Source organism: Physcomitrium patens, chromosome 5, assembly GCF_059467195.1.
Source record: "Physcomitrium patens ecotype Gransden chromosome 5, ASM5946719v1, whole genome shotgun sequence".
NCBI classification, from domain to species: Eukaryota; Viridiplantae; Streptophyta; class Bryopsida; order Funariales; family Funariaceae; genus Physcomitrium; species Physcomitrium patens.
This window is the reverse complement of record NC_143414.1, coordinates 10,876,204-10,937,151: the sequence shown is the minus strand read 5'-3', so window position 1 is coordinate 10,937,151 and position 60,948 is coordinate 10,876,204. Positions and strand designations below refer to the sequence as shown.

The following is a 60,948-nucleotide window of genomic DNA, read 5'->3' as shown; positions in this document are numbered from 1 at the left end:
TGCAGAGACAAACGATGTCTTCAAGGCTTCAAATGCTGCTTCCGCTTCTTGATTCCATTGAAATTTATCTTTACTAGTCAAGCGTGTAAGTGGAGCTGCAACTCGTGAGAAGTCTTTGATGAAGATCCGATAGTAATTGGCAAATCCCAAGAAACATTGGACATCTCTTACAGTCTTTGGAATCTTCCAATCCATGATTGTTTGGACTTTCTTAGAATCCATCATGAGACCATCATTTGAAATGATGTATCCTAAAAAGTCAACTTGAGTAGTGTGAAATACACACTTTTCCATCTTGGCGTACAATCCTGCATCTCTAAGTTTTTGTAATACTTGACGAACATGTATTTCATGTTCTTCAACGTTCTTGGAATAGATCAGGATATCGTCTAGATAGCAGACGACAAAATTGTCTAAGAATTCACGAAATACATCATTCATGAGATGTTGAAAAGCAGCTGGTGCATTCGTGAGTCCAAAAGGCATGACATTGTATTCAAAGTGTCCGTACCTGGTTCGAAACGCAGTCTTCCATTCATCTCCTTCTTTGATCCGTACTAGATTATATGCTCCTCTTAGATCTATTTTTGTATAGATCTTAGCTTGATTTAACTGGTCAAGGAGTCCTGATATCAAAGGTAATGGATACCTGTTCTTGATTGTGATCTTGTTGAGTCCTCGATAGTCAACACACATTCGTAAAGATCCATCTTTTTTCTTTACGAATAAAATTGGAGCTCCTGCTGGAGATTTTGAATGACGTATGAAATTCTTCGCTAAATTCTCGTCAATATATGTCTTGAGTTCAGCCAACTCATCTTGCGATAAACTGTAAATTGGTCCAAATGGTGGCTGAGTTCCTTCCTTGAGATCGATTGAACAATCGTATGGGCGATGCTCAGGAAGAATATCTGCATTCTTTTTCTCAAAAACGTCTTGATAATCCTGATATTGACTTGGAATGCCACTTGAAGTCTTTACGCTTTCAGAAATAGGTGCAGCATAAATAGCAAAAGTTGATCCTTCTTTTGCTGCGTGTATAAACGCTTTTGCACCTATAAGTGCGGGTTTTTCTATACTAGACTCATGGTTTTTTACTTGATTAATAGAACTGTTACTAATGCTCCGAGGAAAATCAAGTTTACGAGAAATCCAATCTATTCGAGGATTATACTTTTCTAACCATGATAAGCCTAAAATTACTGGATTAGAGGGAGATCTAATTATATTAAAAATTACGCAACTACTATGACCATTTATTACTACATCTACAGGAAGTGTTTCGTGAGTTACATCTCCAGAAGACAACGGACGACCATCTATAACTTCTACGTGTACAGGTTTAGTTTTTTGTATTAATGATATTCTATGACATCTAGCAAATTCTTCATCTAAAAAACAAGCTGAGGCTCCTGAATCTATCAAGGCAGAGGCTTTGTAATTATTAGGTCCTAAACGCACATCTATTATAAAACAAGGAGATGGTTCTGAGGAGAGGATAGGACCTTCATTAGAAGTTGTACAAGATTCCAGCCGCACGGTCCCTATTGTAGCTGGACGTACTCGTTTTCCGACATACTGTCTTCTTTCACAGTCGTACTCCTCATTTTGTAGTTACGTCGCTTCTTTGGACAATGTTGAGCAGTGTGCTTAGGTTCTCCACAATATAAGCACAATCCTCCTTGTCGACGACGAGACTTTTCTTGCTCAGTAAGAGGTTTGAAACGTACCGCATCAATTTGCATATCCTCTACTTCCGAAGGTATGTGTTGAGGAGACGTCGGTGTTGCCATTGAATTGTAGTAACGTTGAGGCCCACTTGTACGACTCTCGGATCGAAATTCAAAAAGTCGATTGTCGCACTTCACAGCAAAGTCAATTGCTTGACTCAATGTTTGAGGATCAGGTAAATTAAGCATCAATTTCTTTACCTCATATTGTAATCCGTAGAGAAATTGACTCACAAGTGCGGCATCATCCCACTTGATATCAGTTGCAAGTTGTCGAAATTGCGAAGCATATAATGTTACTGATCGATTGCCTTGTCGCAAAATACGGATCTTGTTGGTTGCAACACGAATTGCATCATGTTCTCCAAACATGGATCGAAACTCCGCCAAAAAAGCCTCCAGATTATCCAATATTGGATCTCGTCGTTCAAGAAAAGATGAAAACCATGACAATGCTGAACCTGAAAGGAGTGTACCAATGAATCTAACTTGTGACCCTGGAGTTGGATAGCTCTGGGGTTGAAGTTCAATTACTAGTTGGACCTGATTGATGAATCCTCGAAACTTGGATCTGGTACCATCAAACTTCTCGGGCAAGGCAACTCTCGGTTCTCTAACACTCGAAGGGTGTTCCATTCTGGGAGAAGGGACATGGTTTGGTGTAGATGTTGAAGCAGCCCCAATCATCTCTATATCTTCACTTCCTACCATTCTTGTTGCTCCTTGTGGTGGTAAATTGAGTTGATGCATCGCAAGCATTAACTCCCTCAATTGCTCTTGCATCTGTGCCATTGCACTCTTCATTTCAACAAGCTCTGCCATAGTAGCACTTAGAAAAGAGAAGATGTCTAATAACGCTCAAAACAAATAGAAGAGAGGAATTGATAACAAAGAAAATACTAAGAACAATATCAGTTTAAAAGAGGGTAATCCGCAACTTCTAATGCGCTTATGTCTTATCAAGAAAAAGGGGTAATCCACTCTTAATCAAGAAAAGACAAAGCTCTGATATTGTAAGTGTACTCTTGTCAATCTGTCAAGGACAAGAACTCGATGAAAGCTAAAGAGTAAGTGAGACTTTTCTCAAAAAGAAATAGGACAAAATAGAAATATGTATATTAAGAAAGAAACTGGAATGGCTATTGCCAAAATACAAGAAAACTAGAGACCCTTGAAACTTAGACTAGAAGCAAGAAAGGAGTTGACAAGAGTGAAGAGGGCTTCACTCTTGCCTCTATATATACTATCTAACTAGAAGCCACGTGGCGATGTTCTATAAGACCTCCAATATATGTTGACTTTCTAGGCCACATGCCTTTGCTTGCAAGGCAAGTTTTCTATGGATGGACCACGTAGTTAGCTTGTTCTTTAAGCTTCCAACATGTGTGGCACATGGCTAACTTGTTGACCAAGTTTCTAACCTAAAAGTCAACTATAGACTCCTATAAAGTCAAAGCAGCGTCTATGAAGCTTCTAAGAAGCTTCTCTAGAAGATATTACACAATTAACCTACTTTTATCTACTTTTACATACTTTTATCTATTCATATAGGTAATTATATGTATGTCCGTGACAACAAGCTACCAATATATATGACATGTGGCTAATTTTTTGGTCAATTTTTTAATCTATCAATCAACTATAAATACATATAAAGTCCAAACTGTGTCTATAAAGCTTTTAAGAAGCTTAATCATAAGATATTATAAAATCTATCTACTTTTGTCTTCTACCTAATATTTCTTATTTAGTTAATTTATGTATTTCCATAATACAAATTTAAGCAATTATATAATTCTTTTGAAATGAATTACTTAAACATAAAATAAAATAAATACCAATTACTAATAAAAAATTTCTAAAATATATTTATTGTGATATAAATCATTATAAAGATGATTGAGTAGATTTTTTTATTATAAATTGAATTTATTTTAAGTAATGATATATCTTAATTAATAAAAAAAACTTTCATTACTTTTAAATTTTAATTATCATATTATTAGATATAATTTATATTTATATTGCCACGAACTTAAATTGAAATGATTTTTTTATATTACTTTTTAAAATAAAAATCAAAAATTTCATCTAAAAATTATAGTATAAAAATAAAAATAGATAAATTATTCTTTAAAATATTAAATTGAGTTTAAAATATAAATTTAATATAAAATTATTTATCAAATGTATAAATTTTTTAATAGATTTGATTATTTTTTTAATTTTATATATTTTATTCTTAGAAACCTTAAATAAATCATGTATAATAAAAAAGTCATATTCTTTTGTATTTAATTTAAAAAATATAAAAAAATAAATAAAGATAAAATTATATATAAGCATTTAAAAATATTTTTTATTGTATATTTTTACATATATTTATTTATTCATTTATTTTAAAAAATTAAGATTCATCATTCATATCAGTTGAGGGACAAAAATTGGTTTGTGATTTACAACAATAATATCTTCATTAAACAAGATGAATACAACCATACAAAAATTTAGATTAAATTTTTCAAATTACATTAATGAAATAATTTCAATTTTTGTTTGTTCTTCCAGATTATGCAACAAATAATATGAAAAATATACTATGTATATTATTGCTAATAATCTATTATATTTTTGAAAAGTATTGTTTTTTTTCAGTGATGTCAGTGCAATAGTATTATTTAATACTGGATGATATTTGTAGGATTTCAAGATTCTAAAATAGAGTGTTTTATATCACAATTATTTAATCTTTATCTTAATATGAACATCCTTGGGAAAAAATTATGATTTTTAAATATTTAGTATAATCTTGTTATAAGCAACTTATATGTAGGTATTTTCTAATAACTCAAATTCTAGTTATATTGCTTTAAAACCACTAACATTATATGTTATTTTTAAGAATTTTTAAAAATGTATCTTAAGGGAATAATATTATAATATGTAAGTTTTTACAGAACAAAAATCCTTTGGACTTCTGAGTCATAATATATGTCTCAAAACTTCTTCTAGAAATTTCTTTAAAACCTAATTGCAACAACATAAATGAAAAGAAAATTCATGGATTATTTTTAGTTGAATCAACATGTATGTTTTTGGAACAATTTATGTACTATTTTGTTTCAAGTCTAGTATATTGTTCTTCTTAAACATCTTGATTTTGTGATCCCTTGTTTTTGTATTCTTAACAAAATCCGTAAGATTGTATACTGTACTTTGGTAAAATATGTATGTATATATATATATATATATATATATATTAAAAACCTTTTAGGCTAAGAAAACAAACAAAAAAATATAAACATATGCAGCAAAATATGTTGAAAATAAATGTAATGGTTATCTTTGAGATGCAGTGTTTAGAGATCTAATCAAATGTTGAATTGTTTTTTAAAAAATAAAAATGAAAATAAAATATTAAGAACTGAAATCATTGTAAAAGACCCTAATTCTTGAATTTAATGTGTACAACTTCAATATCTTCATAAATCCTTAAATATTGAAATCCACGTTTTCTAAGTAATTTCGATGGAATCAGTGGCCGTTGGTGGTATGCTGACGTGTTCGTCCGACGTGGAGGGGAAGCTTCGAGGCGTGACGGTGTGAACATCGAGGGCGGTTCTAGGGTTTTGTCTATAAAGGCAAGGAAAGCTCACGATATGATGTTTGTTGATTCTGAGAAATTTGTGCGTGAGGGTCTGAGTGATCGTAGCTCGATTTCGGAATCGGATTTGGAGTGTAGTTGTCAATTTGTGAGTTGGGAAGCTTCGGAGTCGTGAATCATGACAACCGCCGCGCGGCCTACATGGGCCCCTGCGAAGGGAGGGTCGGAGCAGGGAGGAGTGCGCATGTTTGGGCCCTCTCAGAAATTTTCGTCGCGGGACCTTGCTTCTCATACGCAGCTGAAGCTCAGGTACGCGGTTGCGCAATTCCGCTTGATTTGCGTCTTGGTTTTGGTTCGTAAGGAGTATTCTTGGTTGGGCCAGGAGTCGGAATTGGTTAGTTGGATGGATGGTATACTTAGGGTTTTTTTTTTTTTTTTTTTTTTTTTTTTTTCAGCCTTGGGAGTGAGTTTTTGTCGTTTCTGTCACATTCATGCAAGCTTAGTTCTGTGCCAAGTTTTTGAAGCCGTGGCGTATCTTGAGTCGAATTAAGTAGGGTAATGTCAGCAACAGGAGAGATTTCTTTTTTCTTCCTGCATTAGAGAGATGTCGGTTTTAGGGTTTCTGAAAGTTGTTTACTTTTGTAGTTTGTATGTACACAACTGTTCTCGCTGTTATGTGTTTTGCGACTCACATATTCGAGTATTTCAGGAAGGATGGACAAGACACCACAGAGGAAATTAGAAGGAGGGACCTCAGGGCAGAGCTCGAGGACCGCGAGCACCGACATTTTTCCTCAAAGGAAAAGAGCTACGGTAATAGTTACTTATGCTTTTGTTTCCCTGTTTGTGGGAGATTTTGTTTCTAGCAGCTGACTGTCACTGTTGTGCTCACTACCCGGTAGCAGAGTCTAGGAATCATGACTGTGTCTATGTTGGGTTTCAGACGATAGAGATCGCAGGAAGGGATCTACTGCTGGGTATCTGGATGGTTCAAAGAGAGACACTGAAGAGAGGTCAGAGCGGGCGGCTATAAAGAACGTAGATGCTGACGATTCTGATGTGGAGGTTCCAAGTGACAGTGATGAAAGGCATGTTGAGCTTCAATCAGATTCCTTAGCTTTCATTTCCTCAATTGAGCTATAATCTGTTGTTTATCTTATCAGATGGTTCAATTTCAAAGTTACACCTAGTATTCCCACGTTCTGAAACATGTGGACTAACAATATTAATTTTTTTGGGGGTTTTGTTAAATTTGCAGTGATGATGAAGATGATACTGCAGAACTTCTTGCGGAGCTAGAACGTATTAAGAAGGAGCGAGCAGAAGAAAAGTTGCGCAAGGTCTTGTTTGCATTGATCGATTCATTTTTTCATGTTTTTAAATATCGTTCTTACGTTCAACTTCATAGGATTTTCTTCATGTATGATTTGGAACGACTTGATCACAAGAAGACCTTTTGTTTGCAACTAATTTTTGGTGTTTATTTTGGCAGGAGCGGCAGCTGCAAGAGGAGGAAATGAAAGCGAAGGAATCTGAGCTTATTCGGGGCAACCCTTTGCTCAATTCCACAGGGTCATTTGCTGTCAAACGCAGGTATGTTAAAAGATACTTTTATTAACTATCGTGCAGTATCTTTTCTTTCGATTAGGAACGTGATACGAATATTTATTAGTTAAGTAGCCCGTTGATGTCGACATTTACAATTGTATCTCACCTTCTTCGCATGTGCAGCAGTACTCGGCAATAGACTAGTATTCTCTATCGTTTGTGCTAGTTGAAGTATTGATAAGCATATCATTTGGAATTTGTTGCATGTTTTTCAGATTATTTTGAGTATTTTTGTTACTTATGTATCCTTGTTGATGATGCTTGTTTGTAGGTGGGACGATGATGTTGTGTTTAAAAATCAAGCACGTGGGGAGCCGAAGCCAGTCAAACGCTTCATCAATGACACAATCCGAAATGACTTCCATCGCAAGTTCTTAAATAAGTATATGAAGTAGATTCGCTATGTAAATACGATATGTAATGTCTCATCTCAAACTTTGTGGGAAGATCCTTTTTTTTTTTTTTTTTTTTTTTTTTTTTTTTTTTGTTTTTTTGTTTTTTTGCTACGGCAATAGGACATAAGTGAGTTGATAGCAAATACTTTTGACTTAGATTGGATAACTTCGTTTAATTTGAGAATTGAAACAGAAAATCTTTCCAAATCTGCCGTAGTTGCATTTTATTTCAAGAGTTTGAAGGTCTATCTTTACCTCCGTCCTCACTACCTTTCTTTGTGTTGTGTAACTATTGGAACTATCCTCGAACAATTGCAAACATTTTTTTATGTGTATTAAATTTATAGGATTAACTTAAAGCCTGTTTAAGAAAAGCCTTGAAACTGACCCTAAAAACCGAAGGTATAATATAAAACATACACACGTAGACACTGAAGAACAGGATGGATTGTAGTTTGAGCAAAACTTTGTGTTAATTTCATGCAATTGAATCATTACTTTGTAGGTAGAAAAACTTTGACATACAACAAAGATTGGCAAAGTCATAAGGGACAAGCTGCCTTCAATCTCTAATTTGTTTTGAACTTTTTAACCAATTCATTGAAGGTCTTTAGAATGAACACCTTTGTGCTTTTTATTCAAGTTATATTATCTTCTCGTTGATTATTTGTACTCTGATTTATCCTACTCCTAATACATAATTGTTTATGTGACTGATATGTGGTTGTGTTAAATATGTTGTGAGTAGAATGTACGAGTTGCTGATAGTATCAATGTTTTTCAAATCAATTCCATTTGATCTGTTTAAAAGAACTCATAGTTCATCAAATAGTTTTTACTTGTTAGTAATATTACTTTATGTGGTTTTGAAGTTTGTATTTAGATTGTACTATTACAGAATAACAATTTTTAAACCTATATACATTTTTTCTCAAAATAAATAAGTTTGATTGAATTCAAATGACAAGTCTAAATTTTAGATTTTATAGCTTTAAATGCATCCTAAGGAAATAAAATAAAATATTATTAACAAATAAAATAAAAGAAAAGAAAAGAAAAGTTTATAAGTTTTGTTTTATGTTGTATTTTAATTTATTACAAATCTTAATACTTCTGAAGAAGTTAGGTCTATTCTTTTTAAAAACAATGTTTTTTAGCCAATCAATCATGTCACAAAATTCATTTAAGAGATTAGTCTTAGAATAACAAAAGAGTGACCTAGGTCTATTGGTTTATGTTAAATTAGAGATGGCTACACCAGTTGTTTTATTTAAAGTGTTGTAAGAGAAGGTATTAGATTAATTTGAATAAAAATTATCAATTTTTTTTAATACAATCAAGAATAATGTCTAAGTTAAGTTTTAAATTGAAATTTTAAAATATTTTATTTGTAACTTGATCATTTAGCAACTTGTACAGAGAGATATATTAAAGATATTAATTATAAAAACAATCATGATATATATATATATATATATATATATATATTATTTTAAATGATGCATTACAAAATATTATAATTAAACAAATTTAGAGACTCTGACCTCTAAAGTTGCTTGTAGATCCAAAAATACATAATCTTCTTATTATTAGAATAGCTATGTTATTTTTAAAGATAAAAACAAGATTAGGCTAAGAACAAGAAATAGTAGTCGGAGTTAGAGATAGTAGATAGTTACAAAATAAATTATGAGGTGGCAAGGGAGGATTTGGCATTCACAAAATTGGAGTGTAGCTTTAACAACTATATATATATATATATATATATGATTGTTAAATTAAGATCTATTAAAAAATTATTTAGATAAAATTTATTTTAATTTTAATTTATAAAATAAATAAATAAAATAATGTATATATATATAAATATATAACCTTGTAATAATAATCTACAAACTTGTATATTTTTTTCTTTTTATACTTCTACTCTTATATCTTCTAAATACTTTATAAAGTATCTATTTTGAATTGATTTTATAAAATATATCTTTGATCAAGATAAGATTAAAAGTTTAATAGCTATTTTTATTGAGTACATAATAATTTTTTATTTTGAATAATAATAATTGAAATATAAAAAATAAAATAAATCACTTCAAAATATAAATTGGTCCTTGAAGAAAGTATTGATTAATTCATTGACTTATTTTTCTCTCTAGTCTTAAAAAACCAATTTTGAATTACAAAAAAGGCCTAATAGTCAAGTGTTATATAATAAAAAAAGCTCAAGCTACAAGCACGCCCTTAATTTCTGTATTTTTTACTTATTATATCTACTGACACATCCAAGTCTCAAGGACATGAATCTTGAAAAAAGAATATCCTCAATTCACTCTTATGTCACTGTAAGGAACTAGAAAGTCATCCAAAGATGATATAATATAGAATTGGAATGGCTATTGCCAAAAACAAGACAACTAAAAAAACTTGAAATAAGACTAATGACTAGAAAGACATTGACAAGAGTGAAGAAGGCTTCACTCTTGCTTCTATATATATTCTTAACTAGGAGCTACGTGGCGATGTCCTATAGGACCTTCAAAACATGTTGACTTTGCTAGCCACATGTCTTAACTTGCAAGACAAGTTATCTATGTATGCACCACATAGTTAGCTTGTTCTACAAGCTACTACATGGAGTTAACTTGTTTTATAAGCTACCAACACGTAGTTATCTTCTTGGCCAAGTTTCTAACCTACAAACACATCTAAAGTCAAAACCATGTCTATCAAGCTTCTAGGAAGCTTCTCAAGAGGACTTTATGAAATTAATCTATATTTACCTACTTCTACCTAATCATATAAGTAACTATTGGAATAAATGTATATGTCTATGATATTACCTTCTTTTCTAGGAACGAGTTCTACGAGGAGCAATTATCATCTTTTATGGATCTTTACAATTCTTCATCTTTGTTTTGATGGATGTTGTTGATGAAAGACCTCAATCTTCTTTGTTGCATTTGCAAGGTTCTTTAATAGCTCTCATGTGCCTTCACTAATATCATATCCATGCCAATAAACAAGATATCTCAACCTATTTCGATACTGCCTTGAATCTAAGACTTCTTCTACCTCAAACTTTTGATTATTATCCACCTCTACAAGAAGAGGTGGCATTTATCTTCTTTCCAAGATATTCACTATCTTATATGGCTCAAGAAGAGACATGTGAAATACATGATGGATCTTCATAGACTTCAGTAGATGTAATCAATAAGCAACATGATTGATTTGTTCACAAATAGGAAAAGGTCTTAGTCTACAATAGTCCAAATTATCACAAAGACAAGTAGTCTTGATATTGTGATGAAGTAACCATACCTTGTCACTTACATTGAATTGTGGTTGCTCCTTATAATAGGCATCCATATTGGTCTTTTATTATTCTTGAACTTTCTTTAATTGTGTCTTCATTGTTGCATGTAGCTCTGACAAATAATTTGATAAATCTTCGACCATAAGATTATCAACTTTTGAAAAGTCAAAAATATTAAGTCATAGATGATAACCATAATTGGCAAAGAAAGGTGTTTGTTGAGTAAAAGAATGTACTAAATTATTGTATGCAAATTTTGCCAATGGGAAGAGAGATGTCTAATCATCTTAATGATAGTTGATGGAACACCTCAAATACTATTTCAAAACTTGATTCACTTGTTTTGTTTGCTCATCAATTTGAGGATGAAAAGCTGAAGAGAGCTTTATATCCACCTTTATAATCTTGAATAGGATTTTCTAGAATCTTGATACAAATTGAGCCCCCCTATCTAATATAATATCATTTGGTAATCCATGATAGCGATAAATATTGTTAATGAAAAGCTTTGCTGTTTCTTTATGTGAAATAGATTTTGTACATGATACAAAATGTGCCATTTTGGTGAAGCAATCTATGATTACAAATATAGAGTCATATGAACTTGTGACTAAAAGATCCGTAATAAAATCCATAGAAATAAAAGACCATAGTTGTTTTGGAATTGGTAACAATTGAAGAAGTCCATAAGGTCGATGGCAAGGAGTTTTGGATCTTCAACAAGTATTGTATGATTGTACAAAGTCTTTGACTGCCTTCCTCATTTGAGGCCACCAAAAATCTCTTGATATTAGCTCTAAAGACTTATTATATCCAAAATGTCTAAGTATTAGAAAATCATGATGAGTTTAAAGAACATGTAATTATGTCTCGCCTTTTGAAATATATAGGAAATCTTTGAATTATACTAGGTTCTTGAACTCAAACTTTGAAGTGTCATAGGACTTAGAAGAAGTGTTCTTGATATCATAAACAAGAAGATCAAAGAATATATTTGATTGAATTTACTTAACAAAGGTTGAATCAATAGTCAATGTTGATTTTATTGCTCCAAGATGAAAATACTTGGGCTTCAAGAGAATCATTCTTTGTTGATCAAAAGATGCATCTCCTTCTTTTAGTGCAAGATAAAAATGTCTAGAAAAGGCGTGTAATAGACCTTGTTATTTTTCGAGTCGATCATTGATTTTGAAATTGAATCTCGATAAAGACATGCTCTAATAGGCTTGAGAATGATTCAAATCACATACTAACATAAATTATTTGACATCCTTATGATCCATATATACAATGATTGGACTTGAAGCGCCTTTTAGATAATGATGCCATTTTTAAAATAAATCCACAATTACAACGAGCTCTTTATAATAGATCTTATAATTAATCTTGGCTACTAAAAATTTCTTGGAATAGAAAGCTATCAGGTGGAGTTTGTCTTTTTTTCCTATTTGTGACAATATGGCATCTATAGCAAAGTCTCGCGCATCTATTTTCATAAAAAATTTCTTGAAAAAGTCAATGCAATATAACATTGGTACATAAGTAAACTCCTTCTTTAAATCATCAAATGATGCTTGTGCTTCTTTATTCCACTTAAATTTATCTTTATAAGTCAAACATGTAAGTGAAGCTACAACTTGAGAAAAGTTTCCGATGAAGATTTGGTAGTAATTAGAAAAGCTCAAAAAACATTGCACATCTCATACTATTCATAGAATCTTCCAATTTATGATAGTTTGGACCTTCTTAGGATCCATCATAAGACCTTTGTTAAAAATGATGTATCCTAAAAAGTCAACTTGAGTAATGTGGAATACACACTTTTCCAACTTCACATATAATCTTGCATATCTAAGTTTCTATAACACGTGACAAACATGATGTTCATGTTTTCTTATATTCTTAGAATAGATTAGAATGTTGTTTAAATAGAAAATGACAAAATCATCTAAAAACTCACAAAAAAAATCATTCATAAGATGTTGAAAAGCAACCGGTGTATTTGTGAGTCCAAAAGGCATGACATTATATTCAAAATGTCTATACCTAGTTTGAAAAATAGTCTTTCATTCATCTCTTTCTTTGATATGAACTAAGTTGTATGCTCCTCGTAGATCTATTTTGGTATAGACCTTTACTTGATTGAGTTGGTCAAGAAGTCCTGAAATCAAAAACAAAGGATATCTATTTTTGACAGTGATATTATTGAGTCTTCGATAATCCACACACATTTGTAAAGATCCGTCTTTCTTCTTCACAAATAAGATAAGAGGCTTGGCTGAAGATTTAGAATGGCATATTAAGTTCTTTGCCAAGTTTTTATCAATATGCTCTTTTAATATAGCCAACTCATTCTGTGATAAGCTATAGATTGGTCCAAATGGTATTTGAGCTCTTTCTTCCAGATCAATTGAACAATCATAAGATCGATGATTTGGGAGAATATCTACATTCTTCTTTTAAAATACATCTTAAAAAATCTTGATATTGGCTAGGAATATCACTTGACATTTTTCTACCATTAAAAATGGACGTAGTATATGTAGCAAAAGATGATCTTTTTCTTGCAGCATGCATCAAATCTCTTGCACCTATTAGTAAAAATTTAGATATACTAGACTTATATACTTCTACTTTACTAATCCAATCTTAGATTATACTACTAAAAAATTCAAGGTTATGAGAAATCTAATCTATTTGAGGGTTATATTTTTTTAGCCATGATAATCCTAAAATAATTAGATTGGAGGGAGATCTTATTTCATTAAATACTACTATACTGTTATGATCTTTAATTGTTATATCTAAAGGAACAATCTCATAAGTAACATTTTCAGAAGACAACAAATGACCATCTATGATTTCTACATATACAAGTTTAGTTTTCTTGATTAAAGGTATTTTTTGATTTTTGACAAAATCTTTATCTATAAAATAGGTTGAGGCTCTTGAATCTAATAAGGCAAAGACTTTGTGATTTTTAGGTTCTAAACACACATCTATTCTAAAATAAGATAGGAAGACTAAGAAGAAAATATGACCTTTATTAGGTGTTGCACATGATTCCAACTGCATGGTCCCTATTGTAGTTGAAAAAACTCATTTTGATACATTATCTTCTTTCGTAATTGTGCTCTTCATTTTGTAATTGTGTTGCTTCTTTGGACAATGCTGAGCAGTGTGCTTAGCTTCTCCACAATATAAACACAAAACTTCTTGGCAAAGTTGAATCTTTCCTTGCTCTGTGAGAGGTTTAAAATATATCGTATCAATTTGCATTAGTTTTGGCCTTGATGAATATGTTTCAAAAAACTTGAGAGCTACCACTATTACTTGACTTATTCCTCTCCAACCAAGTCTTTATTCTTGATGCCTTTTAAATAATTAATTATCATATGAAATGGCTTGAGTAATAAATTCTTTTAAAGATTTTATTTTTGGCATTATTAATAAAAAATCTTTGATGCTATCTTTCAACTCATATCAAAATTGATTGATAAGTGCTTTGTCATTTTAGTCCATGTCATAAGCGAGATTTTGGAATTCAGCAACATATGTGGCAGCTGATCGTGATCCTTGTCATAAAGATAAGAGTTTGGTCTCTGCTACTCGTTCTCAATCACTTTCTCTAAATGTGGTTGTAAACACTTTTAAGAATGAATTTAAATCATAAAGAAGTCGTGAATCCTTTTCCATCAAAGGTACAAACCAAAAAAGAGTACTTCTAAATAGAAGTGCACATATGAAGCCGACTCGAATAAATCCATTTACGTATTGGAAAGGATGTAACTTTGAATAGAGCTTAACTTGTTGTAAAAAACCTCAAAATTTTGATCTTGTTCCATCAATTTTCTCAAGCATACTAATTCTTGCCTCTCTTGAGTTTGTAGAAGCAAACCTTCTGAATTTGGTTGTAAGGCTAATTGACTTATTTCCCTCAATTATACAACTTCTTGATATAGATTCTAGATTTTTTTTTTTTTTTTTTTTTTATAAATATAAAAGTAGTACTCCCATCATTGACATTAGTGATGCGTAAAATCTCTACCCTAAGAATATTAACAAGTTCGTGAAGCTCTGCAATAGTTACAAATTTATTCTCACTCCTGCTAGGAGTAGCATCCATAATCTTTTCTTCCATAGACAACTCAAACAAATCCAAAAAATTAAATTAGAGGAAGGTAGTCCGTTGTCGTGTTGTAACATGACTACATGGTGAAAATATAAATAAAAAAGATTTATTAATATTTAGTCATCTTGAATGTTAGAAACAATTGCCAATTCTAGTGCCAATATTCAGGGGCCAATTAATGTCACCCCATTGCAAGCTGTACCACAAAATGTGATAATAACGTATGCTCTACGGGCGTCATCGAACCAAGTACCCTCCGTACCAACGGGATGACCAGGATCATTTTCTAATCCTACATGGAACAAGCCTAGTAAGTATATATCGGTGGAGACACCCAATATGCCTGATGGGAGTGCAAGAAGACTACTTCGTTGTTTCCGTTGTAGACAGATTGGTCATTATGCTAGTGAATGTCTTAATCCTAGAGTAAGTGATAATTACGCACGAGTGTGTAGAAGTAGCAAGTAGTCGGGGCATACTTATCAACAATGCAATGCTCCGTTCAATTTCAATAATCGGGATCAGCAGATCCAAAGCCAAGGAAAAATTGAGGGGATAAATTGAGGTCCTCAAGATACTGCGATAAATCAGGTGGAATGTATCCAAGCCATTCTTATCAAGAGTCGACAAAAAGAAAAAGGACCAATTCAACAATTGGATGAGCCTGATGCGAAGGGCCAATTTGACCCAATTACGGGGACATCCAATCCAGGTCATGTTACGGGCCTCTTACCCAATATGAGACTTGACTCGGTTGGACAGCCCAATGAGGTTCCGATTACGAAGGCTTTAGTTCCATTGAAGCTGTTTTGTTCTCTATGTCATTTCAGGAAAACATCCTTTTGATGGAAAGATCTTCTTAGAGGCAGGAGTTCTATGGAAGCATGGTCTATTGTTCCAATTCATAGTCTAAGGTGGAAGAATAGGGAACCTCACGGAGTTAAAGGAAGAAAGAGAAAAAAAAAGAGGCATTCAGAGATCAAGATTTTGGGAGTCGGAGAGCTAGCTTCAAGCTCCTTCGAAAGGTATAGAATTAGGTTTCATAGGGTTTGAGAGGACTTTGCAATCGTTGCTCAAAGTCAATGTTTATATTGGTGAATTGGATTTCTGCAATAAAGTAAAGGCTAGTACTCTTGATTGTTTTGCAAAATTGGAGAGACATCTGTGGTTGAAATTTTAGAGGTGTCTAGATGGTTGAATATGCCAAGTGCATGAAAAAAAAATTGTATTAATCTAATCGTACGGATAGAGGATATTTGATCATTAGTATAAAGAGGTATCAAAAGTTGGCATATTGGGGTTGTTTAGGGTTTTTGTAATATCTGAGATCTACCGGCTAGAATAAAGTGAATCTTGACGCAGTAAGTCGAGGGCTTAAAGGCAGAGCTACACACAAGGTTTGAATGAGAATTAACAGTTAGAGAAGGAGAAATTGCAAGTCAAAGTTTGTTGTCAACCTTCTAGGTGGCGGTCAAGGGACATTAGTGTGGATTTACGACGTTTTCTTGCAATCTATAAGTTGGATTGAATTGAACTTCTTGAGCATTTAGAAGACTTGTAAAGACACTAATGGTAGAAGTTTCATAACAATCGGATAGTCAGATTGAAAATTAAAGCTTGCCAAAGCTCGTTATCTAAGGTTAGGGTTTAAAAAAATAAAAAAATAAAAAAATAAGTAAAAAAAAATAAATATAAAAAAAATAAATTGATAAATAAAATAAATAAAATAAAAATAAAAAATAACAAATAACAAAAAAATCTATGCTTATAATATCTAGAAGCTATTAAAAATAGTGTTTTTAAGCTCTTTATATTGGGATTAAGCTTTTACATTGAAATCCGAAATAGTTTGTATTTAGATGGTTGAAACCCACTAGACTACTTGGATACTTGCAAAACCTTGTTTTATCTTCTATAGCTAGACGCTTGGTACATTCTCAAGCTAGATAGCACATAATACGACATCGCAACCTCTAATAGAAATTTCCACAAAGAGAGGTAATCCACTCTATTTAAGAAAAAGATCAATGTTAGAAAATAAGATTTTTTGTTTAAAGGTAGATAATCTATAATCTTCAAAATATAACAATAGAAGTGGATTAATCCACTTATTTTTAAAATAAGACAAAAATAGTTTGTTAGCACTCTTGTCAAACTATCAAGGACATGAGTCTTGAAGAAAGAAAATCCTCAATACACTCTTATGTCATTGAAAGGAACTCAAAAGTCACTCAAAGATGATATAATATTGAACTGGATGGCTATTGCCAAAAACAAGAAGACTAAAAAGTCTTGAAACAAGAGTAAAGACTAGAAAGCCTTTCTTCCTTAAGACTAGGCTTTCTAATCTTAATGAAAAAGGCTTCACTCTTGCCTCCATATATACTCTTGCTTCCATATATACTCTTAACTAGGAGCTACGTAGCGATATTCTATAGGACCTCTAAAACGAGTTGACTTTGTTAGCCACATGTCTTAACTTGCAAGGCAAGTTATCTATGTATACACCACATAGTTAGCTTGTTCCATAAGCTACCAATCCGTTGTTAACTTCTTTGTCAAGTTTCTAACCTACAAACACATCTAAAGTCAAAACCGTATCTATGAAGCTTTTAGGAAGCTTATCTAGAAGATTTTTTGAAATTAATCTATATTTATCTACTTCTACCTAATCATATAAGTAACTATTGGAATAAATGTACATGTCCATGACACCAAGGCCTTTAATTGGCTATTCTTGACTTCTTCCTTATTGTTATGGTGGAGGTCCTAAACTCACATGAGGACAAAGAATAGAAGGAGGAAGAAATTGAGACCTATAGTGGAACAATGAAGAAGAGGTCTAAAACAACCAATAAGAGACCTTGGATGTGTATAGACAATTTGGGATGTACTTGTAGCCCGAGCCAATGGAAAAGTATGGATTACATATTTCTAATTTTAGATATTAACAACATAAAAATTTAATAAAAGAAAAAATAGAATATGAGGTTCTACTTGAAATAAAAAATAAGAATAAAAAAATATTAAAAAAAAGTAGTATAAAAAAATTAGTAAATAAAAAATAGAAGTAGAAAAACATGAATAAAACAATGGCAGTATAGCATGACACAATACAAAAGAATGGAGAATCTTAATTGGAACGTCGTTCCGAGAAGGAGCAGAATCAGATCGTTGAAATTCATTGGATGAATGTATACATCCTTACCCATCCATCCAATTTGAGGATGAACAATGCGGCACTGATGTTCTTTTTTGCGAGTGTTAGTCCCTCCGAAGCCAACGAGGGAGGAAGGGAGGGAGGGAGCCAGCTAATGCTGCATCGATGCTCATGTGAACCCAAAGACTTCGCAGCAGGAGGAGGAGGAGGTTGACGACGAGGAGTGCCCGATGTAAGTATAAAAAAAAAAGAAAAAAAAAAAAAGGAAAAAAGAAAAAAAAGGACTCTTTACCACTCACCACAATGACATCTCCGTGAAGATTTCCGAAATTTGTTTCTTGTGCTGCCCACATTTTGAGTTCCAAAAACAAATCTGAATACAAATACTAAGCATTGTGTGGAATTCTACTTGTTTACTCCTCCAGCCTTCGGAGCCCCTTCCATCTCTCTGTTTGTGTATTGTTTCGTGTGATTTGAAGTTTGTTTGTTTGTGTTTGAGTGAATGAGTGAGTGTGTGTGTGAGTTTGGTGTAGTTTTGATCGGTGATAGTTTTGTTCGAGTGGGATTTTTTGTTGATCGATTGTGGGTTGAGTGGAGGGGAGAAGTAAAGGGAAATGGGAAACGAAGAGGAGACATGGGTTGTGATGAAGACGGCCAGAGCGCCCAGCAACATTGCGGTGATCAAGTATTGGGGCAAGCGCGATGAGAAGCTCATCTTGCCTATTAATTCCAGTATCAGTGTGACGCTGGATCCCGAGCATCTGTCTGCCACTACTACCGTTGCTGCCAGTCCTGCGTTTGAGAAGGACCGTCTCTGGCTCAATGGCAAGGTGTGATTTTTTTCTCTCAATCTCTTGTATTTTAGGAGGCGTGTGAACATTGTATTGGGTTCGTAGATGGGGGTTTTGAATGCATAGTTCGATTGGAACCCCGAAAAGCATACCCCAACCCCATCGCCACCCCCCACACTTCTTCATTACAATGTCGACTTGGATCTCAGGAAGTTTCAGTGGAAGGAGTGAGGTACAAAAACTGTTTGAGAGAGATGCGGGCACGCGCCACAGACGTGGTGATTGAATCGAGTGGAAAGGTCATTCGTAAAGAAGATTGGAACTCTCTTCACATCCACATTGCTTCCGAAAACAACTTCCCTACTGCGGCGGGTTTGGCCTCTTCAGCTGCCGGGTTTGCTTGCTTAGGTAATACTTCGTGATTCATGTGGGATCTTTTCCGAATATTTTAGTGTATATCGAATGGCAGCATTCGGGCGAGATTCCTCTTGATTAGTATATCGCGAGACTATGTAATCTTTGATGACTCTGAGTTTGAGGTGTGGTTCTTTCAGTTTATGCTCTTGCTCAACTGATGGGAGTACAGGAGAAATACGAAGGAGAGCTCACTGCAATTGCACGGTGAGTTAATTAGTAATCATCTTTAGGTTTGGGTTTCGGGTATGAACATTAAGCAGATGCTGGTGTAAGATTGTCACATTATGTTGGGTTTTGTGGCATTAAGGGTACTGAGCATGTGTTCTGGGTGCAGGCTTGGATCCGGAAGTGCTTGTCGCAGCCTTTACGGTGGATTCGTCGAATGGAAAATGGGTCAGGTAGTTGGCAAAATCATTTTATGATTGAGTGAGTAAATTAGTTTGTTCATGATTCATTTATCACCCGATGACTCAGCATTGACAGATGACGTTCTTTTCCTGCAAGGGAAGGAAATAGATGGGACGGACAGCATTGCGGTGCAGCTCGCGGAGGAATCACATTGGAAAGATCTCGTCATTATCATTGCGGTGGTACGTTTCTCTTAATTGCTACGTTCCTGTCTTCTCTACTTTACGAAGTCGGTATGGAATAAAATCGAAGCAGTGAGCTTGGTGGAAGTCATTCTAGTGATACAGCAATCTGCGCCGTCTGTAGGGTCGGTCCTGGTTGTGCTGAAACACGCAACATGATGCAGGTGAGTTCACGTCAAAAGGAGACAAGTAGTACTTCTGGAATGCAGGAAAGTGTCAAGACCAGTCCACTTCTTAAGTATCGAGCTGAGGTATGATATGTTTTTTCTGTCACCTACATTCGTCCTTGCCCTTCAAGCCTACCTAACTGATTTTTGAAGTAAGCAATTTTTACAGATGGAGAAGTACGATGAAAGTGTCCGAAAGATGCAGTCTAATAGAGTTCTCATGGAGGTATTTTGCAATTTTATATTTGAGAATACTTGTTTAAATGTACCTCCGGCTGCCTCTTACTTTTCTTTGATAATTGCAATGAATAGGAGGTGGTGCCAAAACGCATTGTGCAGATGGAGAAAGCCATCAAATCCATGAACTTCACAGAGTTTGCAAAGATAACCTGCGCAGATAGCAACCAGTTTCATGCAACCTGCCTGGACACGTCCCCTCCAATTTTCTATCTAAACGACACTTCTCGAAAGTAACGTCTAATTTGTTTATTTATTAATTTGTTTATTTATTTATTTATTTACTTTTCTCATGTAGTTTTTTGTTCCTGATTTTTCATTGGATGAGTTTTCTAGATTTTCATTGCAGTCCTATTCATTAGAAAAGTATTTGCCTTTGTTGGCATGCAGACTCATAGGGTTAGTAGAGCGATGGAATCGTCACGCAGGAGAACCACAGGTGATGCATTAGCCCTACCGTTCTACGAAGAGCTGAACTATTTGATAAATTGACGAATTCACTTAAATAAAGCTAGTGAACAAAAAATTCTGTATTGAACTTATTATTTAATGTGATTATCATTAACAAATTCATCCAAAAATATATTTGTCTTTATTTAAAGTAAGCAATTTATGCATTTTTATTGCTACATTTCCAGGTTGCCTACACGTTTGATGCTGGTCCGAATGCGGTAATGTTTGCCAAGAACAAAGAAGTTGCAGCGCAGCTGCTTCAGCGCCTTCTGTACCAGTTCCCTCCATCCGCGGATACTGATATTTCCAGGTATGATTGTTTGGAACTCTTGGATAGAATAGACAAGTTTCAGGTGTATGATTACTAGCCAGTCCCAATGATTCTACATCATTTCCTACTCCTAAGCTTATATGCAGGGCAGTAATGGTGGTTTCGTTGGGATGCAGATATGTTCACGGCGATCAAAGTATTTTGGAGTCTGCTGGCGTGAATTCCTTGAAGGACATCGACTCCCTTTCTGCGCCAGCTGAGGTGGCTGGCATTCCCAATTTGCAGAGGATACCTGGAGAGGTTGACTATCTCATATGCACTAATGTTGGGAAAGGTGCATATGTATTGGGCGAGCAGGGTGCAAACCTGATAGACCCTGTTTCTGGTCTTCTGAAAAAGTAATAGCATTTAGTATCAGGTGCTAATTTGTTCTGGATCAAGCTCGCTCCATCATGCTAATTCATTGGTTACTGCCACCAAAATGAGTTCTATCCTTTTGTCGCACGTTGTAGAATTCAATCTGTGATTTCATTTCCAGAGGAATTTAGAAGTGAAAAATATTCTGGTTCACAACCTTCAGTCCAAATTTTGGCTTGTGAGGCAGAGAAATCGGAGTGTTTCTAGACATCTAACACTTGGACATATGTCGCCTGGATACCATATGTAAGCTAAGATTATGAATCCTTTTAAGGTACTAAGTTGAAGTTTCACAACCAATTCTCGTGTTCGATATCGTAGTTGAGATCATCAATTCTGTAGAGTAATGAGATAATTCAAGTATTAGGCAGGGGGTGTACAGATATGTTGCAGAAGATCGTAGTAATTACGAAAAGGTAGCGCGCACGAAACTTGCAAGGGTAGACTCTTCTAAATTTGCGCTCACTTGCACATCTTACTTTTCGTTACCTGAGCTTCATTCTTTACCAGTAGTCCTCACAAGAGCATTTCCCATTCTTGAAGCTATGAAACCTGTTGGAGTCCCTGGCTATAATTTCTCGCCCAACCAACTTAGAAATGAACTTGGAGGCTGTGTGACAATCACCACATATTCTCAGGTTCTTGAAGATGCGAATTGGTGTTCCAGGAGGTGTCTTTATAAGACCATACGCAATAGCAAGCCTCTCGCTGTGGGTGCAGAGCGAAGTCTCTTGGTGTGCCTTACCCAGGTCGTGTAGGACATGCTGAGTATCTGGGAAGTACCCAGCCTCTTCCATTTCCACAGACAATCTCTTGAGCTCTGCATAAATCTCTGCTGTCTCTGGGTGTGATCGATCGGCGGCAATAAACTCATGAATGATGTTGTCCACTTCAATCCAGCTCCGCCCTGGCTCCTTCCTGATCCCTCTTCCTTCCATCACCCTCCGAATCTTGGCAACATCATCCCATCGACCCGCGGCAGCATATACGTTGGACAACAAAATATACACAGCAGGATTCCGAGCATTCAGCTTCAGTGCATTGTTCGCAGCGTGCTCTGCAAGGGCGATATTACCATGGATTCTACAGGCTCCAAGTAATGTTTCCCACACGGCAGCGTCTGGTGGAAATGGCATCTGGTTGATGAGAGTCTCCGCTTCTTGAAATCTCCGTGCACGACCAAGTAGCCCAACCAAGCAGCCATAGTGCTCTATTGTTGGCAACACCCCATATTCGCTTTCCATAGAGGAAAATATCTGATAGCCTTCCAATACCAGACCTGCGTGGTTGCAAGCAGATAGAATGCTAGTGAATGTAGAGCCATCTGGCTTGATTCCTTCCTTCTCCATGCAGTTGAAAAAACCCAGCGCCTTTGAAGCGAGACCATGTTGAGCGTATGCATTGATCATGGCATTCCATGTAACCACATTCTTCTCAATGATGTTGTCAAATACTTCCTGTGCTTCCCCTAGACTTCCACATTTAGCGTACATGCTGATTAGAGCTGCTCCCACACGCACATCACCTTGCAGCTTCCTTTTAACTATCTCAGCATGCACTCGCTTGCCTTCCTCCAATGCTGAGAAACTGGAACATGCGTTCAGTAAGCTCACGAAACTGAACTTATTGGGAACTACATCTTGCTCTTGCATCTGATAAGCGAATTCTACCGCTGTTTGGCCAAGACCGTTCTGAGCATACCCTGCAATAATCTTATTCCACGAGACAATATCTCGACTAGGCATTTTGTCAAAAACTTCACGTGCGTCAGTCATGCTGCCGCTCTTGGAATACGCACTGATAAGGGCGTTCCCTACTCCAGTGTCGAGTTCATAGCCACTATTCAGAATATAAGCGATGACCTTCTTCCCTTCGTCAAGACATGCAGAGCTCGTGCACACCTTCAAAATACTACTGAAAGTGGACTTAACTGGCCTAAACCCTTCATTTTGCATTTGCCAAAATAATTCAATAGCCTTCATATCCTCACCCTGGTCAGCGCATCCGCCAATCATAGCTGTCCACGACATGACGTCGCGGTGCTGCAAGCTATGAAATACGTTGCGTGCGTCCTGCAGACTGCCACATCTAATGTACATATTGATGAGGGCATTTCCCAGGTTAACATCTAACTGGAGACCACTCTCGGTGATGCGCCCATGGATCTGCTTTCCTAGTTCCAGCGCCTCTGGATTCTTACAACCAGACAAGACGCTTGCGAAAGTGATATTATCAGGCTCCAACTCTTCGTTTTGCATCTCCTGAAACAGCTTATATGCAGTCTCATAGGATCCATGTTGAGCATGTCCTGCAATCATTGAATTCCACGAAATAACGTCCCGTGCTTGCGTTCCCTCGAATACATTCTGCGCTTCCATTAGGCTTCCGCAACGCCTGTACATGTTCATCAGCGCATTTGCAAGGTGTCCATTTGATTTAATTCCACTTCGCAAAATATCCTCATGGATCATCTTGCCGTCGGCGTATGCAGATGAATTTGCACACGCACTGAGAAGATGCAAAAATGTGACCCTGCCTGGCTTCACTCCTTCAGATTGCATCTGCTTGTATAATCTCATTGCCTCTCCTCGGTCTTCCCGTCGAGCATAACCAGCGATAATTGCATTCCATGAAATAAGGTCTCTTTTGGGCATGGTATAAAAAAGCTCCCGAGCTTTTGGCAAGTCCCCACATCTCGCATACATGCTAATGAGAGCATTTCCTATTTGCACATCTGACGAATGCCCGTCTTCACTGATATGCGAATGTATCAGTTTACCTGCCTCTAAAGCTTTTGAAGTGGAGCAGGCGTTCAAGATACTTAAGTAAGTAGTTCTGTTCAAGGCCACTCCATCAGATCGCATTCGATAATACTGCTCAAAAGCCTCTACGTTATGCCCGTGTTGAGCAAGAGCCGCGATCAATGCATTATACACAACCACATCGCGATCAGCAATGCCTTTGAATGCTTGTTTGGCACTATCCACATCCCCACACCTCACGCACATAGTAACGAGCGCGGTGCCTACTCGGATATCCGAATTTAAACCCTCCTCAACAGTGAGCTTGTGAATCCTCTTGCCCTCATCCAACATGGAAGGCGTAGTAAATGCATCAAGCAAGTTGATGTAAGTGACTTTGTCGGGTGATATACCCTCTGAAGACATCTGTCCAAAAAGACCGAGACATTCTTTAACATATGCTTTCTGTGCGTACAATCCAAGCATTGTATTGTAGGAAACAACGTCGCGAGGAGAAATTCCAGCAAAAACCTGACGAGCTCTGGGTAAGTCTCCACACTTGCCATACATGCTTAGAAGAGAATTTTGCACTCGAGGGTCTCGTTGGTATCCCGCTTTAATGATCTGAGAATGGATTTTCTTTCCATTTTCTAACTCTGCAGGACTGTAACATGCCGTAAGTATGCTGATGTAAGTGATCTTATTGGGAATAAATCCCGCATTCTGCATTTCCTCGAAGAGTTGAAATGCCTTCTTCTTGAACCCCTGCTGAGCGTAGCAAGAGATCAAGGAATTCCACGAGATCACGTCCCGACGAGGCATTTCCTTGAATACTTGATGGGCATCCAAAACGCTTCTGCATTTGACGTACATGTTGATGAGCAAATTGCTAAGGAAAATGTCGGGCCCGACCCCGGCCTCAACCATTTGTGCATGAATTCGCTTTGCCTCAGGTAACAATCTTTTCCTCGTGCAATTCTGCAGGAGAGCAACGTACGTCGCCCTGTCCGTCTCGGTTGGTCTCGGCTGGTGTGTGTTAGACACATCCTCCCGGTCTGGTCCGCAGTGCCGCTCATTCCGCATCACCTTGACAGGGACCAAGTTTGAGGATTCGCCTCCTGCGGCACCAATACTGGACCTGTTCTGCTCTACTGGCCATGGTCTGGCTGAAAACTCACGAACTCCTGCAACCCTACACAATTTGCAGCCGCGAAATATTGTAAAAATAAGTTCAAACTCAAGGGTTGGACACAAACTGAACCCTAAACCCTTAGACAAACCCCTCCGCCAGAAATACAATCGACGTAAAACTCATGAAGCCACATTACGCGCCATCAAAATCTACTAACCAACTGTACCAACTATCTTAAAAGAAAGCACGAGAATCAGCGTATCAAGTACAACAAACAAATGACGCAAAATCCCGCCAACGGCAAAGTACCTTCCAAGGCTTCCCTTGTGCGTTTGAATCACGCTCCTCCAGAGGCAGCGGTACATTGAGCCAGCTCATAGTAACTCAACCCACGCTCATCGAGGAACACTCGGCTGAAATCCCCGACACGCCAAAAACTGCCTGACACAACATACAAAACCCCTCGCGACTAATTTCATGGACTTTCAACTAGATCGTGACACTGACGGAGTGATTCCTCCGCCTCATCGCAGAAGGATAACCATTTACAGTACTCACACAGCACACAAGATTAAGCTTTAAGATTACACGCTTGATTCGCAATCAATTCAGAGATGCTCGATAACCTAGAGCCAAACTGAAGCTTCGCATCTTCGCTATGCAGGAATTTGCACTACGTTAGAACATCAAACTGCGAATTTGTTAAACCTTCGCAAAGGCGGCCTTCCCGAAATCACAGCACCGGATTGACGTGTTCACACTGCCATGCTTCGACTTCGTGGGATGTGGCTCTAGAGATGTTAATTGTAAAAATATCATTCATCCAGGTATGGTGACAAAGGAATAAGCCCCAGGGATCGCGTCAGCAGCGGGAAATCCATTAGCTCTATTGATAAATAGAAGATCAAACTTCGTGTAAATTTCCAATACTTTTAGGAGTTTGATTCAGTATGTCATAATAGTGATGTAATAAATTAATATTTTTTATATTTTTCCACTTAGATCCGAGTTATAATTAATAAATACCAATTAATAAGAAAACAATAAAGTAGAATTAAATGAAAGACATGAAACTGGATTTGGGAAGTTACATATACAAGCTTAGGTGTAGAGGTCATTTTTAAGATTATCTGAATAAAATTTCAATATAATGTGTAGATAATTTTTACTTTGTGGTTTTATTACACATCTTAATTAATATTTATAATGTCATGCATATTTATGTTTTATTCTTTATTAAGAAATTACTTTAAATTAAGATTTTAATTTTTAGTTTTTTTAAAATATGGTATTTACACTTAAAATAATTTTTAAATTTTTAAATAATAAGATTTTTTTTATAAAAGCATATAATATGATTTTATATTATGATTTATATGTTTTAGTAAATGAAAAAAAAAACGTTTTAATCTGCATACTTACAACAATAAGTTTTTATAAGACTTAGTACTATTTTATGCAATAAATTCTTTGGATTATGTTATTTTAAACCTAAAATTTATAGAGCTCAATCTTTGTAGCATTTTAGTTAAATGGAGAAATAAAAGATGCAAACACACTTTATTTGGAATTGTTGATAATAGGTTTTAGAAATTAAAGAGAATCCAAGGCTACAATATTCATTCAAAGTATAATTTCTTAAAAAATAAATGACATCTTTATAACTTCTTGAAAAATAACATGTTATATTATTTTAGGACTTATATTAAAAGTCAACAACCAAACTATGTTTTATTTGTATTTTTTGAAGTAGTAATAAGAAAGATATTACATTGCAAATGATTATAAAATTCAAGACACACATAAAAGGCTTGTTTATATATATATATATATATTAATAATATATTCTTGTTAAATTAACCACTATTAAAGATGGTAGTAATATTAACATTATCTTTAGTTTCAATAAATTTTTCATTGTTAAAGGTAAATAAAATTGATTCGTTCACATATAAGTAACTATGTTAGCATGATTGATAATAAGTAACATATGTAAGGTGGTATTTAAATTTTATCTTTTCCACACAATGTATAGTATATAGTTGCATTTTAAATTGTTGTTTAATTATGAGATAATCTATTATTATATCAACACTTACAATATAAGTAAAAATTCACATTTAACATTGAATAAATTAAATGTTAGAAGGTTAGAATCCTATTCAATATTAAAATGAGTAAAATTACAATAAATATTTATTTTTTACATATATAATATAATTAGTGATATATAAAAAATATCAAAATATGATTAAAAAAATTAAGAGGGATTACAAGAATACTAAAAAATTTTAAAAAAAATTATTTAAATCATTGAAAATCAACCATCTTATCAACACATTCAATAATGAATATTTAATTATTAAGTGTGCCATTGAGCAAGGCAACTAGTAAAAGTCTAGTAAATTCAAATATGACTTAGAGACTTTTTTACACCATCACCTTAATGATATTACAATTTGAGGATTGCTTCATGGTCAAAGATATCAAATTTATATTAAAAAAAAGAGAATCCATGAAGTACTAAGTATCTTATGTTATTATTATTTTATGTATAATTATTATAATTTAGGTAGCCAATTACGTGGCTCCATAGGATTATCAACATACATGGATAAAAAAGATGTAGGACAAGGAATATCATCACCTCTCTTCAAAGACTACTTGAGGTGGAGATCCTAAAAAAAACAAGCTTATGTTTTCATTTGTTTGTTTTCATTTTTCTTATTTGAAGAGCATCTTTTTTGAGAATTGAATAATAAGTTATCAATTAAAAGTGCATTGCAAAATTTGTATGTTGATTTTTTTTTTTATTTATAATATGTCTTATTTATGCAATGCTTTAGCACCTTGGTTGATTTTTGTGGCATTTTTTTTTAATCTTATAGAATGTTTGTGGTTGGGTAGGTTGATGCCATATTAATTTAGTTATAGTCTTTAATACTAATCTTAAAGGAGACATGTGTATTTGTCATTAGGAAGCTCAAAACATTGCTTGTTTGCTATTGCATGGAATTATATGGAATGCTTCAACAAGGTAAGGTTTGAAAGTATAATGAAATCCTTATTTTAATAAAGTTTATTTGAAAATTCAAAAAAAACTCTTACTCTAGTAGAAGTTGATGATCTTTGATTGTAAAATTATTTTATTTTATAAATCTTATGTTCTTGATTGTTAATAGAAAAAAGTTGCATGTAGTGGAGAATACTATTATGAAAGATGAGTTGCACACCATAGACAAAGGGAGCAATTGTAAATCAAAGATTGTTGGTATTGATAAGTATGTAGTTTTAGGAGTTGGAATCATGAAATACTATGCAATAATTTTTTTTTTTGTGCTTGGAGTATATAATAGCTAAAATAGATGTGAGCAGATTGTAAAAGGTTATTTTAAAATAAAATTTAGAATTTTTATAGGTTTCAAGGAAACTGTGGAGTTTGTAGGGTCAAGGATTTAAATAGTATCAAAGAAGTTGGTTAATCCTAATATTGTGCAATATTGCATGAACTTATTTTGAAGCAATGCTTTTGTAAATATATCTGCATGTTGTGAGCTTGTATATATACAATACAAAATGATATTTCTTGAATTTATTATTTCTTTGATGAAATAATGATATACCTCTATGTGCTTTTGTTCTTGCATAGAACATAAGGTTCTTAGTCAATTTTATTATTGATTATTTATTGAAGAATATGGAAATTTTGTCTTAAATTTCTAATATAAGATTTTTATTGCTATTGCTAAGTGAGAGCAATTAAGATAAAGACTATATAATTTCTAATTTGGTAAGTAGTCTTCTCAACTAAATAGCTACTACAATTCTTATAGATAGGCTCATATATTCAGATTTAATTAATGATTTTACTAATATCTTTTGTTTTTTACTTTGCCATATGATTGTTGCTTCAATTATAGTAAAACAATAATCTCTTATAGTTCTATGTATTTCAAGGCATGATGTCTAATCAACATCAATGTAACCTTGTGCCTTGTTGTTTTGTTTTGATTTATAATAGAATCTAAAATCAAAAGTTGCATTGATGTATCTAAGTATATATTTAATAGCTTTTAAATATAGTATTTATAATTTTGAAATATATCTTAAGATTTTACTAACATTATATAATATATCATTATGTAGTTTTGAAAAAAAATAAGTTTTTTAACCATGCAACAATATTTGTAGGAGTCTACAGATGGCACTCTTATATCAATGAAGAATAGTAATCCTGGAAGTAGAGATATGTGTTCTTCTTGTGAATTATCTATTCTAAAATTTTGTACTTTTGTTTAGCATATTGTGATTATAATATAAATAAGTCAATTAGAAGAATAATAAATTCTATACCTGGGTACTTATTAATAAGTCTTAAGTTGCTCATTTTGAATTTCAAATTTAATTGTTGTTTTAATCATGATATTTTATTTTTGTCTCTTCAATTACAAAGAAATTGTTAATATAGGCTTCTAGAATGGTTTTATTTTCACCATTGTTAATATAGTAAAGATTATGATTGTTTATACTTTTGGTCATACTTAAGCCTTTCAAATAAATATCAAGCCTTTTATACCATATCCTTCAGCTTTATTGTAAGCCATAAAGGAATTTCTTGAGTTTACATATAAGATGTTTATTTCATATTTTGATGAAGTCAAGAAATTGTTTTATGTAGATTTTGTCATTTAGGTTGCCATATAAAAATGTTGTCTTGATATCTAGGTAATGTATGAGGTGATGTTTTAAGGCAACTTTGGTTGCCAAAGATCTAATCATAGACCATTTGAATATAAGAGCAAAGACCTTATCAAAGGCAATTCTATATTCTTATTCAAAGCCTTACACCATTGTGCATCTTTTCTTTTATGGCAATTGATTGCTAAGGCCATGTTTTGTTTTAAAAACTTATCTTATACTTATAGTGTGTTTTCTTTGTAGTAATGGTATAAGTATTAATTTTTTATTTTTTGCAATAGACAATAGTTCTTTCATAACATTTAATCACTTTTTATTGTTGAGTGTATTAGCTAGAGAAATGTTAGTACTATTTTTCTATTGAATGTTGAAAAAGACAAATATTTAAGTCTTCTATTGTAATAGAATAAATATAGTCTTATAGTCTAATATTTTATATTTTGATTTATGCTGAGCATCATGGAAAGAACATGGGCTAGTTTTTTTATCCTATGAAGATGCTTATAGAATTATGTTTGTAGTTTGGAGATCTTCTAAGGTTGTTGGTGAAGATAGAAGGATTGGATGATTATTAAAAAAATTATCTAATTTTGATATTGTAATTTTATAATATTTTTAGAATATAAAGTATTCAAGTTTGGATCTAAAAAGATGTAAAAGATGTCATTATTTGATGGAGCTGACAATGTGGTAGGTAAAATTTTTACAATGATTTTATCAAAATAAATATTTTTCAAGATGATGGTCTTATGTGTATTAAAATCATAGTATTTAAAGGCTTTAGAATTGTTGTCATAACTAACTAATATAGATCTTTGAGCTTTAGTTCCTAATTTATTTTTGTTTTATAAATGATAATAAGCTACACATTTAAACACATATAAGTGGAATAAGCTAGGTTTTTGACTTGAGAAGAGTTGTAATGATATTATTATGTATAAAGCTTAATAAAAAATGAAATTAAAGATATAGTTGATTATAGAGGCTGCTTCTTCTCATAAGTAGGATGACATGTATGTATCAAATAATAACTTTTGCATTGTTTCATATAAATATCTATTTTTTTTTTCAACAATTTTATTTTATTAAGGAATTTGTATTGTTGTCAATTGGTGTCATATATCATATTGAAAGCAAGAGGAGGTAAATTCATTTGACAAATATTTTCCTCCATAGTTTATTTATAAGTAAGATGGTTTCTGATTTATGTCTTTTTCAATTATAGTTTTGAATTTCTTAAAGGTTTCAAATGCCTTATTTTTTTTGTGAAAAAATATATCCATGATAGTTTTAAAAAGTCGTCAATGAATGTTAAGAAGTATTAAAAGCTAGTAATAGAAGTAATAGATATTGGTCCATATAAAGTCTAAGTATACTAATTACAATGATTTGATAGTTGGAATCAAACTAGATTTGGAATTGGTGATGCTTATTAAGAATATAGGCTTTTTAAATTGATTTTACAAGAAATAAGATAGGTACTTCAATAACCATTTTTTTTATAATAAATTATAAAGAGATTGAAAGTTGAGATGAATAATTTTCTTATACTATAGTTTAATAATTTTTATTTTGGATGTACTCATGATATTGATGGAGAATTTTTTTTATAAAGGTTTTATTTGACTTGGTTTAGTGTTGCTCAAAGTATAGAATTGATTATCTGTTAGGAACATAGTCCTTAGAACCTTCTAGAGACAAGTTTCTAAAACCTTCTAGAAGCAAGTCTCAGGAACCTTCTAGAAGCTTCTTAGTTGGTAGAAGATGTTAGGGACATAGTCCTTAGAACCTTCTAGAGATAAGTTTCTAGAACCTTCTAGAAGCTTCTTAGTTGGTAGAAGTTGCTTGAGAAGCTTCCTAAATAGGAGTATATATTGGAATCGAGGATGAAGAGTTCTTTAGTCTCGACAACACATCTCTTGGAGCTCTAGCTCACCTCTCTGGTGTTGTTCTTGTATTCATCTAATTAATCTACTTCTTGCCAATTCTTCTTGAACTTCTTGTTAGATCTCGAGTTTGTATTTCTGTGTCCGTGACAGTTTGTCGAGACTTCACTCACCTCAAATATCAGAGTTAGTTTCTTCCTCGTTAGAGTGCAGATTACCCCTTTGCTTGGAAGTGTACTAGCATTTTAGAGGTTGCGGATTACCCTCCTCTAAATTGATACTTCTTTTATTATAATATTGGAGTCTTATTCTTCTTGGAGAGAGTGGATTATCCCTTTTTTTTGAAGCTCTTAAGGCATTTTAGAGGTTGCCGAGTACCCTCTTCTAAACCAATATTATCTTCTGGTAGAGTCATTTCTGTCCTTCTCTTAGAATGGTCGGAGGCCAAGACATTAATATGACGAAAAGTTTGGAATCCAAGTTGGATGCTATCATGAATGCCCTCGCTACGTTATTGCAAAGAACTGCAGAGATTGAAGGAGTCGTGGCAAGGCTTCATAATGATGGAGCATCTAAGATGGCACAATCTAAGTTGCATCAGCCTCAAACTTCTGCACTTAGAGAAGCAACTTTACCTCAGGTTCTACAAGCACCACTGGTTCTATAACATAAAGAGCCCTGAGTTAGCCTTCCGGATAAGTTCGATTGTACGCATTCCAAGTTTCAAGGATTCCTCAATCAAATCATGTTGATAACAGTTTTACAGTCCAAACGCTATCCAACGGAGGAGTCACGTGTTGGGCTTGTTAAAACCTTACTTACAGGGCAAGTTCTATCATGGTTTGTTCCTTTGTTTGAGAAACGATCGTCCATACTAAACAACTTTGAAATCTTTTTGGAGGCATTTGCGAAAGCATTTGGTGAACACGACAAGGTTCGATGGACTACAACAAAGATCCGATCACTACGACAAGGGATGCGCTCTACATCAGTCTATGCATCGGACTTCGGACAATTAGCATGCGACATCAATTGGAATGAAGAAGCGTTGATGAGTCAATTCTATTGGGGTTTAAGGGATGATGTGAAAGATTTGTTGTTAATTCTTCTTGATCCACAAACACTCAACGAAGCTATTAGCCAAGTTGTGAAGTATGATAATCGCCTATTCCAATGCCACCAAGACCAACGTTCAAGACAACATACAGTTTGCCATGCCCCAACTATGTCGGCAAGTAGCGTGAATTCATATTCAAAGGTAGAAGACATGCAAATTAATGCGGTACATGTCAAATTCCTTACTCTAGAAGAAAAAAAGCGGCGTATGGAGGAAGGTCTATGCTTGTATTGTGGTGAAGAAGGCCACAAAGTTAGAAACTATCCCAAGAAGCAAAATTGACGTATTGTCAAGACTAAGGGCACGTTTGTTCAGGAAAACGAGGATGCCTAGCCACAATAGGAACTTTGTGGCTGGACAGTGAAATATCGCAATAACAACCAGGTTCCTTTTTTTTCGCTCAACTTGTCCTTTGCTTTACAATCCATTTGCTTATTGGCCCTCAGAAACTGAGAACCTTAGTATTATTAGATTCAGGAGCATCTGCTTGTTTCTTAGACGAAGAATTCACGAAGTGTCAAAAGATCCTTTTAGTACAAAAATCCGAACTTGTTCACGTTGAGGTCATAGATGGACGACCTTTATTATTTGGTAGTGTCACCCATGAATCAGAACCTATAGAAGTGACCTTTAAGGGCCATAGTAGTCATATTATTTTCAATGTTATTAGAACCCCATCAAATCCTGTTATTCTTGATCTTTCGTGGTTGAGAAAAGCAAAATCCATCCATAGATTAGAGATTGCAGAAGATGACCTTTCCCACAAAACCACCCAAGAGCAAGCCTAGTAGAAAAACCCGAATAGAGAAATCTTTATTCATTGGAGCAAGAGCGTTTATAAGATCATCCAAGGAAGGCACACCATTTGTCATTTATGCAGCTCCAACTACCAGGGAGAAGATCTCGACAACAAGTATATTGGAGCAATATAAGGATTTTAAAGACGTATTTCAAAAAAAAAATGCCGACATGCTACCAGAACATTGACCATATGATTGCGCCATAGACTTAGAGGAAGGAGCACAACCGCCTTTTGGCCCAATCTACAATCTATCGCAGATAGAGTTGGCGGAGTTGCAGAAGTACATCGATGAGAATCTAGCCAAGAACTTCATCCGTCATTCAAAATCGTCAGCTGGAGCACCCATCTTATTTGTGAAGAAGAAAGATGGCTCATTGCAGATGTGCGTGGACTATCGAGGCCTCAACAAGGTAACAAAGAAGAATCTTATCCATTACCCTTGATTTCTGGTCTCTTAGAACAACTTGGACGTGCAAGGATCTTTACAAAAATTGATCAAAGAGAAGCTTATAACCTCATACGAATGAAGGAAGGAGATGAGTGGAAGACAACGTTCCGTACAAGGTATGGCCATTTTGAGTATAATGTCATGTCCTTTAGTCTTATCAATGCTCCAATGGTCTTTTAACATATGATGAATGACATTTTTTAAGAGCACCTTGACGATTTTGTTGTCATATATTTGGATGATATTTTGATATTCTCCAAAAATGAGGAAGAGCATGAAAAGCACGTTCGTTTGGTCTTGGAGAAACTACGCGAGCGAGGACTATATGCCAAGTTGGAGAAGTGTTTATTTCACCAAATAGAAATGGAGTTTTTAGGATTCGTTGTGACTACGGAAGGCTTGAAGATGGATCCCAAGAAGGTGGAAGCAATCGTGTCCTGGGAGGTTTCGAAGACGGTTAGAGATGTATAATGCTTTCTTGGTTTTGCCAACTTCTATCGGATCTTCATCAAGAATTATTCTCAAGTTGCTGCTCCTCTCACTCGGTTGACATACAAGGATAAGCTAGAATGGAGACCTCTAGCGGAGAAGGCGTTTCAAGACCTGAAGATCGCATTTACTACAGCTCCAATCTTGATACATCCAAACCTTACAAAGGCCTTTTATTCAGAAACTGATGCTTCGGATTTTGCTTTGGGAGTTGTACTTTCACAAATGGGAGAAGGCAAGAAGCTCTATCTGGTTGCATTGTATTCTCGAAAGTTTTCTACTACTGAAATCAATTATGAGATCTACGATAAAAAACTTCTTGCTATAGTGGATTCTTTCCAAGAATGGCATCATTTTCTTGAAGGAACTGCACACCCAGTGACCGTATATACAGATCACAAGAATTTGGAGTATTTCATGTCTGCTCGAGTTCTAAATCGACGTCAAGCTCGGTGGAGTATGTTGCTATCTAGGTTTGATTTTGTTATCACTTATCAACCTGGAAAGCAGCAAGGACTATTTGATGCCTTATCGAGGAGATCGTATCTTGTACCAAAGGCTGGAGAAGCAGTGTTTGATCAACAATGTATGACGTTGTTGAAGCCAGAGCAATTTCGGCTTTGCGCTACTATTGTGCCAATTGATGCTGACTTCCTGAATCACGTATGTGTCGTAACCATTGAAGATTCAATAACCATTGATATTAAGCAGCGTACCAATGACGACAAGTTCAAGGTGGAGGTAGATCTTTTATATTTTGAGGAGCGATTATATATCCCAAAAGGACCAGTACGACTCCGAGTTCTTTAATCTCGCCACGATTTTCTAGCAGCGGGATATTTTGGATTCAGCAAGACCTTGGAGCTTATTTCTTGAGATTTTTAGTGGCCCCAAATGTAGAAGGATGTGAAAGTTTTTGTCTTCTCCTATGACATCTGTTCAAGATCTAAGAATCCTCGGCATCGTACTTATGGACTCCTACAGCCATTGCCGATTCCACGTCGACCATGGTCTTCAATTTCCATGGACTTCATCATGAACCTGCCATCATCGAATTCATTTGACAGCATCTTTGTCATGGTAGATCGGCTTACAAAGATGGCGCACTTTGTCCCTTGCAAGAAGACATCACCCAGTGAAGTCACAGCAAGGCTCTTTCTCGATAATGTGTATCGATATCATGGACTATCAGATGATATCGTATCAGATTGAGGAATCCAGTTTGTATCAAAGTTTTGGAGATCTCTCTTTGAGATACTGAAGGTGGATATCAAGCCTTCTTCGGCTTTTCATCCTCAAATTGATGGCCAAACGGAACGGGTGAACCAAATCTTGGAATAATACTTACGATGCAGCATCAACTATCAGCAAGACAATTGGACCACATATCTGCCGCTAGCCGAGTTTGCATATAACAACACCCTCTATGCGTCGATTCAATACACACCATTCTTTTCCAACTATGGCTATCATCCGAAGCTTGATTTATTAAGTTCATCAGCAAATAACAATCCAACAGCTGAAGGATTTGCGAAATAACTATCAAAGCTTCAAAATACGTTGAAGCTTCAATTACAATCCGCTCAAGAATCCTACAAGGCGTCTGTAGATAGATTTCGAAATCAAGCACCTACTTTCAAAATTGGAGATAAAGCATGGCTTCTTAGACGGAATATCAAGACCAAGCGACCATGTGATAAGTTGGACTATCGAAGATTGGAACCATTTATCATCCAGAAGCAAATCAATCCAGTGGCGTACCGTCTGGAATTATCGGCTTCTATGAAGGTACATCCAGTCTTTCATGTTTCTCTGTTGGAGCCTTATCGAGAGTCGTCTTTTCCTAGAAGAGTGTAATGTCCACCTTCTAGTATTGAGATCGAGAACCACGAGGAATACGAGGTTGAAAAGGTGCTGGATTCACGGCAAAGGTGGGACAAGTTGGAGTATCTTATTCATTGGTGCGGCTATGACATTAATGAGCGAACGTTGTCGTGTTGTAACACGAGTTTACAGTGAAAATAAAAAAAAAGGGGAATTTTATTAATATTGAGTTACCTCGAATATTGGGAGCATCGACCAACCCCAGTACAAATACTGAGTGGTCAGATTCAGTCACTCCGTTACAGTTAGCCGGGGCATACTGAAATGCTTCATTCGATTCCAATAACGGGAGTCAGCAGGAAGAGAAGGACCAATTCACACGACGGGTTCGAGGAGCCAATTGGATCCAATTTCGATAATCCTATCCGGGTCCTCTTATCCAATATGAGACCTGAATTGGCCAGTCAACCCAATGTGGTCTAATTACGGGAAATCCAGGTCTTACTACGGGTCTTAGCCAATCTGTCGCGAGGACCAATTTGACCCAATTACGGGAACATCCAGGTTACTACGGGCATCTTTCCCAATATAGGACCTGAATTGGTCGGGCGACCCAATGTGGTTCCGATTACGGGGTTCGATTCTGTTTCAGGCTGTCCTGTTCTCTGTGCCGTTTCAAGGAACGTTGTTTTCGGTAAATGGATTTCTTAAAGGTAAAAACGGAGGAGAAAGTTTGATGGCGAGAGCCAATTTCGGATCCAAGCTTGAGGTGGGAGCCAATTCCGGATCTAAGACGGAAGATTGAAGAAATTCAGAGGATAAGGTTAGGGGGGATATAGTTTTGAGGGGGGGGGGAGTTTTTTCAATTTTTTGCAAGGTTACCAGTTCGGTTTTCATTGGAGGTTTTAGGAAGATCAAGGGAATTAGAGAGAGGAGCTTCATGCTTTGGGTCGGGGAAGGAAAGACATAGAATTTGGATTTTTCTTCTTCGTAGAGTTTTGGGAAGACTGAGGCAATCGCTGCTGAAGTCAATGTTGTAATGGTGAATCGGGATTTTTAAATGAAGTGGGTTGAATACTCTTGACTGTTTTGTAAAATCGAGTTACGTCTGTGATTGAAGGATTAAAGGGGTGTCTATAGGATTGAGTATGCGGAGTGAATGAAATTTATTGGGTTAATCTAACAGGACAGTCAGTGGATACAAGATTGTAAGTACAAAGGGGTATTGAAGATTAACAGTTTGGGTTGTTCGGGGTTCTCTGTAACGTCTAGAGACCTATCGGCTGGGGCAAAAAAAAAAAAAAAAGACTTCGACAAGCAGTCGAAGAGCATCCGTATAGATTTACAGTACATTGTTGCAGTCGTTTATATTCCAGCAGTCAAAAACTGATAGACTGCTTGACTATCGGCAAATCTCCATACTACCTTCTACAGCCAGACGCCCGGCGCGTTCTCGAGCAGGAAAGCACGTAATACGACAACGTGGGAGCCAGCTGAAAATCTTGCCAATGCGCCGCAAATAGTTCAAGAGTTTCATCAAGAACATCTTCATAAACCTAAGCCGGTTCGAAGATAGCTTCCTTCTAAAGCTTGCTCACCTAAGAATATAAGAAAAGGAGAGAGCACTACCAAAATTCGTAGTTGATGTAGTTATTTTTTCCAAGATAAAATAGAATTTTTTTTCAGTAGCCATAGTTTGGTCTTCTGATATGGATAGCCAAGAGATAGATACTATACCAGTCAGATTATCTCAATCGACTAGCTCATGAAGGCGACCATGAGATGGAAAACTGCCTACACCATGACGACGACGGAGGATACCGAGTAACCGATCACTGGTGATTGTATTTGAGTTTGAGCCTACTTACGATGGTCAACCAGAAGGCGTGTTTGCAAGACAATTTAACAATGAGGACACGGAAGTTCATGCTTGGTTAGAAGTTGAAGGAGTGTGCCACTACCATTGGCTTCAAGGGTCGCTGAACTACTTACCTCGTGAACAACAGTTGGAGTTCATAGTAGACGTTATGCGACAGATCTTCATTTTCTTGCATTGGTACTGATTAACAACAACATTACTTCTCAGAGACCTCGAAGCTAAAAGAGGGGGTGATGTTAGGAATATAGTCCTTAGAACCTTCTAGAAACAAGTTTCTAGAACTTTCTAGAGACAAGTTTGTAGAACCTTCTAGAAGCAAGTCTCTGGAACCTTCTAGAAGCTTTTTAGTTGGTAGAAGATGTTAGGGACATAGTCTTTAGATCCTTCTAGAGATAAGTTTCTAGAACCTTCTAGAAACAAGTCTTTGGAACCTTCTAGAAGCTTCCTAGTTGGTAGAAGTTGCTTGAGAATCTTCCTAAATAAGAGTATATATTGGAATTGAGGTTGAAGAGTTCTTCAGTCTCGACAACACATCTATTGGAGCTCTAACTCACTTTTGTGGTATTATTCTTGTATTCATCTAATTATTCTAGTTCTTGCGAGTTCTTCTTGAACTTCTTGTTAGATCTCGAGTCTGTATTTCTGTGTCCGTGACATTATCTGGTTTTTTATTATATGTAAATAGTAGTTTATAAAGATAAGATTTACTGAATATCTAATAATTTCTAAGACTAAAAACTGTATAATATCTTAAATCGACTAGTTTGCCAAATGATAGTAAGTTTTTGATCATGTTAGGTACAAAAAAAATTTGATTCATAATTTTATTATTACCAAGATTAGTAATTTCTTGTGTTGTAATATATAGGAATTTTTTTCAAATAGTGGTTATAATAGATTAAAGTGTAGAGGTTATATCAATTAAAAGTTTTAGATTGTTCATTACATAAGCATTGGCTCCAAAATCTCAAAGCCAATTTAAAGATTCTTATTAAGTTTCTGCAATATAAATGTCATAGATATATACATTTATCCCAGTAGTTACTTATAAGATTAAATAGAAGTAAGTAAATAGAAATTAATTTCATAAAGTTTTCTAGAGAAGATTCTTAAAAGCTTCATAGATAGGGTTTTGACTTTGAATATGTTTGTAAGTTAGAAACTTAGCCAACAAGTTAACCATGTGTTGGTAGCTTGTAGAACAAACTAACTATGTGGCGCATACATAAATAACTTATCTTGCAAGTTAAGACATGTGGCTAGTAAAGTCAACACATATTGGAGATCCTATAGAATATTGCCACGTAGATCCTAATTAAATAGGATATATATGGAAGCAAGAGTGAAGCCTTCTTTACTCTTGTCAATGCTTTTTTAATCTTTAGTTTTATTTCAAGTCTTTCTAATTTATTTATTTATTTATTTTTTGGCAATAGCCATTCTAATTCAATATTATATAATCTTTGAGTGATTTTCTAGTTCCTTTGAATAATACAAGAATATATTAAGGATTTTTTTTTTCTCAAGATTCATATCCTTAACAATAAATTTCAAGTACTTTGGCTAAGGCAGCTCTTTTAAAAGATATAAGAGATGTATAAAATAGAGATTCATCAACAATATTTGTAGAGTGGCTTGAGCATCATTGAAAAGAACTAGATCCAATTCTAGCTTCCAAGTTACAAGCTTTGATGTAAATGCATTTCAATTAATAGTTGTTTTCTAGTGAAATAAAATTCTATACTAGTTGTAAATACCTTTTTTAAACTTAGATTGTAATCCTTTGCCATATTATCTTGAATACTATGTGTTAAATTGGAAGCAATAATTTGAATAATTTTTCCTATTAGTGAATAAAAAATCACAAGTTGAATTAAAGTATCATCTTATATTGTCATAATATATCATGGATATATATGTATTATAATTATTATCTTAGTAATACAAATAGATAAAAGTAGATAAAAGTAAATAAAAGTAGATTAATTTTATAATACCTTTTAGAAAAGCTTCTTAGAAGCTTTTAGACACTATTTTGACTTTACATGTGTTTGTAGTTGATTGATAAGTTAGAAACTTAGTCAACAAGCTAACCACATGCTACATGTATTGGTAGCTTGCAGAACAAGCTAACTATATGGTGTCCTTATAAAAAAATTGCCTTGCAAGTTAAAATACATGTTATGCAAAGTCAACACATTTTTGGAGGTCATGTAGAATATTGTTATATAGATCTTAGGTAGATAGTATATATAGAGACAAGAATGAAGTCTTCTTTATTCTTGTCAATTCTTTTTTTGCTTCTAGTCTAGTTTCAAAAGTCTTTAGTTTCTTTGTCTTTTGGCAATAACTATTCTAGTTTTCTTTCAATATACATATTTTTCTATTTTTATTTTGTCATATTTCTTTGAGAGAGCCTCATTTGATTATTTGCTTTCATTGAATTCTTTTCCTAAATAGATTGATAAGAGTGTACTTATAATATTAGAGCTTTGTCTTTTTTTGATAAAAAATAGATTACTTCTTTTTCTTGATAAGACTTAAGCATATTAAGAATTATAGATTACCCTCTTTTAAACTAATATTATCTTTAGCATTTTTTTTCTTTGTTTTCAAGTCTTCTCTTCTATTTGTCTTGAGCAATATCAGACATCTTTTCTTCTTTAAGTACTATCATGGCAAAGCTTCTCGAAAATAAAAAGTGCAATGGCACAAATACAAGAACGATTAAAGGACTTAATGCTTGTAATGGATCAACTCAATTTATTGCCACAAGAAGCAACAAGAATGGCAGGGAGCAATGATATAGAGATGATTAGAGTTGCTTCAATATCTGTATCAAATCATATTCTTTTTTTATGGTAGAACATCCTTCCAGTATTAGAGGACCAAAGGTTATACTATCTAAGAAGTTTGATGGAACAAGATCTAAATTTCACGGATTTATCAATCAAGTATAACTTGTGATTGGGCTTCATTCCTAGAGCTATCCAATTCCAAGATTATAAGTTAAATTCATTAGTACACTTCTTTCAAGTTAAACATTATCATCGTTTTTATCTTTTCTCAAACAGCGAGATGTAATATTGGATAATTTGGAGGTTTTTTTGATAGGATTTTAATTCATATATAGAGAACATGATGCTATTTATGTTGCAATGAATAAAATCTATATTTTATAATAAAACAATTAATTGATAACATCATATGCTTCATAATTTTGATAACTTATAATTGATATCAAGTGGGATGATGTTGCATTTGTTAGCCAATTTCTCTATGGATCACAATACGAGGTAAAAAAAAATTGATGCTCAGCTTACTTGATCCTCAAACATTGAGTCAAATACTTGACTTTGCTATGAAGTGTGACAATCAACTTTTAGAATTTTAATCTAAAAGTTGCATAAGTGCATCGCAATGCTACTATAATTCAATGACAATGCCAACATCTTTTCAACACATATATTTGGAAGTATATGATATGCAAATTGATGTGGTATATTTCAAACTTCTTATTGAGTAAGAAAAAACTTATTATTGTTAAGAAGGATTATGCTTGTATTGTAGAAAACCTAAGCATACTACTTAACATTATCCAAAAAACTAATGCAACTACAAAATAAGGAGTACAATTGTCAAAGAAGATAATATGTCAAAAAATAAGTTTGACAAACTACAATAGAGACCATGTGACTACAATCTTGTACAACACCTAGTAAAGATTGTATTTTCTCTTCAAAATCCTCTCCTTGTTTTACAATAAATATTATTTTAGGACCTAAACATCACAAAGTCTTTGTCTTGTTAGATTCGAGAGTCTTAGTGTATTTCTTAGATGAAGAATTCGCTAAAAGATATAACATATCTTTAGTAAAGAAAACTAAATCTATTCACATAAAAGTCATAGATAGTCATCCATTGTCTTCAAGAAAATTTTTTCATGAAATCTTTCTTATAGAAGTAAAAATTAATAATCATAGTAGCTTTGTAATAATTAATATCATTATATTTCTTTGTAATCCAATCATTTTAGGTTTATTATGACAAAAAAAATATAATCCAAAAATAAATTAGATTTCTCGTAATCTTGATTTTTTTGAAAGTATAACTAAGAGTGTAATTGATCAAGTAAAAAGTCATAAGTTTAATGCAATTAAACTTATATTTGTAAGTGCAAGAGGTTTCTTACATACTATAAAAAAATGATTACCTTGTAACATTTATACTACACTTGTTTTTAATGGTAGAAAGACTTCAAGTAGCATTCCAAATCAATATCAAGATTTTTAAGATGTATTTGAGAAAAAGAATGCAAATACTCTACTAAAACATCATCCCTATGACTACTCAATTGACCTTCAAGAAGGAGCTCAACCACTATTTGGACCAGTTTATAGTTTATTACAAAATGAATTAGTTAAACTCAAAGAATATACTAAAGAAAATTTGGCTAAAAACTTCATATACTATTTCAAATCTGCAACATGAGCTCCAATTGTATTTGTAAAGAAAAAAGATGAATCATTGCGTATGTATGTCGATTATTGAGGACTCAATAAAATCACTATAAAAGAATAGGTATTTGCTACCTTTGATATTTATATTTCTTGATCAATTGAATCAAGCTAAGATCTATACAAAAATAGATCTACAAGAAGTATACAATTTGGTATATATTAAAAAAGGGGATGAATGAAATACTACATTTTGAATAAGGTATGGACATTTTGAATATAATTTCATACCTTTTATACTTACAAATGTACGAGCAGCTTTCCAACATCTAATGAATAATATTTTTTGACACTTTTAGATGATTTTTTTATTTATTGCCTACATAATATCTTAATCTATTCTAAGAATAGAAAAGAACATGAATTTTATCTTTGTTGTGTTTTACAAAAACTAAGAGATGCAAGATTCTATGCCAAGATAAAAAAATAAAAAAATAAAAAAAATAAAAAATGTGTATTCTACACTACTCAAGTTATCTTCTTCGGATATATCATTTCAAATGATGGATTTATAATAGATCTTAAGAAAATTCAAACCATTATTAATTGGAAGATCTCAAAAATAGTAAGAGATGTCTAATATTTTTTAAAATTTGTAAACTACTATCAAATCTTCATGAAGAACTTTTCTTAGCTTGTAGCTCTACTTACATGTTTGACTTGTAAAGACAAACTTCAATGGAATCAAGAAGTAGAAGCACCATTTGAAGCTATGAAGACAACCTTTATTTTTGCACCAATCTTGTATTCCATCAATTTTTCTAAGCCATTTTTTATAGAAATAGATGCATCAGACTTTATTTTAAGTATCATATTATTACAAAAAGAAACAAATGATAAACTTCATTCAATAGCTTTTCATTCAAGAAAATTTTCAATAGTCAAGATCAACTACAAGATTTACAATAAAGAACTTCTTACAATTGTAGATTTGTTTCAAGAATAGCTCCATTATTTAGAAGGTGCTTCTAATCCAGTCATTGTTTATATCAATGATAAGAATCTTGAATATTTTATATTAGCACATATTTTGAATAAACTATCATAGGTGAAGAAATAACCAAGTTTTTTCTTGACAATATCTATCACTATCATGGATTGCATAAGGATATTATATTAAATAAAAGAACTTAGTTTATATCACGATTTTAAAGAACGCTTTTCAAGATTCTAAGAGTAGACATTAAACTATCTTCAACTTTCCATCCTTAAGTTGATAAACAAACAAAGCATGTTAATCAAGTTTTGGAGCAATATTTGAGGTATACCATCAATTACCAACAAGATGATTGGATAACTCTTTTACCATTGTCACAATTTGTTTATAATAATACAGTATATTTTTCTATGCAATAAACATCTTTCTTTGCTAATTATGGTTATTATCCATGATTTGATGCTTTTGACTTTTTAAAAGTTAATAATCCTATAATAGAAGATTTAGCAAATTATTTATCTAAGCTATATATAACAATGAATGTACAACTAAAAGAGGCTCAAGAACAACAAAAGAGCAATATGGATGCTTATTGCAAGAAACAACTTTATTTTCATATTGATCATAAGACATGATTACTTTGTTGTAATATTAAAACTATTCACTTTTGTAATAATTTGGATTATTATAGACTTAGACCATTTTCTATTTTTGAACAAATTAATCTAGTAGCTTATCAATTATATCTATTAGAATCTATAAAAATCCATCTTGTATTTCATGTGTCTCTTTTAGAGCCATATAAGACAATGAATATCTGAAGAATAAGACAAATACCATTGCCTCCTATAAAAGATAATAATCAAGAATTCAAGGTGGAAGAAGTTTTATACTCAAGGCCACACCAACATAGGTTGGAATATCTTATTCATTGATGTGAATATGGTATTAGTAAACGCATATGGAAGCCAACAAAAAATCTTATAAATGGAGCAGAGAAAGTCAAAGCTTTTTATCAACGACATCCATCAAAACCAAGATGAATGATAACAAACCTTTATTATTAAAGTAATATAATTTAAAAAAGATTGCATTCTACCTTCTATCCTTGTTTGTAATTTCTATATAATTGTAATGTTAAAAAGATGAAAAATCAATAGACAGCGGATTTAACTCAAAAGCCATTATTTACTAATTTATTGGACTAGACATTGCAAATATCTCAGCTTTCAAGATGATGTAATAAGAATGAAGAACTTCAAGAATGATATATTCTTCCTTGAATAGATGGCAAGTTACAAGGCATTTGGTATCACAACCTAAGAAGAGACTCTTGATGTTTGGTGATTTTATTGGAGGTAGGAACGACTCTTGAAGATATTACAAATGTTTTGTTTTAAGGAAGTTATGAAGGCTTTAACAATGATCAAATAACATGGTGGTCGTCTTGCTTTGGAATGGGACATTTTTAATCGTTGAGAGGAACTAACAACTGCCTTTGAAGAGAATAAAGTTCAAAGTACATAGTAAATTTAATTTGCTGTATCTTAGACTTTCTCAATATGTGATCATTGCTCCTTGTGGAACTTGTTGCTAGAAGGGGGGATAATATCATGAATATATATATATATATATATATATATATATATATATATATATATTATAATTGTTATCTTGGTAATACAAATAGATAGAAATAAGTAAAAGTAGATTAATTTCATAATACCTTTTAGAAAAGCTTCCTAGAAGCTTTTTAGATACTATTTTGATTTTACATGTGTTTTTAGTTGATTGATAAGTTAGAAACTTAGTCAATAAGCTAACCACATGCTACATGTATTGATATATTACGGAACAAGCTAACTATATGGCACCTTTATAGAAAACTTGCCTTGCAAGTTAAGATACGTGTCATGCAAAGTCAACACATTTTTGGAGGTCATGTAGAATATTGCTACATAGATCTTAGATAGATAGTATATATAGAGGCAAGAATGAAGTCTTCTTCACTCTTGTCAATTCCTTTCTTGCTTCTAGTCTAGTTTCAAAAGTCTCTAGTTTCCTTGTCTTTTGGCAATAACTATTCTAGTTTTCTTCCAATATACATACTTTTCTATTTTTATTTTGTCATATTTCTTTGAGAGAGCCTCATTTGATTATTTGTTTCATCAAGTTCTTGTCTTTGACATAGTATCTACAAAAGTTGGATTTGGAGATATACAAAGTCTTGTGTTGAGTTAATAGAGTTTCTTCTACTTGATTTTTTTCATAATTTCTGATTTTGATAAGGTCTTTTTATAGAAGGAGGTGTTATAGTTTGTTGCATGTGGAAATATGATCCCTTCTTGAGATCATTTATTGAAAGATATTCTAATTTGAAGATAGGCTAGTCAAAACTTTGTCATTTAATTTTTAATCTAATATTAGTACTCCAATGTTTATAAGTTAGTCAATTAGATTTTTAATGGTAATGAGATGTTGCATAAGATCATCTTTGTCAAACATTCTATTGTTGTATAGTTGAGATTTGAAAGAAAGTTTGCGGTTCATAGAGCTAGATTGATACAAATCTCTCAACTTAGTTTAGATTTTTCTAGAATTTGAAGTATGCATAATATAAAAAGAATATAATCCTTTACTATTGATACAATGATTTGAATTGCCTTGTATTGCTGCTCTTCAAGGAAGGAGCTTTATATAGATGCAAGTGAAGAAAAGCACACTAGAGTTGTTGAATTTGTTATTGTTTGCTCTAATTAATGATAACTAGTAGAAGAAGATTCAATGGTTGAAGTGTTGGAAGGATCAATCACACTCCAAAGTCTTTTATCATGAAGTTTAGTTTGAAGCTTATATGACTAGATGGTATAATTAATATTGTCTTGAAGTTTTGAGCTCTCAGTGATGTCTCTCCCTCTCATGATAAACTCCATCTTAAAATATCAAAGGAAAGGAAGCAAGGTAGATTATAAGTAGGACAATGTGAATCAAGAAGAGCAAGAAGGAACAAGGGTCTATTGTTGCTGTGATACCATGCAGCAATCCTCACATTGCTTAATAGTCAAAGATATCAAAATTATATTAAAAAGAGAGAGAGAATACATAAAGTAATAAATAACTTAATACATAGTTATTATTCTATTTATAGTCACTGTAATCTGGACAGCACATCACGTGGCTCCATAGGATTATCAACAAAGATGGATGAAAAAGATGTAGGACGAAGAATATCATCAAAGGATATCCAAAATTAGACACCCATCGTTCATCTTCAGTCCTTTATCAACATTTGGTAATGTGGGTATAGTCTTTTTCACGCATTGAATCTAATCTTGAGCTGGGATAACCACAGTGGACAAGCACAGAACCACGTTTCAAGTTCCATGTTGAATCAACCTCTTATATGTTTATTTTCCAGCAAACGTGCCCTAAATTTGCATATCCAATTTCCTACATTGCTAGATGCTAATATTAAGCTTCGGTGCATGGGATGAAAGGCTGTGTGGATAAGGCTATTATATCATCCCACCACTGAATATCAAAGGGCTCCATCTCAGTAGCATCAAGAGTTGTGAAGCAGGATTTGAGTTTGAATCCATTCGGAGAAGAGTGGAAGAATTGAATGCGGTGGGGCGACCTGGAAACCGTGAATCCATCGCATTGTTTGTTTCTGGTTGTGGTGATATTCTCGCCATGGCGCTTTCATGGTTCTTCTTGCACTGAGTGTGGGACAGTTGAATTTGAAGCTCATGGGGTTATGTCCAGGTTGTGTTTGGAACGGTATGAGAAGTGAGAGTCAACTTTCGGCATTGTAGTTTGTGAGTGTGGAGTTTCTGCGGCGTCGGTGAGTTGGGAGCTATGGCTACGATGAAAGCCACAATGGTTGTATCGTCGTCTTTTTGTGTAGGCAGAAGTAGTATCCATGGCACTAGGTTGGGTCATTGCAAGGAGACAGAGCGCATTGCTTGTGGATTTAATCCAGTCCGCTCTGAGTTCACGAGACGCATCAGTGCGTCGGTGACACTACCATCGGTGGACGATAGAGTGGATAGGAAGCCCTTGGTGTCGACCGAGCAGGTGGGCGCGACGGAGGTGGGGCAGAGGCAGCAACTATTCAACAAGGTTGCACCTATGTATGATAGCTTGAACGATTGGCTGAGCTTGGGGCAACACCGAGTATGGAAGCGCATGGCGGTAGCGTGGAGCGGCGCGAAGAGAGGGGATCGAGTTTTGGACATTTGCTGCGGCAGCGGTGATGTGTCTTTCCTTCTTGCGGAGAAAGTGAAGCCCACCGGGAACGTTGTAGGATTGGATTTCGCCCAGGAGCAGCTGGATGTCGCCGCCCGGCGAGAGGACGACTCGAACTTGTGTTCAAAGATTGAATGGCGATTGGGAGATGCGCTTGCTTTGCCCTTCGATGAGGGCAGCTTTGATGCTGTCACCATGGGCTACGGTCTGCGAAATGTGGCTAGCGTGCCGTTGGCGTTGAAGGAGATTCGGAGTGTGCTTAAGCCTGGTTCAAAGGCTTCGATTCTTGATTTCAATCGTAGCGAGAATGATAGTGTGGTGCATTTTCAGGGTTGGATGCTGGATAATTTGGTAGTTCCTGGGGCGTCTCTGTTTGGTTTGGCGGATGAGTACGCATATTTGAAGACGTCGATAGCGCGGTTTCCCACGGGTCCCCAGCAAGAGGAGTTCGCCATGGCGGCTGGCTTTTCGAAGGCTGTTCACTATGAAATTGCGGGCGGGCTAATGGGAGTCCTGGTTGTGACCAAGTAGACTGGACAACTCTCTAACCACACCTTGAAGTATTCCTGCAAATATTAGAATCACGGAAACTGAATTCTAAAGCAAGATGTACCCGGAAGACCAGACAAGCAGAATTTTGGGAGATGTCGTCACATCAGAACAGAGTATATGTTGGAAAGAAGTAATATAAAGGTATATGTTTGTGCGAGTCGACAGGTGACTTGCGAAACAAATTTGGAATCGAATGGAGCCAGAATAGGTAGCTTGCGAAGGAAATAGAAGAGCAGAGGGCTATCAAGTAATCCTGGAATTCAGTCACTGTAATACATTTCTTCAATGCAGCTGACGAAGTCTCGATTCGCATACTTCGGGCACAAATAGTCAAAACTAACTTATTAGCTCAGAATTACTGGATCTCTCACACCATCACTGTTCCTTCTGTTCCTACACGAAAACTTTCCATCCACCGTCGAAGTACTCACGTTTCACAGGGCAACAGAAACTACATGTGCAGGGAAATTCGCAAGTATGTGGTAGTAAGAAACTTCTGCGTTCAACAGCAAGCACACACGGGGTTGACGAAATCGCTATACGATTGACACCCTTGAGTAATTTTATAACAAATGGAACAGTTACCACGTTATCCACACTTGAGAACCTTGAACTCTGAAGAGATTCAGGACGAATTCACTCGATCTGCCATGAAAGCAAGGTACGTAACCTCTCAAATCTGAACGCAACTCCTAAGCTTTCCACCTTCGCGAAGAGATTCACGAAGGGATAACTCCTAGTGTAGGGTTGAAGAATAAGGATGGTGTGTACTTCTAATAAATGCTTGTGAAGCTGCATATCTCGTCATACTTGGTTGAACTCCTGTATTCATCTCTTCCCAATCTTCAGTTCAAACGCAAAACATATCCTGGACTGAAATAGGGCTCTGTTAGTCTACAAAGGTCATGTTAATGACAGTACAGAGAAGCATCAAATCATTATAGTTTCTTCCCTGCCAAATTAGACTAGTAATTTTGGGAGGGTTGCGAGAGCAGCAGAAGTTGTTTTTTTTTTTTTTTTTTTTTGGGAGGGGGGGGGGAGGGGGTTGTAGATTATGAAGGAGAAGGGTAGAGAGGGAGAGCGAGAGAGCGAGAGAGATTCGGAACAAAGGGGAGAAAGAAGAAAGGAGAGTGTGGATCCTTTGGAAGAAGGGATGTGAGTGTGGATGGATCCTTTGTTTGCAAGTTGCAGCTGGAGTGTGGAATGAATCGGAAGAAGTAAGTTAAAGTAAGTTAACTGTGAGGATGATGTAAAATGGAGGAGAAGGGGGAAAAATTACTGAGTGAGATGATGCCTTGGACCAGCTGAATTGAGTTGGAGTGATGCACGGAGGGAGGACTTGGAGTGATTGATGCCAAACACATACAAACATACATTATTGTATTGTATTGTAGTAGAGTAGAGGAGAGTAGAGTACATTGTTGCAAAGTGGCACACAAACACAAGGGTGGGGGTGGGGGTGGGGGAGTTGCACCATCGCAGTTGGGGGAGAAGAGGAAGGCGGGGATATGGAGGTGGGGGTGAGACGGGACTGGCACGACTATACTTGAACAGGATCTGTTCTACAGTCCGAACACCTGAACTCTGCTCTCCAACACGAACAAAACCTTCAACCCAGACGATGATTCAGGGCTCCCCGGCTTGAGCGCGTTTGCGCTGCACCGGGTGCTGTGCCAGTTACCAGTGGCCCTGCTGGACTCATGTGCGGGGTGGATGGGCTACTGTGTGTAGCCAGCAGCAGCTGCAGCATCTGCCAGATGAGCGTCCCGCCCTCTCTCATATTCATATTCCCGGGGGCGGTGATGGCCGGAGAGCGTTCTGACGGGGCCACCCTCCCCCACTCTCTCAATCCCTCCGCACATCTCTCCCCCTTTCTCTTCTACTACTTACTGCTTGTATTGTTCGTCGACGGTCTTGTTTGCGGGCGGGTGCCCAGGGAATCAGAAGTTGCCTAATATTATACGGTGTACTGAGATCGACATGAGCGTAGTCGCTTTGGCCGAGTGGTTAAGGCGTGTGCCTGCTAAGTACATGGGGTTTCCCCGCAAGAGTTCGAATCTCTTAGGCGACGATTGAGTGACACCTAGAAGCATGCATAAGCGTATGCATGGACTGCCGCGACTGAAACGCTCTCCCATTCTTTTTACTTTACTGACGCCCTTGTCGCCCTTGTTCTTGTCCCCGCCACTTCACCTCTTCTTCTCTTCCTCCTTCCTTTCCTTCTTTCTTTCTTCCTCCCCCTCCCCCCTCTCCTTTGCATCTTGTCCTGCAATACCACTCATTTAACTTCTCTCTTTCGTTTTTCCAACACACTCTCTCTCATTTATTCATAGTTCCATCCATTTTTCTATTTCCTCCAATCATGCACTTGGTTGTAAAATCTCTTCTTCTTTTGTATCTACATGTACATGAATAAATGGCTTCCTTCTTTGCAAGCCTGGCTTTACCAATGCATCACACAAAAATAAAAATTATAACATGTATGGCAAAGAAATTAAATTGAAAATGACATTACAACATCATTGTTTAGAAAAAGGTTTGTAATCAAATCATCCACCTCCACTCTAATCCATTCCCTAATAAATTGGATAATCTCTAATCCATGTAATTTTAAGTAAATTATTCTACTTGGATTAGATAGAATTACAAGGATTATCTAGGACTATAAGGGATTTGTGTATCACTATGGATAATTTAGTCTATATCAATATTAATTGATTAATTTATGTAATTATAATTAAGTTATTTATATTAATTAATTAGAATTATAAGGATTACTTAGCACTACAAGAACTATTGTGTATAACTATTGTCTTTTACTTTGAATATGATTTCTAAAAGTCAATGACTTTTCTACTTGGCCCTATTTAAAGTTGTATGCAATGATTAGAAAAATATTATGCATGAAAAAAAAAAAAAAAAAAAAAAAAACTATTTGAAGAAATTATCTATTCCATTAGTTTGTATATTAGTATATAACATCTGCCTAGAGCTATGTTTAGAATTGAATGACAATACAAGGCATAAAAGCAATAATTAAAAAGAAGATACGACACAAATAAGACCTACACCTTTTAATAACAACAATCAAAAAACCATCTATGTATCAATCTATAGAGTCAATAGCCTTTGTAGATTAAAATAACTCTTCTCAAGAACCACTTAAAGAAGGACATATATTTTTATTTTATTTTTATTAGAAGTTACTATAGTAGAATTAATTAGCATTTTGGAAAAAGAATTATCGAATTATCTAATAGCCAACCTTCTTTTCTTTCTACCAGAGCAAGCACATCTTGAGAATTGGCTCGCTATTGAAAAAAACAATAAAGTTTTCAAGTCACCACAACAATAGAAAACCATTAACATAATATCAAGAAAGAAAAGACCAATCTCTTCTAGCATACTTAAAGAGTAGATATGGAATATATTATATTTTAAACATATTTCCTAGAATGGAAAACACAAGCTTTAGATTTGGTCCATATTAAACACCAAAATTCATGATTATAGGTATTTCTTTGGCCTTATCTATTGACAACTTTATAATGCAAGAAATATCTTTTTCATTAATATCTAATAGGCTTTTACAAGTATAAAGATACTTTTTTGGGATTAAATAGTAAAAAATCTATAATGATATATAGGCCTTGAGTGCAAAGATTTAGCCTATCAAAGCTAGAATTTGGTCAAATAGATTGACAAATGGGAGATCATTTCTAAAGGCTCTTATATGTGTTTCATGGACATATATATATAAACCAATAATTACTTATATGATTTAGATAATAGTAGATAAAAATAAGTCAATTTCATAATATCTTCTATAGTAGCTTCTTAGAAGCTTTACAGATATTATTTTGACTTTATAAGTGTCTTTAATTGACTTTTTAGATTATATACGTGGTCAAAAAGTTGGCCATGTGCCACACATGTTGATAGCTTGAAGAACAAGCTAACTATGTGGCCAACACATAAAAAACTTGCTTTGTAAGCTAAGGCATGTGTCTTGTAAAGTCAACACATATTAGAAGTCCTATAGAATATAGCTACGTAGCTCCTAGTTAGATAGTATATATAGAGGCAAGAATGAAGCTCTCTTCATTCTTATCAACTCTTTTTTTACTTCTAGTTTAGTTTCAAGAGTCTCAAGTCTTCTTATCTTTTGGCAATAAGCCATTCCAGTTTATTTTTAATATATGTACTTCCTTATTTCTATTTTTTTATTTTTTCTTTGATACAAATTTTATTGTTTTATAAATCATCTTCTAATTCATGTCCTTCATAGATTGATAAGAGTACACTTATAATATCATAGCTTTGTCTTGTCTTGATTAAGAATGGATTATCCTTTTTTCATGATAAAACATAAGCCTATTAGAAGTTGTGGATTACCCTCTTCTAAATTGATATTGTTCCTAGTATTTTCTTTGTCCTCTACTTCTTTCTTCTATTTATCTTGAATAGTATTAGATATTTTTTTGAATGTTATTATGGCAGAATTTGTTGAAATGAAGGATGCAATAGTACAAATGTAAGAGTAATTGAGGGAGTTGATGCTAGTGATGCATCAACTTAATTTACCACCACAAGGATCATAAAAAATGATAGGAAGTGAGGATGTAGAGATAATTAGAATTACTTCAACATCTGCACCAAATCATCTCCCTCTATCCACAATCGAACATCTTTTAAGTATTAGAGAACCAAGAATTGTTTTGCTTAAGAAGTTTGATGATACAAGATCTAAATTTTAAGGATTTATCAATCAAGTATAATTTGTATATCAACCTCAAAGCTATCCAACTCCAAGATCATAAGTTAGATTTATCGGTACACTTCTTTCCGGTTTAGCACTATTATGGTTTTCATCTTTTCTTGAACAAAGAGATCTAATATTGAATAATCTAAAGGCATTTTTGGTAGAATTTTGGTCTATGTATGGAAAACATGATGCAACTCATGTTGCAACCAACAAGATCTTTATTTTGTGACAAGACAATTGATTTGTAATATTATATGCTTTATTATTTTGACAACTTGAAACTGATATTAAGTGGGATGATGTTACACTTATTAGCTAATTTTTTTATGGATTACAATATGAAGTAAAGAAATTGATGCTCAACTTACCTGATCCTCAAATATTGAATCAAGCAATTAACTTTGTTATAAAGTGTAATAATCAATTTTTTAAATTTTGATCTAAGATTCGCATAAGTAGGCCTTAATGTTATTACAATTCAATGACAACACCAATATCTCTTCAATACATACATTCAAAAGTAAAAGATATGCAAATTGATGTGGTACATTTTAAATCTCTTATCGAGTAAGAAAAGATTTGTCACTATCAAGAAGGATTGTGCTTACATTATGGAGAATCTAAACACACTACTCAATATTGTCTAAAAAAGTAACAAAACTATAAAATAAAGAGTACAACTGTCAAAGAAGACAATGTGTTGGAAAACAAATTTATCAAGCTACAATAGGGACCATGCAGTTTAAATCTTATACAATTTCTATGAAGGTCCTATCCTCTCTTCAATACCTTCTCCTTATTTTATAGTATATGTACATTTAGGACCTAATACTTATAAAGCCTCTGTCTCAATAGATTCATGAGCCTTAGCTTGTTTTTTAGACGTAGAATTTGTTAAAAGCCATAAAATACCATTAGTACTTGTTCATGTAGAAGTTATAGATGATCATTTGTTGTCTTCTAGAGATATTATTTATGAAATATTTCCTATAGATGTAGCAATAAATGGTCATAGTAGTTGCATAATCTTTAATATAATGAGATCTCTTTGTAATCCAATCATTTTAGATTTATCATAGTTAGAAAAATATAATCCTTGTATAGATTGGATTTCTTGTATTCTTAACTTCTCTAAAAGCATAACTAAGAGTGAAATTAATCTAGTAGAAAGTCATAAGTCTAGCACAATAAAACTTGTATTTGTAGGTGTGAGAGTTTTCTTGCATATTGCAAAAGAAGGATCACCTTGTCTCATTTACACGACACTTATTTCTAATGATGTAAAGACTTCAAGTGGCATTCCAAGCCAATATCAAAAGTTTTAAGATATATTTGAGAAGAAGAATGCGGACACTCTTCTAGAGCATCATCCCTATGACTACTCAATTGACTTTTAAGAAGGAGCATAACTGCCATTTCGACCAATCTATAGTTTATCACAAAATGAATTGCCTGAACTCAAGGAATATATTGAAAAAAATATAGCCAAGAATTTTATATATCATTCCAAATTGCCAACAGGAGCTCAAATCTTATTTGTGAAGAAGAAAGATAGATCATTGCAGATATGTGTTGATTATTGAGGAGTCAACAAAATCACCATCAAGAATAGGTATCCTATACCTTTGATATCCAGACTTCTTGATCAACTAAATCAAACTAAGATCTACACAAAAATAGATCTAGAGGGAGCATATAATCTAATACATGTTATAGAAAGAGATGAATGAAAGACTGTGTTTCAAACTAGATATGGACATTTTGAATATAATGTCATACCTTTTGGACTTACAAATGCACAAGTAGCTTTTCAACATCTAATGAATGATGTTTTTTGAGAATTTTTGGATAATTTTATTATTTGTTATTCAGATGATATCTTGATCTATTCTAAGAATACAGATGAATATGAACTTCATATTCGTCGTGTGTTAGAAAAATTAAGAGATGTGGGACTCTATGCCAAGATAAAAAAGTGTATATTCTATATTACTCAAGTTGACTTCTTAAGATACATCATTTCAAATGATGCATTTGTCATGGATCCTAAAAAAGTTCATAATATTATAGATTGGAAGATTCTAAAAACGATAAGAGATGTCCAATGCTTTTTGAACTTTGCCAATTATTATTGAATCTTCATCAAAGATTTCTTTCAAGTTACAGCCATACTTATATGTTTGACTTATTAACACAAACTTGAGTGGAGCAAAGAAGTTGAAGCATCTTTTGAAGCTTTGAAGTTAGCCTTTATTTTTGCACCAATCTCATATCACGTCGACTTTTCTAAGGCATTTTTTATGGAAATAGATGCATCAGACTTTACTTTGGGTGCTGTATTATCACAAATGGAAATAGATGATAAACTTCATTTAGTAGCTTTTTATTCCAAAAAAATTTTAGTAACCAAGATTAACTATGAAATCTATGACAAAGAGCTTCTTGCAATCGTGGATTCATTTCAAGAATGGCATCATCATTTAGAAGGCACTTTCAATTTAGTCACTATATATACAAACAATAAGAAACTTGAGTACTTCATATCAGCACATGTTTTGAATCATAGCCAAGTCCATTGGAATAAATCTTTATCAAGATTTGATTTTAAGATTTGATTTCAAGATTTGATTTTAAGATTACGTATTGATCTAAAAAAAAATAAGGTTTATCTGGCACCCTTTCTAGATGTTCTTATCTTGCACCAAAAGAAGGAGATGCATCTTTTGATCAACAAAGAATGATTTTCTTAAAGCTAGAGCATTTTCATCTTTGAGTAATGAAATCAATATTGATTGTTGATTCAATCTTTGTGAAATAAATCCAATCAAGTATGTCTTCTAATCCTTTTATTCTTAATATCAAGAATCTTTCTTCTAAGTCCCAAGATTCTTCTAAGTTTGAGTTTAAAAACAACCTATCCTATTTTGAAGGTCGATTATATGTTCCAAAAGGAGAAGCATGATTACGTGTTCTTTAGACACGTCATGACTTTCCAACAACAGGACATTTTGGATACAATAAGACTTTAGAGCTTATATCTAGAGATTTTTAGTAGCAACAAATGTAAAAGGGTGTGAAAGACATTATTCAATCATGCAATATTTGTTCAAGATCAAAAACTCCCTGTCATCGACCTTATGGACTTCTTCAACCATTATCCATTTTAGAACAATCATGGTCTTCTGTTTCTATGGATTTCATCATGGATCTTTTAATCTCATGTTCTTATGTCTCTATATTTGTAATAATAGATCATTTTATCAAGATGGCACATTTTGTATCATATACAAAATCTATCACTAGTGAAGAAATAACTAAATTCTTTCTTAACAACATCTATCGCTATCATGGATTATCTAAGGATATTATATCAAATAGGAGAACTCAATTTGTATGAAGATTTTGGTAGTCTCTTTTCAAGATTCTAAAAGTAGATATAAAACTATCTTTGGTATTTGATCCTCAAACTAATGGACAAACGAAGTATATTAATGAAGTTTTGGAGCAATATTTAAGATGTATCATCAACTATTAATAAGATGATTAGATAACTCTTTTGTCATTAGTAGAGTTTACTTATAATAACATAATACATTCTTCTATAAAATAAACACTTTTCTTTGTTAATTATAGTTATCATCTATGACTTGATACTTTTTACTTTTCAAAAGCTAATAATCTTACAACATAAGATTTAAAAAATTGTTTGTTAAAGCTACATGTAATAATAAGGGCATAGTTAAAAGAAGCTCAAGAACAACAAAAGATCAATCCGGATGTCTATCAAAAAGAATAACCACCATTCTATATACGTGACAAGGTATGGTTACTTCATTGCAATATTAAGACCACTTGTTCTTGTGAAAAGTTGAACTATCGTCAATTTGGACCATTTCCTATTTTTACACAAATCAATCAAGTTGCATATAATTTACACCTACCGGAGTCAATGAAAATCCATCTATTATTCCATGTATCTCTTCTTGAACTATACAAGACAATGGACATACCAAAAAGAAGACAAGTATCACCTCCTCTTGTAGAAGTCGACAATAATTAAGAATTTGAAGTGGAAGAAGTCTCAGACTCAATGCGATGCCAAAATAAATTAGAATATCTTATTCATTGGTATGGATACAATATTAGTGAATGTACATGGGAGCCAACAAAGAATCTTCCAAATGCAGCAAAGAAGGTGGAGGCTTTGCATTGATGACATAGTTCAAAATCAAGATGAAGACCTTCCATATAAAAGAAATAATATTTAGGCAAGATGACATTTTATTTTCAATCTTTATTTGTAATTTCTTTGTATTTGTGATGCTAAAAAGATAGAGAAGCAATAACTAGTGAATTCAATTGAAGAGCCTTTGTTTGTTGAGCTGCTAGACAAGATATTGTAATTATCACAACCTTTAAGAAGATGCAATTGAGATAAATATCTTTAAGAATAACATGTTCTCTCTCAATAGATAACAAGATACAATGCGTTTGGTATCACGACCTTGGAAGAGACTCCCAATGTTTGGTAATTTTATTAGAGGTAGGAACTATTCCTGATGGTGTTCCAAATGTTTTATTTGAAAAAAATTATGAACGCCTCAATAATGATCAAATAACAGGGTGATCTTTCCACTTTGGTATGGGATACTATTGATGGCTAAGAAGACCTATCAACTATCTTTGAAGAGAACAAAGATCAGAGTATGTAGCAAATATAATTTATCATATCTTGGATTTCTTCAATATATGAAGATTGGTCCTCATAGAACTCGTTCCTAAAAGGGAAGATAATGTCACGGACATATATATATAAACCATTAATTATTTATATGATTTAGATAATAATAAATAAAAGTAGGTCAATTTCATAATATCTTCTATAGAAGCTTCCGATAAGCTTTATAGATGCTACTTTGACTTTATAAGTAACTTTAATTGACTTTTTAGATTAAAAACGTGGTCAAAAAGTTGGCCATGTACTACACATGTTGATAGCTTGAAGAACAAGCTAACTATGTGGCTCACATGTAAAAAACTTTCCTTATAAGCTAAGGCATGTGTCTTGCAAAGTCAACACATATTACAGGTCCTTAGAACATTGCCACAAAGCTTCTAGTTAGATAGTATATAGAGAGGTAAGAGTGAAGCTCTCTTTACTCTTATCAATTCTTTTCTTGCTTCTATTCTAGTTTCAAGAGTCTCAAGTTTTCTTGTCTTTTGGCAATAAGTCATTCCAGTTTTTTTTAATATATGTACTTTCTTATTTTTATTTTGTCACTTTTTCTTTGATACAAATTTCATTGGTTTATACATCATCTTCCAATTTATGTCATTGATAGTATGCCATATTTTAGCAATTATTGAAGTAGATCAAGGTGATGATATATATATATATATATATATATATATATATATATAATGAATCATCTACTAATAGATAGATACTAGTTATTTAAAAGTGTGGATGTACCTATAGTAAGAATGCATATCAAAAGAATTTTTTTATCTTTTTTTCTTGGCTCATGCATAGAAAATTGAAATTAAATCTATAATAGACTTACCATAGAATTCTTTGACAATTGTGGGAGTTATTGATCTACTTGCTCTATAACAATTAGAAGAAGACTCTTTCTATTGTCTTGCCAATAAGAAATGTTTCATAGAAGAAGAAGCAACAATTATCTTCATTGACATTCCAAATAGTAAATTGATGGACTTAAAAATAACCACATTGAAGAAACCCTGACACAACTACTACCAAGAGTTTACTCACATCACTCCTTGTCAAAGTCAAAATAATATCCTTTCAAGATTGTCATTTCATACTATCATCTTGAGGTTGCTACAACTAACAAAATAAAATAAATTGGTTAATATTATGATTAAATCTATTCTTTAAAAAACCTTAAAATATATATTAATAAATCAAGATGATGATATGGCTAATGACAAGCATTTTAAAAACCAATTGGATTAACAATAAAGTACTAAAGTTAAATCTTATTTTGGAGATAATCAAGTAATTATCATTGAAGGATGTCACATAAAAACATCTTTTAAAAAATACTACTTGGATATACGTAATTAATTCAATACCATGACCAATTATGTAATGGTACTTTATATACTTCAAACCTTCATAGATAATATAATAAAGTAGAAGAAGGAATTCAAATTCTAAGCTCTCTACTTATTTCATTCATGCAAGATTTAAAATTCTTTGTGATCAGTTAAAAAATTTAATCCTTCTACTATTAAATATGACTAATTATCAACTTATTATTATGATTTAGAAAATATAATTTTATTTTAATCCCTCTAAAAAGACAATTAAAAGAAGGAGATTTCAACAATATCTCAAAACCATCTTTCTTAAAGTAAATATGGTTTTTATTCAAAGACATAAGATGTCAAAATCTTTATGTGACAAGATGGGCATCTTTGACATAAGACGTGGGCATGGCTATTGGAATGAACCCATCTTAAATCTTAACATTCCTTGACACCAAAGTAAAATAATAATTATTTTCATTGCCACCTTCTGTCATAGAGACAAAAATACAGACTCGAGATCTAACAAGAAGTTCAAGAAGAACTGGCAAGAACTAGACTAAGCAGATGAATACAAGAACAACACCAGAGAGATGAACTAAAGCTCCAATAGATGTGTTATCAAGACTAAAGAACTCTTCAACCTCGATTCCAATATATACTCCTATTTAAGAAGCTTCTCAAGCAACTTCTACCAACTAGGAAGCTTCTAGAAGGTTCCAGAGACTTGCTTCTAGAAGATTCTAGAAACTTATCTCTAGAAGGTTCTAAGGACTATATGCCTAATATCCTCTACCAACTAAGAAGCTTCTAAAGGGTTCCAGAGATTTGCTTCTAGAAGGTTCTACAAACTTGTCTCTAAAAGGTTCTAAGGACTATGTCCCTAACATCATCCCCTCCTTTAGCTTTGAGGTCTCTGAGAAGCAATGTTGTTATTAATCAGTACCAATGCAAGAAAATGAAGATCTGTCGCATAACGTCTGCTATGAACTCTAATTATTGTTCACGAGGTAAGTGGTTCATCGGCCCTTGAAGCCAATGGTAGACGAATACTCCTTCAACTTTTGACCAAGTATGAACTTCCATATCTTCATTCTTAAATTGTCCTGCAAACACGCCTTCTGGTTGACCATCGTAAGCAGGATCGAACTCAAATACAATCACCAGTGATCGATTACTCAGTATCCTCCATTGTCATCATGGTGTAGGTGGTTCTTCATCTCGAGGTCGCCTTCGTGAGCTAGTCGGTTGAGATAATCTAACTTGCATAGTATCTATCTCTTGGCTATCCATATCAGAAGACCAAACTATGGCTACTGAAAAAAAAATCTATTTTATCTTGGAAAAAATAACTACATCAACTACGAATTTTGGTGGTGCTCTCTCCTTTTCTTATATTCTTAGGTGAGCAAGCTTTAGAAGGAAGCTATCGTTGAACCGGCTTAGGTTTATGAAGATATTCTTGATGAAACTCTTGAACCATTTGCGACGCATTGGCAAGATTTTCAGCTGGCTCCCACGTTCACTCATTAATGTCATAGCCGCACCAATGAATAAGATACTCCAAC

At 34.1% G+C, this 60,948-nt stretch overlaps 4 protein-coding genes, 1 non-coding gene and 1 pseudogene across 5 annotated transcripts; 5 read left to right on the top strand and 1 right to left on the bottom strand.

The window, feature by feature from the left end:
• The first annotated feature begins 5,381 nt into the window (after window positions 1-5,381).
• Window positions 5,382-7,544, top strand: LOC112282194 (uncharacterized). Its single transcript, XM_024519552.3, has 6 exons — window positions 5,382-5,643; window positions 6,044-6,147; window positions 6,278-6,422; window positions 6,593-6,674; window positions 6,827-6,927; window positions 7,214-7,544. The coding sequence occupies exons 1-6, from the start codon at window positions 5,513-5,515 to the stop codon at window positions 7,335-7,337; spliced, it is 687 nt and encodes a 228-aa protein (XP_024375320.1). The 5' UTR covers window positions 5,382-5,512; the 3' UTR covers window positions 7,338-7,544.
• Window positions 7,545-18,228: 10,684 nt separating this feature from the next.
• LOC112282539 (diphosphomevalonate decarboxylase MVD2, peroxisomal) lies at window positions 18,229-21,591 on the top strand. Its single transcript, XM_024520228.3, has 10 exons — window positions 18,229-18,778; window positions 18,949-19,147; window positions 19,294-19,360; window positions 19,491-19,554; window positions 19,666-19,746; window positions 19,911-19,997; window positions 20,226-20,383; window positions 20,541-20,589; window positions 20,789-20,913; window positions 21,051-21,591. Exons 1-10 carry the CDS (start codon window positions 18,563-18,565, stop codon window positions 21,274-21,276), a joined length of 1,272 nt encoding a protein of 423 aa, XP_024375996.1. The 5' UTR covers window positions 18,229-18,562; the 3' UTR covers window positions 21,277-21,591.
• A 21-nt stretch (window positions 21,592-21,612) lies between these two features.
• On the bottom strand, window positions 21,613-25,902 carry LOC112282538 (pentatricopeptide repeat-containing protein At3g26782, mitochondrial). The gene is made up of 2 exons (XM_024520227.3): window positions 25,474-25,902; window positions 21,613-25,224 (listed from the first exon to the last, which is right to left on the bottom strand). Exons 1-2 carry the CDS (start codon window positions 25,527-25,529, stop codon window positions 21,795-21,797), a joined length of 3,486 nt encoding a protein of 1,161 aa, XP_024375995.1. The 5' UTR covers window positions 25,530-25,902; the 3' UTR covers window positions 21,613-21,794.
• A 21,209-nt stretch (window positions 25,903-47,111) lies between these two features.
• LOC112282043 (uncharacterized) lies at window positions 47,112-48,901 on the top strand. The gene has a single exon (XM_024519170.3). The coding sequence runs from the start codon at window positions 47,620-47,622 to the stop codon at window positions 48,538-48,540; it is 921 nt and encodes a 306-aa protein (XP_024374938.1). The 5' UTR covers window positions 47,112-47,619; the 3' UTR covers window positions 48,541-48,901.
• Window positions 48,902-50,097: 1,196 nt separating this feature from the next.
• LOC112283040 (small nucleolar RNA U3) lies at window positions 50,098-50,389 on the top strand (annotated as a pseudogene).
• A 161-nt stretch (window positions 50,390-50,550) lies between these two features.
• On the top strand, window positions 50,551-50,632 carry TRNAS-GCU (transfer RNA serine (anticodon GCU)). The gene has a single exon. It is a non-coding gene; the product is annotated as a tRNA-Ser (tRNA).
• The last annotated feature ends 10,316 nt before the right edge of the window (window positions 50,633-60,948 follow it).

Excerpts from the sequence above, each read along its gene's own strand:
- LOC112282194 (XM_024519552.3), top strand. The coding sequence starts at position 5,513 with ATGACAACCGCCGCGCGGCCTACATGGGCCCCTGCGAAGGGAGGGTCG. Across the intron at positions 6,148-6,277 it reads CTCAAAGGAAAAGAGCTACG|ACGATAGAGATCGCAGGAAG; the intron begins GTAATAGTTACT and ends GTTGGGTTTCAG. Across the intron at positions 6,675-6,826 it reads CAGAAGAAAAGTTGCGCAAG|GAGCGGCAGCTGCAAGAGGA; the intron begins GTCTTGTTTGCA and ends TTATTTTGGCAG.
- LOC112282539 (XM_024520228.3), top strand. The coding sequence starts at position 18,563 with ATGGGAAACGAAGAGGAGACATGGGTTGTGATGAAGACGGCCAGAGCG. Across the intron at positions 18,779-18,948 it reads GTCTCTGGCTCAATGGCAAG|GAAGTTTCAGTGGAAGGAGT; the intron begins GTGTGATTTTTT and ends CTTGGATCTCAG. Across the intron at positions 19,555-19,665 it reads TCGAATGGAAAATGGGTCAG|GAAATAGATGGGACGGACAG; the intron begins GTAGTTGGCAAA and ends CTGCAAGGGAAG.
- LOC112282538 (XM_024520227.3), bottom strand. The coding sequence starts at position 25,529 with ATGTACCGCTGCCTCTGGAGGAGCGTGATTCAAACGCACAAGGGAAGC. Across the intron at positions 25,225-25,473 it reads CACAAGGGAAGCCTTGGAAG|GGTTGCAGGAGTTCGTGAGT; the intron begins GTACTTTGCCGT and ends CAAATTGTGTAG.
- LOC112282043 (XM_024519170.3), top strand. The coding sequence starts at position 47,620 with ATGGCTACGATGAAAGCCACAATGGTTGTATCGTCGTCTTTTTGTGTA.